General features: G+C 42.3%; 8 protein-coding genes across 17 annotated transcripts in view; 5 read left to right on the top strand and 3 right to left on the bottom strand.

Annotated features, from left to right (window-relative positions):
* Window positions 1-760: 760 nt before the first annotated feature.
* On the top strand, window positions 761-11,584 carry epn1a (epsin 1a). Of its 8 annotated transcripts, none has more exons than XM_064309662.1 (13): window positions 761-894; window positions 3,041-3,177; window positions 3,590-3,688; window positions 3,993-4,057; window positions 4,291-4,419; window positions 5,568-5,688; window positions 6,156-6,322; window positions 6,838-6,909; window positions 7,647-7,730; window positions 7,950-8,277; window positions 8,454-8,615; window positions 8,747-8,998; window positions 9,225-11,584. In XM_064309662.1, the coding sequence occupies exons 4-13, from the start codon at window positions 3,998-4,000 to the stop codon at window positions 9,725-9,727; spliced, it is 1,878 nt and encodes a 625-aa protein (XP_064165732.1). In that variant the 5' UTR covers window positions 761-894; window positions 3,041-3,177; window positions 3,590-3,688; window positions 3,993-3,997; the 3' UTR covers window positions 9,728-11,584. The 8 variants fall into 8 exon arrangements, with proteins under 8 accessions (XP_064165732.1, XP_064165729.1, XP_064165709.1 ...); XM_064309659.1 differs by having other exon boundaries at window positions 3,899-4,057; window positions 7,950-8,217; XM_064309639.1 differs by having other exon boundaries at window positions 3,899-4,057.
* Window positions 11,585-12,813: 1,229 nt separating this feature from the next.
* On the bottom strand, window positions 12,814-17,349 carry foxj2 (forkhead box J2). Its single transcript, XM_064309980.1, has 10 exons — window positions 17,070-17,349; window positions 16,461-16,786; window positions 16,181-16,255; window positions 15,415-15,507; window positions 14,725-14,829; window positions 14,372-14,537; window positions 14,105-14,224; window positions 13,912-14,013; window positions 13,436-13,771; window positions 12,814-13,258 (listed from the first exon to the last, which is right to left on the bottom strand). Exons 2-10 carry the CDS (start codon window positions 16,770-16,772, stop codon window positions 13,146-13,148), a joined length of 1,422 nt encoding a protein of 473 aa, XP_064166050.1. The 5' UTR covers window positions 16,773-16,786; window positions 17,070-17,349; the 3' UTR covers window positions 12,814-13,145.
* Window positions 17,350-17,761: 412 nt separating this feature from the next.
* isoc2 (isochorismatase domain containing 2) lies at window positions 17,762-20,132 on the bottom strand. Of its 2 annotated transcripts, none has more exons than XM_064310887.1 (6): window positions 19,799-20,132; window positions 19,032-19,156; window positions 18,670-18,882; window positions 18,463-18,533; window positions 18,239-18,356; window positions 17,762-17,963 (listed from the first exon to the last, which is right to left on the bottom strand). In XM_064310887.1, coding segments are annotated over exons 1-6 (594 nt in total). In that variant the 5' UTR covers window positions 19,800-20,132; the 3' UTR covers window positions 17,762-17,897. The 2 variants fall into 2 exon arrangements, with proteins under 2 accessions (XP_064166957.1, XP_064166968.1); XM_064310898.1 differs by lacking the exon at window positions 19,799-20,132 and adding an exon at window positions 19,510-19,749.
* A 195-nt stretch (window positions 20,133-20,327) lies between these two features.
* atg12 (ATG12 autophagy related 12 homolog (S. cerevisiae)) lies at window positions 20,328-24,024 on the top strand. The gene is made up of 4 exons (XM_064310952.1): window positions 20,328-20,501; window positions 21,613-21,749; window positions 22,002-22,064; window positions 23,751-24,024. The coding sequence occupies exons 1-4, from the start codon at window positions 20,399-20,401 to the stop codon at window positions 23,808-23,810; spliced, it is 363 nt and encodes a 120-aa protein (XP_064167022.1). The 5' UTR covers window positions 20,328-20,398; the 3' UTR covers window positions 23,811-24,024.
* A 1,419-nt stretch (window positions 24,025-25,443) lies between these two features.
* LOC135238969 (germ cell-specific gene 1-like protein) lies at window positions 25,444-32,055 on the top strand. The gene is made up of 7 exons (XM_064307616.1): window positions 25,444-25,838; window positions 27,290-27,490; window positions 27,735-27,782; window positions 29,011-29,163; window positions 29,943-30,054; window positions 30,341-30,735; window positions 32,045-32,055. The coding sequence occupies exons 1-7, from the start codon at window positions 25,643-25,645 to the stop codon at window positions 32,053-32,055; spliced, it is 1,116 nt and encodes a 371-aa protein (XP_064163686.1). The 5' UTR covers window positions 25,444-25,642.
* Window positions 32,056-32,700: 645 nt separating this feature from the next.
* Window positions 32,701-37,370, bottom strand: LOC135240886 (S-modulin-like). The gene is made up of 4 exons (XM_064310925.1): window positions 37,243-37,370; window positions 36,188-36,804; window positions 33,668-33,779; window positions 32,701-33,350 (listed from the first exon to the last, which is right to left on the bottom strand). The coding sequence occupies exons 2-4, from the start codon at window positions 36,566-36,568 to the stop codon at window positions 33,265-33,267; spliced, it is 579 nt and encodes a 192-aa protein (XP_064166995.1). The 5' UTR covers window positions 36,569-36,804; window positions 37,243-37,370; the 3' UTR covers window positions 32,701-33,264.
* Window positions 37,371-42,279: 4,909 nt separating this feature from the next.
* On the top strand, window positions 42,280-43,561 carry LOC135240920 (transmembrane protein 100-like). Its single transcript, XM_064310976.1, has 2 exons — window positions 42,280-42,468; window positions 43,014-43,561. Exon 2 carries the CDS (start codon window positions 43,134-43,136, stop codon window positions 43,557-43,559), a length of 426 nt encoding a protein of 141 aa, XP_064167046.1. The 5' UTR covers window positions 42,280-42,468; window positions 43,014-43,133; the 3' UTR covers window positions 43,560-43,561.
* Window positions 43,562-47,418: 3,857 nt separating this feature from the next.
* Window positions 47,419-60,948, top strand: part of si:dkey-17m8.1 (C-Jun-amino-terminal kinase-interacting protein 4) — a 16,068-nt gene continuing 2,538 nt past the window's right edge. Inside the window, exons 1-26 of one of the 2 annotated variants that reach the window (XM_064309376.1) lie at window positions 47,419-47,579; window positions 48,954-49,345; window positions 49,808-50,002; window positions 50,493-50,613; window positions 50,910-50,980; window positions 51,098-51,171; window positions 51,325-51,397; window positions 51,841-52,022; window positions 52,959-53,227; window positions 53,462-53,519; window positions 53,668-53,820; window positions 53,972-54,011; window positions 54,546-54,673; window positions 55,073-55,126; window positions 55,616-55,756; window positions 56,335-56,470; window positions 56,631-56,717; window positions 56,811-56,858; window positions 57,210-57,351; window positions 57,937-57,979; window positions 58,111-58,191; window positions 58,408-58,475; window positions 58,587-58,735; window positions 59,372-59,543; window positions 59,641-59,754; window positions 59,859-59,954. In XM_064309376.1, coding sequence (XP_064165446.1) covers window positions 49,247-49,345; window positions 49,808-50,002; window positions 50,493-50,613; window positions 50,910-50,980; window positions 51,098-51,171; window positions 51,325-51,397; window positions 51,841-52,022; window positions 52,959-53,227; window positions 53,462-53,519; window positions 53,668-53,820; window positions 53,972-54,011; window positions 54,546-54,673; window positions 55,073-55,126; window positions 55,616-55,756; window positions 56,335-56,470; window positions 56,631-56,717; window positions 56,811-56,858; window positions 57,210-57,351; window positions 57,937-57,979; window positions 58,111-58,191; window positions 58,408-58,475; window positions 58,587-58,735; window positions 59,372-59,543; window positions 59,641-59,754; window positions 59,859-59,954 — 2,794 coding nt within the window. In that variant the 5' untranslated portion in view covers window positions 47,419-47,579; window positions 48,954-49,246. Of the gene's footprint in view, window positions 47,580-47,636; window positions 47,659-48,953; window positions 49,346-49,807; window positions 50,003-50,492; window positions 50,614-50,909; window positions 50,981-51,097; window positions 51,172-51,324; window positions 51,398-51,840; window positions 52,023-52,958; window positions 53,228-53,461; window positions 53,520-53,667; window positions 53,821-53,971; window positions 54,012-54,545; window positions 54,674-55,072; window positions 55,127-55,615; window positions 55,757-56,334; window positions 56,471-56,630; window positions 56,718-56,810; window positions 56,859-57,209; window positions 57,352-57,936; window positions 57,980-58,110; window positions 58,192-58,407; window positions 58,476-58,586; window positions 58,736-59,371; window positions 59,544-59,640; window positions 59,755-59,858; window positions 59,955-60,948 lie in introns of those variants that run through there. The other variant, XM_064309388.1, reaches the window with a different exon arrangement.

Below are 60,948 nucleotides of genomic sequence, written 5' to 3'. Positions count from 1 at the left end.
GTTTTATTCATTTTTGACAGGTGGCTCTGGTATATTGCAGCTTTATTTTAGATAAAGTTGTCATAAAACGCTTTATATGTATGTATCTTTTTGAACAGGTGGCTCTCATACTTTTTAGCTTTTTTAGATGCAGTTTCTTGACATACGAAATGAGTAAAATTTGTAGCTGTGACAATGTGAATATTGCCCCTCTGTGGACACAGTTTGTCATTGCAGTACTTTTGACACCACTGAGAGTTGAGGAAAAGCATGCAAATGCGTTTTTGAAACTATTAATACCATGAGTGCCTCGCCTACAATAAATGTATACCATACAACAAAAGTAGGCCTGCATATGAAGTACAAAAAATACTGTTGATGGAATCAACACTTCAAAAATGTATGAATTTCTGAGAACCTAATTGGTAATATGTTTTGTATTGTCTGGTCATTGATTATAACACAATATCCCAAATTTTCAAAACATGGACAAGACATCATGATCTTCCAGGCTAGTAGTTATTAATATTATTTTGTTGTGATACTTGCTGATTCTTTTCATAATGAATTGTTATGTTTCATTATAATATATGTAATATAAAATAATCACTGTATAAATAATCACTGTATCACATAATATAATGCTGTCGTTTTATAACATTTGTTTAACAGAGACGTAAGATAGATATAATGAATCAAGTATACACGTAAAAAAAAAAAAATTATAAAACATTACAAACATAAATATAAAACCAGGGCACACAACGTACTCGCGCACGCACGCTACACAACGAACAGCCCACAACATGAATATTCAACACATGAACGCATGCAAGGGGGGCGCGGTCTTTCCGGCGACGGGGAGCGGAAACGGAAAGGCCGCCATCTTCTTGTACTCAATCAAGCCACTACAGGGTCAGTATAGATTTAATATAGATAATAACAATATTATTAAATTAATAATAACGATGAAATAACTTAGCTTGCATTTATGTAGTAAATATTCAATAAATACATATTTGTATAAGAGGAAAGGCTTGTCATGTATTCTGATTAAACATAACACCTCTTATGTTCTAGCTAACTGGCTAGCGTTTCTATCTGGCCAGCTTGTAAACTAGCAAGCTACTAGCTAACTTGCTAACGTTTTCGTCCGCAGCTGGCGTCGAGTTTAAATGACCGGATTTGATTCAAGTCAGTATCTTGACAGGGATATTACTAGTTTGATCGACAGCTCCCACTTTCGCGTTCTTCTCCTTTTCTAAAACTACCCACTCTACCTTATCTAAAAAATCGATGTAGCTTCTGTCGGTACTTTAGAAGAGGGAGAGAAGGGAGTGAAACGGTAAGTAGCTAGCTGAGGTTTCTAGACATTTTTGGTTAGCTAGTTAGCTTGCTATTTCCCGTACTTAAGTTGAAACACACTATCTACTATCGCTAGCCATGTAGCAGCACAGTTGTCTTTTATTTGAGAATTGTCGTGGATTAATGCTGTTGCACGCCGTTTTCCTGTGTTTGGGTAGTCAGTTAGCTTGGTAGCTAACAGAGGTGGGGGTCTTATTGTTGGTTAAGGACTGGGTGTGTGATTGTCTGATAGCGGAGAGGCCAGGGTGTTCCCGTTAGCGTAGCCTCACTATCTTGGAGTAGGAGTGAATAACCTTAATGATGTAGCTAGCTACTTGGTTTATTGAATAGACTTCTGGCTAAATTCCTGCTCGTGTAGCTGTATTTTATCTTGCTACCAGCACAAATGCCAGCTCCTGGTTTTATCTATAGTCAGAACTATCTAGCTAACTAAGCAATTTAGCAAGCTATATCAGCTAGCCAGAAAATTAGCAAAGTGCCTACTGGAATATTGACCACGGTCTGAGTAATGCTATGCAAGTATTTCTGTGTGGACATCGGTGCGTGCAAACATTACCAATATGTATGTGTCATTACTGCAGCTACCTGTAGCTAGAGGACTTGAGAACTAGACTGCGAAGTAGCTGGATTTCGTCGCCTGTCAGTATCATCAATATAATAATGTTGTGTCTATCACAGTATTTTTTGCACTCGGGAGATATGCAACTCTTAGTTGTTTAAAAGTTATAGTATTGCCAAAGTTGTGAAAGCCAGCAAATAAATATTTTCTCATATTACCTCTCCATGCATAGTTTTGCGAAATCATAAATGATCATTTTAAGTTTGTATTTATTTCAAGATCGAATTTGTTGGTATTGGATGTTTTTGTAGCAAGGTGTATGACATTTCAAGTTTCCACCAATGATTATTTATACTCCCAAGTTACTATTTTCTGGGCAATGGTGTTTTATTTTAACAAGCTCGGCCTGTTAAATAGGAGGAGAGTGGGCCAGATACCGACAGGAAGGGGTAAGCTTTCCCCTATCTAAGTAGATAAGTTACATGAACTTTGCTCCATGAATTTACATTTAAACTGACCTTATAAGAGTTCTAATTTCATTGCGTAATATGGTGGCATTGCTTATTACCGTAATGTTAACCGCTACAGGTTATTATTCTTAGTGTTTCTTTGTTTATATGGTTATTGAATTGTGTAATATTATACTGGAGTACTTGTGTTGTAACATGACAATTTTTAGGGGCTTCGAGTCTGTTTTTTTCCCTTAACAGTCTGGTTCGAAACTTTGTGAGTGTGAGTCTATTAGATAAGTGAAAGTAAAGTTTGCATTGTCCTTTGTGTCTGACTAAAGAAGTCAAGGAAGTATTACTTTTTTTTAAACTATTTTGTTGCTGCTTTTAGCACTTCCCTTTTTTAAATCAGTATTCTAAAATCCCCTTTACACTTTAAATGGCATTACACTAGTCTAGTTTTAATACCTATTTTTTCAGTTGTATTTGTTGTTTTTATTTCAATTATTTTGCTGTGTTATGTATGCTGTTTATGATTATGATTATTATTTATGCAATGCATGTATTTGGTAGTCCCTGAAATGAATACAAATGTGCATGTAACTAAAGAAACAAGCACCTGTTTTGATGACAGGTTTGCGAGCCTGTTTCCCAGCAATGATGTAACTGAGTGTCTTTCACTTTGCAGTTTTATTTCCCCAAATATTTGGTTTTGGGACCCAATGTCGTCGTGGCGAGAGACGGACAGAGCGAGACAGAGCAATCTGTGAATGAGTGGAGCCAGAGAGAGAGAGACTCCCATCGTCCTCACAACTATTTTAACAGGTGGGAGAGTTAAACAGAGATCATAATGGAATGACACGGGTTGAGAGGTATGAACGCTCTAAAAAAACTCTTTATTACCCTGTATTTTGCTTGGAGGCAGAATCGCAGACCCTACGTTGTAAACGACTGTTAAAAAAAAAAAAAAAAAAAAAATCTGCTTTTTATTTATGATCAATACAAGTCAGGATTTCTAATGTGTTTCCTTCAGTTTTGCAAATTATTTATGCTAAAATCACGGTCGTCTAGTGTCTAATGTCAGTTCTCTGCCATCCTTTATTTTGACTGTCCTCCTTGTCAGGCTATCACCCCGGACTCTTGTTCTCTCAGCATTGGCATTGGTGGTGCTGTCTACCCTAACCAGTGTTTGTAATGTATTCATGCTCTTTTACTGTCTTTCCCCCCTTTTTGACAGATCATAGAACAAAACAACTAGCCTTTCAGCATGTCGACCTCATCGCTACGGCGACAAGTGAAGAACATTGTTCACAACTACTCTGAGGCGGAGATCAAGGTTAGAGTTTACGGCTTTTCTTTTAGACCGTTTCCTTTACCCTTCCTGCCTGAGCTAATGGTGCCTTGTGTGCGTGGCATGAGCGCTTACCTCTGCACACCTTATCCACTGTTTTTATTGTGTTTACCTTCTCCCTCCTTCCTCTGCTAATGTGTGTCATTGAGGATTGCTGAACATTTAGATCCCTTTTCCCTGTGTGCTTTCTCTCAGGTAAGGGAGGCGACCTCCAATGATCCATGGGGCCCGTCTAGCTCTCTGATGTCCGAAATCGCGGATCTAACCTACAATGTTGTGGCCTTCTCAGAGATCATGAGCATGGTCTGGAAGCGCCTCAACGACCATGGGAAGAACTGGAGGCATGTCTACAAGGTGAGGCCCAGAGACGGGGCACAGAATGGGGCGGGGCGGCGTGTCCGTTCCCTCTCTGTGGTTTCACTGTTTATTACCCTCTGCCTTAAGAGTCTAACTGAGCCTTTCACAAATGGGCTCGTATGATTGGACGAATGTCCCGTGATGTCGTTACTCCGACTGTGTGGCTTTGAGCCCTGGTGTGCCGTCTCCCTCGGTGCTCACATGCTGTGTTAACTCTGTTTGTGTCCCAGGCCATGACCCTGATGGAGTACTTGATAAAGACGGGCTCTGAGCGCGTGGCCCAGCAGTGCCGAGAGAATATTTATGCAGTCCAGACACTCAAGGACTTCCAGTACATAGACAGGGACGGCAAAGACCAGGTACTGCGCCAGAGACACATGCACGCTAGTTCTGTCACGTTTGCGGTGACGCCTGACCGCAAATGGCTGCCAAAGGCTGCGAATGGCAGCCAGCCGTGTATTTCAGTACGGAGGATCTGTAGAAATGAACTTCAGAAATATGCAACGTTCAAGTGTGAATCCCTCCCCGTCACTAATTTTCTACAAGCAACGCAACCATTCGGAAGCAGCCACTGGGCTAGTGTTACCATAAACGGAAGGATGGGTCCTAAGTGTTTTGTGTGGAACAGCTTGCTGGGATCAATATAACACATTTACAAGCAGCTCTGTGGGTCTTCAGTGAATTTTTTTGGCACAGTGAATATTGTGACATGCAAACAGCATTTTGCGGAATTGCATCCAGCAGGCAAGCCGTCCGTAAAAGGAAATTATGCTTAAGTCTGCACCTATATAGTCTATATAGCTTGTGGTCCATCTGGTGGCGCATCCTGCTAAGGCACAGGTTGTCAGTATAGCACACTGCGTGGGCTGGGAATTGCAACCGTGTCAGTGCTGACTGGCTGACAGCACTGTAGTCCTCCAGTATGTGTTTGGCTGTCCCTTCATTCTGGGTCGGAAGATGATGACATTAATCGTGTATCAGCTAGCTGGCTAGTGAAGCAAGATTATTTTGCCTATGAAAGAAATAAAATGTCTGTTAATGTTGGAGGGCCTTTGGGAGTCAGGTTTATGCAAAATACATGTGCCTGGCTCCTGTGCAGGTAAACCAAGACAAAGGGTTTAAGTTACGGGAATGTCGCTGAGAGAGAATGGACCCACGCGGACCTTGATTCAGACTCGCTGGAATGCGAATACCTTTCATAGTACTTTTCACTGCCTGTCGCTGACTTTATCCAGCGTGCCTTTACAAAGCATAGCTAGCATGTTCATATTGTTAGTGATAGGACGTTTAAAGTGGACATGCTTCACCTTTTATCAAGCACATCTGTTATCAGTTACGCAAACTGCTTGCTAGTAAATTGACCTGGCAACTCCTTGAAAATAAGATAAGAAAGTTGCTTCATAGCCTTCAGGTTGACACAGATTGCACAGACAGAGCAGCCCACATACTTTCCTCAGCCTTGAAAGGTCTACCTGAGTTAAAATGGCGCCTTTGTTGTCCTTGCCAGGGAGTGAACGTGAGGGAGAAGGCGAAGCAGCTCGTTACGTTGCTGAAGGATGAAGAGCGGCTACGGGAAGAGAGGATTCACGCGCTGAAGACCAAAGAGAAGATGGCGCAGACGACCAGTGGTAAACCGCCTTCATTTCCCATCATTCTCCTGTGTTGTGTTTGAGTCCAATGGGGAGTTGAAGTTCTGTTAAAGGAGGAAAGGTGCGTGAATCCTGCAGTACGGTGCATTTGTGTGCGAAACTGCATGTACTGAATTTTATAGTAAGCCATATGGTTCATGCATTTATGTATGTTACAGGAAGAAATTTTGACATAAACCGAACATTTTTCAGTAATTTCACATTTCCAAAGAACATTGGATCATGACATTAAAAAAAAAAATTGTTGCACATACGCTTTGATGTATTGTGAGGGAGGGAGGAATAGCTATTTGATCTAGAATTCTGGTCTATGGTAATGATGGAGTCAGGCATGCTGAGATTTGAAGTTCATTTTAATGTGATGAACGGTGTTGGTTTTATTGTCTATATTAAATAACGATGATGATGATGGTAATAATAATAATGCTCATTGCTCCCTCCCCCAGCCTCCTCGGCTCCTTCAGCCCCAGGCCTGGGTGGCGGGGGCCTGGGCCCTCACACTCAGGGCTCTGGCAGCGGGGCGGACCCGGAGCAGGCGTGGCCGCAGAGCTCGGGAGAGGAGGACCTGCAGCTGCAGCTGGCTTTGGCCATGAGTAAAGAGGAGGCCGAGCAGGTAAAGCCAGCTCGGGGGCCGAGGGGCCAAACCGCCGCGGAATTCTGTCTCGCCGCTCGGCGCTGAAGTGGTTAGGCTAAACTCCAAACTGGTTTCGCGCGGCTGGCTCTGCGCCCTTTTATGGCGTGTTTGATGGCGCGACCGTGCTGATTGGCTGAATTCAAAAATGCGATATTATTCATAGGGATTTGTTTGAACTTGTCAAAAACTTCAGTGGAGACTGTAGAGACTTTGTGGGGAAGCAGCCTTATTCAGTGCATGTGATTGAGGAGAGTCGGGCCCCGTGAGGCGCACACAAGGCCCCCGTTAATCCAAGGGCCCCTAAAGGGCTGGAGGAAGGCCCTCTGCCGGTGTGCCTCTGAATCTTTTGACGTGTCTGTGGAACATCGCCGGTGTAAGGGGTCACTGGTAGGTTTTCAGGTTCATTTGAAACGCCTGGTCTGAAGAGGTTGAAAGACCACGGTATGCTGGGAAAATGGCAGTGGCCCCCTCTCACATGTTGATCCTGACCCCAGTCTAGCTTCGCCCCCTTGGAGGACGCTGAGCTCCGATGGGCTATCTCACTCAGCAAGGACCTGCTGCAAAAGGTCAGGGGTCAAAGGCTTCACCGAGATTTAAATCAGCCTTTCCGTCGCCGCCTCTTGATGTCTTGGTCACAATCAAGGAAATGAAGCCGAATTATTCATCAATGCGTAAACATGCAATCACAGATGAATGTGTTTGGACATTTAGCCACTATAATATCAATAAATGTGTGCATGTGTATGCATATGTAATAAACACATACACACATCTACTTCTTGCACGCATTAAACTGGATGAAGAAACATTTGCCTTGCAGATTTTTAAGATTTAAATGCTTTTATTTAAGCTGTCCAAACACTTCTCTGTGAGTGTGAATACATGATGAGCAAAAAAAAAAAAAAAGTCAAGTCACAAGGTATAATTCCATGTAATTTAAAAATGTTAATTGGAGTATAAGCAGAATTATAAATACACTACTAAATTAACGTAATTGCCTTTATCATAATAACAATACAATTTCTCACTTTAAATTGCATGCATTGGTTGGCCTGTGCACCACCAGCTGTGGTGAAATGGTGGGTAGAAATACATGAGAAGTGCCTGCGCACGGTCTCAATGAGGAGGAATCTGAGAGTTGCTGGGCCAGTCCATCTCCTTATTGGCGACTTGTCGAGGCAGGCAGGCTCGGCGCCTTGGCTGAGATCAGCGGGATGATTAGCGCGTGCGCGAATGGGCCGCGAGGGCGGGGCCTGATGTTGGATGACGAGGGTGTGGGCTCTGTGCGTGGTGTGATTGACAGGAGGAGCGTCTACGCAGGGGTGATGACCTGAGACTGCAGATGGCCATTGAGGAGAGCAAGAGGGAGAAGCCCAAAGCTGAGGAGGTGTGTACTTGGGAGAGTACCGCTCTCTCTTTTCCCCTCTCGCTCTCTCAGTGTTACCTGCTCTGTCTGTGTCCGTCGCCCTCTTCTCTTTGAGACGCCGACCCGTCTCCTCCTTTCTCTGACTGTGCCGCGGCGTCCGCCGGTGTGGGTTTTGGCTAGCGAGCGCGGCGTCCGCGCGTGCCGCCTCGCTCGCTCACTCTCTCTCTCTCACTCTCCCAGAGCTCCCTGATGGAGTTAAGCGCGGTCGACCCCTGGGGGGCCCCGGCCGCCCCTCCCGCTGTTGCCTCTGCTGGCCCCTCCCCCCCACCAACAAGTACCGCCGCCTCCGCCTCCGGGCCCTGGGGGCCCTCGGACCCCTGGGGCGCGACCTCCCCCACCTCGCCGGTTAGTTCTGACCCCTGGGGTGGCGGGGGGACCGCGGTAGCGCCCCCTTCCGACCCGTGGGGAGAGTCCGCCCGGGTGAACTCGGATCCCTGGGGCTCCAGCGGTGAGCGAGACGGGGAACTGCGCCCGTTTCTTGGTCCTTTCCCTGCGGTGGGAACACACGGTACACACCTTTTGAAAAGTAGATGGGAGCTTGAGGCAGAGGAATCCTTTCTTCCTGGGCTCGGTTTTGCCGTTAAATGTATGTGTGTGTAATGTTACAGTGTAAATGCAGTCTTCATGCCTGCTCTTCAGGCCGCTCCCCTCGGCCTCTGACTCCTCTCTCTCCCGCTCTCTCAGCCGTGACTCCGCCTAGCTCAGATCCATGGGGGGCCTCCGTGGCCCCCGCTGCTACGTCTGGGCCAGGTGACCCCTGGGCAGGGGACGGAGTGCCTCCGGCGGTTGACGCTTTGACCTCTGACCCCTGGGGAGGCCCCGCCAAACACACGACTAACGGCACAGGTACTGTAAACTCACTCTGTGCCCTGTCCTTCTTCCAAGTGTCCACGTTAATCGACGCCGTTTTGAAGTCCCTGCTGTCTGCATGTACGTGTGTTTGTGGTGCACTTAGCCGCTGGTCCGCTCATTTTCAGGAGATCCAGAACTCAGAGGTTCGACAGGAGCGCTCGGGGACGGCGGGGGCAGCACAGGGTCCCCCGTGCCCTTTGACCTCTCTGCCCTGGGCTCCTCCCTCCCCGTTAGGAAAACGCCGGAGTCGTTCCTGGGCCCGAATGCGGCTCTGGTGGACCTGGACTCCCTGGTGTCCTCCAAACCCAAGCCCAAACAGCCTCCCCCGCCCTCCATTTCCACCGCCTCCGCACACAACCCCTTCCTGCAGACACAGGGTGAGAAAGGATCGCTCGGAGAACAGCCTTCAGCTCAGCTCAAATGGAGCCTTGCTGAGAGTCGATTGTAAATCTGCGATTTCACATCAGCTGTGACGTCCACGATGGATCATTTTGCTTGTTATGTTCAGTGATGATCACCTTTCATTTAACTGTGATGAAACTTCCTGTCTCCTTCTTTTTTTGTTTCTATAATTGTACGCTCTCTCTCTCTCTCTCTCTCTAGGTGCCTCTTCGGGCCCGGGCATGGCCGTTACCCCGGGCAGCTCAATCTCTAGTCGGGGGGTGTCCCCTACTCCTCCACCAACCTCAAACCCTTTTGGATCAACTCCCATGGCCTCCATTTCACCTCAGACCTCCTCGCTTGGCCTCAGCCAGCTCCGCACCAGTCCCGTGCCACCCAACCCCATGTTGGGGACCCCCCACGGTCAGATGCCACCCCCGACTCTGGGAATGGTCCAGCCTGGTATGGCTATGCCTGGAATGGGAGTTCAGATGACACCCCCTCAAATGGGTCTTGGGATGGTACAATCCAGCCCCATGGGCATTCCCTATGGAGGAATCTCACCCATGGCCCCGCCGGGAGCTGCCATTCTCATGGGCGCAGGGGTGCCAGGGCAGCCCCAGCTGATTTTGGGTGCGGGAACAGGAAGCGGTGTGTTGGGAGCCAGCGGAGGGGTAGGAGGCGGGGCATCCACAGGAGGAAGCACTAATCCATTTCTTCTTTGAGAAAATTCACTCTTCTCACCCCATTAACAAACAATTTATGTGTCAGAAAAGAAAATGTGTGTAAACAACTATATTTAAAAAAATGAAAAACTAAATCAAAAATTTTTTTGGGAAACGCATTCAATTTTTTTTGTTTGTTTTTTTTTTTCCACAGTGGGATATAGAGGGAGTGATAGCAATGTTTATTTATTAGTTTTTTTTTTTTTTTTTGCCTTTTTAAAAAAATAATTATGTTTTTCCAGTCTTTTTTGAAAGAAGCAAAGACAGAAGGAGAGATGGCATTCACTCAGCAATGTCACCATAGTATACTATTACTGCACTGAAAGACAAGGGGAGGCTGCAGGAGTTTAGCTTAGCCACTAACAAACTGATTTTATGAGAACTCTTAAAACTCTCCCTTCAGATGAAGAAAATGTAGGACCGATGAGGAAAAGGGCGGTTTGTAAGGAGCCCGTGGAGACTATGACTGAGTCAGGCTGAAAAACCCACCAACACTTCTGGCATGATCTAGTCGAATCATTCAATAGGTGTTTTCTTTTTAATTTAATTTAATGTAATTTATTTTTTATTGTAATTTTTGACTCCTGGGAACAAACAAGAAAAAAAAAATCCTACTTAATCCTGTAATGAAATGATATGCTGAATTGCCTTTATTTCTTTTGAAGATTTAAAAACAAAACAAAAAAAAAATCATTCTAACAAATGAATTGAAGGGAAAAGTGGAGATTGATTTTGTATGACTGTGAGCGTGAGTGCGTGAGTGTTCTCTTTTTCCAGAGTCCATTTCCATTCTTCCTTACTCTTACTGCATCATGAGCGAGTGGGAAGAAAAGATAAAATGTATTATTTCTGTTTAAAAAAAATTATTTTGTTTTGGACATTTCAAATGCTTGTTTATTTTGGGATTACAATGAGGTATTAAAAGGGTCTTTGTTTCAGCCAGTTTTATTTCATTTTTTAAAATCAAGAGCATTAGTTTCTCACTTTTGTATATCTTCGACCTGTTTCTCTCTTTGTGTCTTGTCTAGTTATCATTGTTCTGTGTTTCAGACAGCAAGTGTAAGGACCGAGGGGAGAACTAGGGACACAGAAACCGATGCTTTAAAATAAAATAAAAAACATTTCAAATGAATTTTAAAAAAAGAAAAAAAATTCAATTTGAGGACTGGAACACATGATTCATGCTGTTATTTTTAATTATAGTTTTGATGAATTATTGTTATTTTATATTAAGAATGAAGCTATTTCTCTTATCGGGTCAGGTCAAATTTGTGTGGTGTTAACTGTGAACATACACATTTGAAAAATAAATGGGAAAAAAAATGAAAAGAAATTTAAGAAATAAAAAAAATCCACAAAGGGTATGAAATTCATCTTTTGTGTTTATTGAATGTAAGAATTGTATTCACCTCTTTCTCCAGTCTGTTTGACCACCCCTGTATCACTTCTGCTTCTTTTCATGCATTTCTCTGTGCTGGCTAGTTTTTACCGACCTGTTTCTCGAAACCGCCTCTGTGCTATTGTTTAATTATTTCCGTGCCTGTTTTTGCTTTGCAAGTCAAATTCCCCCTCAGAGCCCAAATTGTCTTTTGCACTCGAGTTCAGTTAACGGCCAATGGGAGTGTGGATGTGAAGAAGCCACTCATGTACTGTTCAAACCACCGGTGGTGACGCCAGATGAATTGTCTGTCTTGTACGCATTTTGTAAAAAAATGTATAAAACTGTTCAGAATGGAACTTCAGTGCCGTGCACATGGCTACCTGCCTCTCATCTTTGCATCACAACATGCCAGCTTGCACATTTTAAATGTAACAGTCAGTATTTTACAGTTTAATAAAATTTGCCTATTGTGCTTATCCTGCCCTTAAATGTTCACTAAATACTACGAGAGCCTGCTAAATGAATATGGGAGGCCTATGTTTTTTTTTTAATATAGCAAATGGAAAATAATCTGCTTGGGGAGCATAATAAATGAGAATGGTGGGTTGAACACTTCATCCATATTGCCAGTGCCAAATAATGCCAAAACCGAATTTTTTCTTATGTCATGGGAAAATATCAGGCATTTTCCCCCTGTTCTGATCTTAAAAGTGACTGGTCCATAGATGAGGGATTATGGTTTGCCTGGTTTTGTGGCAGTAATCCTGAATTAAGCTTGTAGGGTTAATAAAAATGTTTGAGAATAGATTCCGCCCCTATGTGACAGTATAGCAGGTGCCATTGAAAAGCAGAATGCTACTGAATGAGGTGTGTCGAGCGGTGGGTAGATTGAACGAAAAGTGTCATGGCTGTTTGTTTTTTGAGAAATGCCTCGTATCACAATGCTTTGTACAGTGGAGTAATGCATGTACAGCCCAAACCCATGGTTAATGGTTCTGATTGACAATAATGAAAGCGCAAAGGACATCACTGTCTGGAATTCAAGCGCAGGTTGATGTGATGCCCTTCTTTTAGGGAAATGTTTGGTTTCTCCCATGCAGTACACAAAGTGTTGTATAGTGTTGCCATATGATGCTGCATAAACCTGTTTGCAGATACCTGTGCACTATTCTGCCAGTGGCAGCTTTGCACAGGGATTTCAAAACCTGGTCCTCGAGTGTCGCCGCTGGTTTTTGTCTTTGCGTTCCAATTGCCAATCAGTTCAGACCCTAGAAACCAAGTGAGGTGAGTTAAACGCGTATTCACCTACTTTAACTGAGCGGTTAAACGCAGAGTCGACAGAAACCAGACGACCCCTTTCGCTCTCCAGGGCCAGAGTTAGGGACCCGTTCTCTATCTGCACCGTTACGCGGGCCTTAAAAAGCAACGGTCAACATGTAATCTGCATATTTTTTTCTTTTTAATTGTTCTTTTTATGAACATTTTATTTTCCCTCCTTGCAAAAGCAGTTGCTGTCAGTCCTGCGGCAAGTGTAAATCTGGCCTTTATTACTCAAATAAGCAACCAAAAAAAAAAAAAAAAAAAGGCTATGTACTGTAGAAGCTACTTATAGTTTCATTTATTTAACATACTGCTTTCAGTATGTGCAGTCACCCACATTAACACTGTACACCAGATCAATAAGTAAATACAGGGACTCGAAATATTTCAAGCATTGATCCTGTTTATTAAAATATGAAAGAATGGACAGGATAGATAAAATATTCTAACAGAAAAGTGTAATATGTAGTAGTATGCATTTCCATAAGCTTGTGTAATAATGTATAACCATGTGTTACGCAAGTAAGATGTTTCAACCCTGCCAAAGGTTTTGTGAACTGAGGAGAAATTTCAGCCTTTTAATACAAAATAGCACATCTTTCTTAGTGCAGTTAATGCATATATTGTGTGTCGCTCGCCGTACCAGTGTAACTTGACTGTAGTGTTTAATCCATTCTTAAAATGTGAACACACTGCACGAATCCAGTCTCTTATTTCTCAGACAATTAACGAATCCCAATCAAAGTCATCCTGGATCTCCTCGCTGTTGCTATGGAGGTGCTTTATTGGGGGTCGGCTGGTGGGGGTGAGAGGCTGGGGCTGTACGGCCGCTGAAAGACAGAACAGGAAATAGGACAGAAATAGTGAGTATTCTTCACTGGCCAACAAAATCAATTTTGACAAATGGACTAACTAAACCGTACAAAAGTACATGAAGATTGTATATTGTTACAATAGACCTTATCAATAATTGCCAGACCCGTTCAAGTATAAGCGTATTTTCTTACAGTTGGTTGGCAGAGGTGAAATGTGGGATGACTGTGTTGTAGGCAACCTCTGCAGTGGCTGTGCCCTTCTTGGTGGCTGGAGAAGAGGGTTGCTGGTGGCAGGAGGCAGGGGGGGAGGAAAAGTAAGGGGAGAGGGGTGAGTCAGGCTGGCTAGAGAGGGAGGAGTCGAAGGAGGGTTAGCTACATACGGAGGCAGAGATGGGCTATGGCTGGGGGCGGAGCCTATGAGCCCATTCTTTGTGAAGAAACGGTTCAGCGAATCACACAGTGAGGTGAAGAGCGTAGGATCCAGGGCCCAATCACAGAGCTCCGCCTGGCGCATGCTCTCCAGCAGGTCTAAAAGGGACGTACCAGGAGAATGTAATGTAATTCCTCCACTCAAATATATATTCAGAAGGTGGCAAATGTATAGCTTCTCATGCTTATCTCTGATATAAGTTTACAATTTTACTCCACTTTCCCAGTGCATTACTAACCTGGGTGATTCGAAAGATCAATATTAGCCCAGTCTAGGCTGCTGGCGACTCGGAAACTCTCCTTCAGAGAGTCTGCGGTACTGAACCAGTCTGCTGGTAACACTGGGAGAGAAAGAGAGTCCATGTAGCTCAAACTGTACATTCCAGCAAGGCGACAGTCATGAACTGGGAAACAGGTGGTACGTGTACTTACTGTTGCTGGGTGCGGACCTGTCCGATTCAGGTGGGCACTGGTTGGGTGTCAGCGGGGGTAGGGTTGGTGTATGGAGGGGGGCACTGTCGCTGGGCATCCCAGTAAAGGGAGCGATATCGGCTGGCATGAAGAAAGAGTGGAGGAGAGGGAACAGTGAAATGGCGCACGTACTGTAAAGCTGTCATGTGACCAGCTAAAGGGAAGTAAACCACTAAAGGGAAGTAAATGTCGAAGGAACAGTATGAAGCCTCTTGGCTTCCTGCTTACACTGGGAGGAGACACGCTCTCTCACTGTCCTACACAGGGACTGGAAGGAGGCGTAGAGGTCTGGGAGGTTGAGGTCAGCGAAGGAGAACTGAGAGGATGGCTCCGTGGAGGTGTGCGTGGGGAGGGAGACAGGGGGCACTGGTGGAGGGAGAGCAGGAGGAGCTTGCTGGGAGGGGGAGGGGGGGGGCATTATGAAGACAAACAACAGGCACCTTTTACCTCACAAATACTTAGAACTCATCCAAACAGATTCTTCATCGGGGAAACGTGACACTTGCAGAAAGTCGGTGTCAAGAGCGAATGACTGATTGGACAAACTGTGCTTAAAGCCAGGACTGTAGTAATGACTATACCTTACAGACAGGGGAGCACAAGGAGTCTCTGTGAGGCGCTGCTGTTGGAATGGTCTCTATTGTGGACTTCACTTTCTCATCCTGTAGAACAGATGGTTTGGAAACCTGGAATATGTATGTTTATATTTAAATGTTTTTATATAAAATGATGAATATACAAAACAATGTATGTTCCACAGAAATGTATTTTTAAATAATATATTTAAATATCTGAAAGTAGCAATAATTTTTATAATTGCCCATATATTCAGAAGGGTTGTAATATTTTTTCTGATCCTGATAATATATTAATTCATATATTGGAGTATATTCCGTTATTGTAAGGGAGCTCAGAGTGACTGACTCTGTTGCAGGGCTTCCTCTTTTCAGTGTAGACTTAGACTACCTGGATTTGCATATTACATATTACTTGGTGCAAATCAGACTGAATTCACTCTAAAAAAAAAATGAAATGAATGACACATTTCAATTTGTGACTACAGGCTTTGCTGGACCATGGCAGGGGAAATCACAAATGCACAAATGTTTTTTTTTCATGCGAAGTTAATGACAGATAATGGTTTTAAGGATTATTTTAAAGTGAGTGGAGTGGAGTCTGAGGTAAGGGGACATGCATTAATACAAGATGGACACACATCTGCTCAACAAAGGCCATAAAATGACAGCGAGTGAGATGAATAAATGGAGAACCTCCCCTTCCTCTTCTGGATGAGGACGTTTGGTTCCTCTTAACTGTAACGGCATGATATGCTCGGGTTGTTTGTCCATTGTCCAATAGGAACCCTGGAGGCACAGCAGAGAGAGATGTTTTTGCAACCTAAATTACTATGGCACTTTCAGTCATAGTAAAGAATTTATTTTCTAGAAACCCTTAAATTTAAATCTGCACTGTATAGGTTTAACATTATACGTCCACAGAGGGGAACTGAGAGAGGGAAAATATTTCAGACCTTTATATATTGGCTCTTTATACTGGTCTTAGAGGTCTGTAGAGGCTAAGAGCTTTCATTCCAATGGGGAACTTGTACATAATTTAGCCATCCTCACCAGTGCCAGAATATCTTGAGCATTAAAAGAAGCTGAAAACCTTTTGTACTGCAACCCCCTTGGTCCAGACTAGAGTAGGTATGCTGCAGCCTATGCATTAATGGACCATTTACAATGTTTTATGCACTGCAGATTTTATGCAGATATTATGACTCCCCTACTGTCAATTTTTGTCCACTAGGTACAGTATTTACAGAAATTCATGGTATAACTGGCTAAGGCAAAAAGGAAATTGATTCAGCACAACACAAATCCTGCTCCCTGAATCGATGGTTTATTACTCACCACAAACATTATCAGTGTTTTTTATTTTTATTTTTACGCATACAAACTTTCCTCTCTGATTTTCCCTCCCCTGAATATCACATACTGTCAGGTCCAAGTAATGTAAAAAAAAACATTATTTCACCTTTCCTGGGTCACCTGGAGGCCTTGGAACTTTACGGAAGCATTTATTAAGAGAGAGATTGTGACGAATAGAGTTCTGCACAGAGAACAACAACAGTTAATAATAATAATAATAACAACAATAATAATAATAATAATAATAATAATAATAATAATGAAATATATGAATATACTCATTACTCATGTCATTTTAACTAAACAGAGGATGGCCATTGGAAAATGGATTCAATAAGCACCATAATTCACTGAAAAGCACGGCTGCTTTTTCCAACTTGGCTCACCTTCCAGCCCCTCCCCACCCTGTTATAGTAGGGAAAATGTTCGCTGATCCAGGTGTAAATGTCATTTAGACTCAGCTTCCTCTCTGGAGCTGCTTCTATTGCCATGGCAATGAGGGTAGCGTAGCTGTGGGGGGGCTTCCCTTTGGATGGAGGGAAAGAAGGTGGAAGGATGGACGGGGGGACTTCTCTCTCCCTTCCTTGCTCTCTCTTCCCTTCTTTCTCTCGTCTCTCTCTCCCGGATCGCAGGCCACTGATTCCCAGTTGCGGGAGCCAGTCAATACTGGTCAAACTGGAATCCAGGTTTGAGGTCATGGTCTTTTAAGGGACTAGGGAGGAGGAAAATTCATTCAAGCAGATCCCTCAGCATTCATTCATACAAGCCTTGTTGCATTCAAGATTGCAGTGTATATAACAATACTTTTGAAATAGAGGTCAGCTATATAGCTTAACATATTACATATAAATAAACAGACTGAACTACAGTAGCATGATTCATGGCATATCGAGCAGGAGGTAACCATATACACCACCGTCCAGTAAATAAAATGCTAATGAACTTGTATTTATTCTTGAAATTGGTGTAGTCTTAACAATAAATACAGAACCTACCTTTTTCTTGTTGATAGGCCCCAGGCCTGAAGCAGTATTACTTTTTAATACTTTCATCCACTACAGTGTACTGAGTATGTGAAGTTAGTTTTCTCTCGTTCTTTCCTCTCTTGCCTAGCTCCTTCTCATTCTAGGCATTTATCTTCATCAGTGTGATTCTCTCTTTCCCGAACTTTACTTTTGTTATATCTTTTCTCCAAGTTTGTTTTCTTATGAAAAACCTCTCGCAAAAAATTGCTTCCTCTCTTTTCCCCCTCCCTCTGTTTCTCTCCCTGACGTCACATACTCCTCCTCTACCCTTACATCATTCACTCCCTCCCTCCCTCCCCGCCCTTCTCTGCCAAGCAGCAGCACCCCTCCTCCTTCTTTGAGTACAGTATTGAATTACAGCAGTACAGAACTGCGAGAGTCAGTCACACTCTCGTGGTAAATTCCTTTCAGTAGTCACACCGTATGTGCTGTCATATTATTTTTCAGTTTACATTAAAAACATGTATAATATTACCAGTAATGTTAACATTAAGATATAAACTGTTTATCATATTTCATTAGTTTATGAACAATCTCTGCCCCTCACCACCCCTCCCCCCACCCTGCAACACACGCAGGCAGGCAAGCATGCGTGCACACAGGCAAGCATGCGTGCACACACACCCCTTTCCTTCATCAAACAGGAATTGGCGGAGACACTGTTGAATTATCACTGGTTTTATTTATTCATTGCCATATCTTTCTTAGCAGCCTTTCCATGTCTGTCCACTGACATACATAAAAATATTTTGATTTGCTAGTATGTCTAAATCACAGTAAATCCCTTCCTTTTTCACTCTATAGAGAGCTGAAGAAAGACAGAAGTCCAGTGTCTGGGGAAGGGTGAGCCAGCAACTTCTGGATCTGCAAACAAAACGGGAAACACTGGGAGACACTGAATACGTGGGAGGACAGTGACCTACAAAAGATTTTATTTCCAAAGCAGTAAATACTAGCAGAACAGCTGACAACTCTGGGAGTATAAAGCTGGTTCTGCTGGTCTTGTTAGTGGTCTGCATCATGACATGTTGTATTGTTCATGAAAAGTTGGAAGCACGGATTAGCCTGACAGTATCCTGGAATGGTCACCTTTCTCCAGGGTGCTTTTCAGAAACACTGGCTCCCAACAGTATGTTTACCTCCTTGAAATTGGGGTGCTTGGCATCCTGCACCAGCTGCAGCAGAACTGCTTCTGTTGTGGTGAGGTAGGCCCCACTCTGCCTCAAACGGGACAGGGCAAATAACCGGTCTGTCTGACTGGGAGGTGGGGCGAGAGAGACACATTTAATATGGCATGAGCACATACACCGACTGAGAGGAGACACTAAAATAGTTCTGCTTTTATTTCCCAATAACAAAGTACCTTCTAGAGGAGACAGCATCAGCTACAACGTGAACCTCCATGCCTCTCTCCAGGAGGTCATAGGTTGTGCACTGGCAGAGCAGAGATATATATATATAGTGAGAGAATATCACTATGATCTGGAAATCAATAACAGCTGCTAAAGCAATATTTGGAGACATTTTAATTCCAGTTTTGACCTGCAGGAAACTTGTCTTGTTCTCTTACCGCAATGCATGCCTGGGCCTCAATTCCACACAAAATAGCCTTCTTTGGCCCTCCAAGGGCCTTTAGCTCCTTCTCCACCCCCTCGGTCAGCATGGAGAACTGGGTTTTTTCGTGAGGCTTCAGGTCGGAGGCCCCAAGCTCAGGCACAGTGGGGCCCAGACCCCTAGGGTACTGCTCCGTCAGGATCGGAGGAATTCCCAGAATTCGACAGGCCTATGAACGAGGATGTAGCACAGAGTGACAGAAGTGAACATGCGGAAGTACAGTAAAACCAAGGCCAAGAAACGTGATGTGTCTATAAGGGCAGACACCACATCTAACAAGCTGGACGGGAGGTCTCTATGCACTGAGAATTCCTGTACCTGGAGCACTCTGGACGCATTGCTCAGAATGTTGGTGAAATGGACGATATTGGGCCGGAACTTCTCTTGCATGTCACATAGCAGCAATACAGAGTCCTTTACCAAGAGTCTGCCAATGGACGCCACTGTGAGAAAAAGTGACAGCAATTCATTCAACGCCTACTAAATTAAATACAACGACCCCTGTATTTGTCAGTATTATTGATGTTCTGCTCATTTCCATGCAGAATACAATACTGCAAGAGGTATTGCAGCAGGTGATCAAACATAATAATAAAAAAACATGAACATGAACGTCTTCTCCTTAACTACGCTAGATAAAGGCAAATCGTTATGACAACGATAACTATTAAACGTTTAGCTTCTGATTATGACAACGATAACTATAACGTTATAATGAAAATGATGGTGCTACTGCTACTACTAATAATAAGGTAATGATAATAATAACAAAAACAACAACAATAATAATTGTTACCATTGTTATTGTTGGTAACAGTACGAGTAACAGGCAACACCACAGCCTTTTGTTTTGATGCTGTAACTTGCTGCGCTAGTTCTATGTCGTGCGAACTCGAAAGGGAACGAACATCAACGTCTGGACGACAGGTAAATAGTTAACTCAGTTAGCTAACGTTAAGGGTGCTTTAAATGACCTCAAATGTTATTTATGCAAAAGCAGCAAAGTTGATTGGCATGATATGGGTAATTCTGCATTGAAATAATGAATAGACGAAAGAGGAACTTCAAACTAACAGTTTACTCACTGATTTCACTTTCGTCGCTTCGTCACTACCAATGAACAGTTCAGTGGTCACTACTGGTTTAACGAGAACATTTTTATTCATAGTTCTAACCAATGGAAAGGGACATTTTTTCCACCCCCCTCGTGCTTTGCACTATAAACACCAATCACTGGAAAAAATCAAGGATTGAAAATATATTCGTGTGGGTGATTGACCACAATAACCTTGCAATCTAGAAATTATTAGCATGCCCGTTTTAATAATTACTCGTAATATATTGCTATTTTAAGAATATATACTTAACTAGCCACAGAACAACAACAGTCTTTAAGTTCAGGGACTTCCTCCTCACCAACCAATCGATGTAAACAAAACCTATGACTCAGGATCGGAGCAACCAATGGTACTCTTACTATTGCACAGATAGCTCGCTCTCAACGGCTCTGCAGAGAACCAATTGAATTATTATGATTTCCAAAGTGACATGTACTGTAACCAACAGCATGTTGCGTTATTTGGTCAGATGGGTTCAGACCAATGAACTGTTCAGTTGTTCAGACATATTGTAGCGTCATCCCTGGCGCAACGCAAGACAGAACAGACTTTGCCATTATATTTAACATGTCTGAAAATGCAGAGTCTCCCACCGAAACTACAAAAGATGAGCCTACGACCGCGTCACCTCTTGCCGAAAACTCTGGGACAAATGAAGAGAAGAAAAAAAGTAAAATATTACAAAACATGTTATATGTTTATAAACCAAGTTAGCCTGTTAGCTCTGTTTAACGCGATCTAAGGTGAAAGCTGCAATATATTTCTAGCTAATTACCAATGTAACATACTTCCGTAAATATGACACAAGGATATGACTGACGGTTCTCTAGCCATTGGAGAGAATACCTCTTGAGGGATTAACCAATCGGTGACTGATTTGGAACAATTCCTCCGTACATGCTGCTATTTTGCTAGCTAGCTGATGTTAACTAATTATGACACTTTTGATACCGCTACATATCAACCTCTGTTGTAACAGAAAATATCTCAGTTTGACTGTTCAAAAAATGAATAGTAGCTGTCAACCGCAAGGCTGACGCTGCCCTACCTGTAGGACCAAATTAGCCACACATTATGTAGTCAGTCTTGGTAGCTAACGATAGGAAGCCAACTTCAGATAAATTAACGTTAGCTAGCGTAAATCTTTTACACCCTGGTTAAACGAATGCGATTATTGTGCCTAACAATCGAGCTTTTGTATACATCCTGGAAGTAGGCTATGTAGCTACCACACCGAATTCAGAATATGTAGCCAAAAGCTCTACTCAGGACACAGATATATGAAACAAATATATACTTTACATTAATTACTTGTATAGTTACTGTGTTAGCTATTCTATTGTACTGAGGACATATGTGTTCTATGTTGATTTCGTGGTTGCGGTAAACTTGTGTTGCTGCCACAAGTAATTAATGATTATGCACTTGCATTTTGATTTGTATGAATTACACATCAAATGCACATTTTTACAAATTGTTTGTGTGAATTCCTTGCATCTTAATTGTGTGTAAATGCCATGGGTATTTCTGCAACTCTGTGTAAATGTATTTTCTCATGTAATTGAGCCAATTAATAATTTATCTAACAAGTGGTCAATATTGTTTATCTAATCTTATGTGACTGAATCTACATTATGTAGCCTAGTAGATGCAGTATATTCAGTAGTTTCTTTCACATCTTGTCATTCATGTGAATTTAACAGCAGGGTCCAGTCACTGTGTAGGCATACTGTGTAGGCCTGCTGTCTTACTACCTGACCAGCTCAATATCTGTCTCACAGTTGACGTTCTGCTGAAAGCAGTAGGGGACACTCCTATCATGAAGACAAAGAAATGGGCGGTAGAACGGGGAAGAACTGTGCAGTCGCTTTCTTCCTTCATCTCGCGCTTCCTCAAGATGGAGCCCAGTGAACAACTGGTGAGTCAGCGACGTGTCACATAGCAAGTGCTAACTTTGCTATATGTGTGTTTGTAGGTGTATTTAATACGCGGCTTCACAGTGTGCTGCTGAATATACAAACAGACATTGTCTGTTAAACAGTCGTTTTACAAGTTGCTCTCTTGCAGTATTTTTAAAACATATTTAACAGCCCTGTTTGGTATCTGTGTACTCCATTCATATTTCTGTATTTACCATTTCTTCTACTCCTCTGCTTTTTCTCTCCCTCAGTTCATTTATGTCAATCAGTCTTTTGCCCCATCGCCTGACCAGGACGTGGGTGTGTTATTTGAAGTGAGTATATATTCAGAATGTACACAGCATTTCCAAAAGTGTGTGGACACCTTTTCTAATGAGTGGTTTTGGCTATTTCAGTCACACCCATTGCTAACAGGTGCATAATATCAAGCATACAGCCATGTAAACTCCATTGAAAAACATTGGCAGTAGAATGGGGTGTACTGAAGAGCCCAGTGACTTTCGTGGCACTGTCATAGAATGCCACCTTTCCAACAAGTCAGTTTGTCAAATATCTGCCCTGCTAGATCTGTCGCAGTCAACTGAAAGTGCTGTTATTATGAAGTGGAAACCTATAGGAGTTACAACAGCTCAGCCATGAAGCGGTAGGCCACACAAGCTCACAGATCGAGACCACTGGGCGCTGAAGTGTATAGCGTGTAAAAAATCATCTGTCCTCAGTTGCAACACTCACAGCAGCATTCTGAACTACCTCTGGAAACAACATGAGCACAAGAACTGTTCATCGAGAGCTTCTTGAAACGTGTTTCCATGGCCGAGCAGCCGTACACAAGCCTAAGTTCACCATGTGCATTGCCAAGTGTTGGCTGGAGTGGTGTAAAGCACACCACCATTGGACTCCGGAGCAGTCAAAACGAGTTCCCTGGAGTGATCAATCACGCTTCACTATCTGGAAGTCTGACGGACGAATCTGGGGCAGAATGCATAGTGTCAACTAAAGTTTGGTGGAGGAGGAATAATGGTCTGGGGCTGTTTTTCATGGTTGGCGGGCGGGGGGGCGGGGGGGGGACTTAGTTCCAGTTGAACGGAAATCTTAATGCTGCAGCATACAATGACATTCTAGAGAGTTGTGTGCTTCAGACTTTATGGGAATGCTCTTTCCTGTTTCAGCATGGCAGTGCTCCCGTGCCCAAAGCAAGGTCCATATAGATTGGTCCCTTAAAATGGTTTACTGAGTTTGGTGGGGAAGAACTTGCCTGGCCTGCAGAGAGCCCTGAACTCTACCCCATCAAAGACCTTTGGAATTAATTGGAATGCCGACTGTGGGCCAGGTTTTATGCCCAACATCAGTGCCCAACCTCACTAATGCTCTTGTGTCTGGATCACAGCCCTGTTTGAAAATCTACTGGAAAGCATTCCCATAAGAGTGGAGCAGCGATACAGCAAGCAACTCCATATTAATGCCCATGGTTTGGAATGAGATGTTCAACAAGTACATATGGGTGTGATCTTCAGGTGTCCACATACTTTTGGAAGTGTAGTGTATATAGTAAATCATGATTGATCTGGTATGAGTTTTATTAAAGTTGGTTGAGGAGCTATTACCGCTCAGGTAATTTATTATTATAAATTAATTATTTTTATTGAGACATTTTTATTGTCTATTAAGGGATGATGTTTAAACTTTTTGTGAAGCCCTTTTAACTGTTTTAATAAATGTTATATATGAAAAAAGTTTATTATAAGGGATGATTTAGTCTCTTAATGCCACATTAAGTATGTAAACTATTTTTGAGGTCAAGGATGGCATATCACATAATGATATTAGGTTGCCTGCCCCTTAAAGAATGTATGAAGTCAACAGCAATTGTAGGATTTGTCCACAAGGGGGTTGAAAATGTATTGCTTTATTCTCTCCCTATCCCTGTCTCTATCCCTTGACCGATGCTATTATTGTGGTGTGCGCTGTATGAACAGAAATGACACCCCCTCTCTTTGCAGTGTTTTGGCAGTGACGGGAAGCTGGTTCTTCATTATTGTAAATCTCAAGCCTGGGGCTGAGATTCTGAGATGGATCCTCTTCTTTTTTCTTTTTTTTTTTTGCTTTTTTGCCCCCTCCCACAAACTGACACTGCACATCCTACAGACATGTTGGCCTCACCCACTAGGTTGTTTTTACAATTGTTGTTATTACGAATGCTAGTGTTACCATTAACAGCTCTTGTTTCTATTTTCTGTACATATCCCATTGTAAATAAATTGGTTTAACAAGGTCTGCTTGTTGTGATTTAGTCGTTTTGTTAACAGCGTGAGAGGAGAATTTCACTTTCACTCAGGAGCGTACTATACAAGATGTTCGTTAACTAAATGTTGACACTGAGTTGAGCGGGATCAGCTCCAGATATGTGACTGACTTGGACATTGCCGGACATAAGTCCTGATTCAGAGGGAGACGGGACTCACAAACTCTGCGATTAAATGATACCTAAAAAAAGATAGGAATACATATATGATATGGATATGAGAAATTTAATATGAGAATAAGAGGAATGGGGAAGAAAGAATTGTCTTTCATAATGCAACATAACATGTCGGGTGAAAGGTTCCAGGAAATCCAGAAATATGACCGGAGCAGTGCAAAAAAACACCTGGAACAAAGAATGAGAGGGATATGAGAACAAATTGTGAGTAATATACTAGGACAGGTTTATATCAGCTGTGGTAAATGTGTTTACAGGAATTTACCAGCAAAATCTTTAATATGGCATCCTGTATGCAAGTCTCTCTTAATTTGGCTGTGGCATGCAAAACGTAAGGCATGCATTGAAAAGCAAATGGAGCTACACACAAAATTAAATCCCTGTTCTCCTTCACCACATAGGAAGTTCATGAATAAATGATGTGCATTGTGGTGAATTTGTACATTGGAATAAATAGCAAGCACAGATAATAATGGCTTCAAACAAAGGACTGGCTTATTAAAATGAATTGGTGCATTTGAGAATCAAGACTGTGAAAGTATGATTGTGTTTGTCATTAAAATGTGAAATACTTGTGTAGGTGATATTTTTTCCACTGCCTCTTTTCCTGGGCCTGGTTTCTTCTTGCCCAATCTTCTTTTGTAATTCCACTGTACACATATTTGTGACAATGTCTCTGTAAAACACACAATACAAATAAAATTGAATTGTACAGAATGAAAACAGATTAATGGAGATTAAGTAAAGTGATTAAGAAAAGAGATTAAGTAAAGTGAGAGACTGAGAGATTTACTTATAATTCCATCAAGAAAAAAAAAAATACATCACATGATTTCTTTTCTATTTTTCTCTGTCAGGACTGAGGAATGAAAGAAATAAATTCTTGAGTGGAAGAGGAATAAAACAGGATAGATGAGAAAAGTTTCAAAGGTTTCATTCAAGAAGTTTTTTTTGTGCATGCTACAATCTGCCGTATGTTATTGATTCCTTTTGTCCAAGGCTGATTATTTTATAAAGATGCTGTTTGATCTCTGTGCCGGCACACTCTACAAGGCTCACTCTCAATATCAGGAACTATGCAGCCATATTAGAAGAGTAAGTCAACAGACAGGCAACCGTATTACCACACTCCTCAAAACTTTCTCCCCATCTGTCCTTTTCTTGTATTAAATCCGACTCTTTATCGTTTCCCTTTCCATCTGCCCCTGGCTCCTTGATTATTGACTTTATTCTTCTATTCCCACCACCCTCTTTCTCCCACATCTTTCATCTGCTTTGATCATCCTCTCTCTCTCTCTCTCTCTCTCTCTCTCAGCCAGTCTCCTTTTCTCTTTCCCCCCTTAGTATTCTCTGTTCCACAGCATTGTCTCCTTCTCTTCTGTGGTATCTCCGTCGCTGTGTTGTCCCTCCGTCATGCTGGATCACATGTCTCGGCGTTCCCGCTCTTTCCTCTCCCTGTCTCTGACCTCGATGGCGCTGGCTCTCTCTGTCCTGGCCTTCTGCACCTCCTACTGGTGCGAGGGGACGCACAAGGTGGTCAAGCCTCTGTGCCTCTCCCCCGTCAAGATGAAGAACTGCGGGGCCAACAACAGCGAACCGTACACCACCGGTAAGGGGCCTGTGCCGGGAGCTCATGTCAGATTGCCCGTTTTAGCAGGCGGCTTTCATGTGGACTCAAAATTTTTTAATGTGTTTCGTCGTGATTTGTATGACCAATGGTGATTACCTGTTGATTGGAATTGGGTCGCTTTGCCGAAGTGGCTAAATTATTATTTTTAGAAAAGGCTCATCTTCTGTTCTGGCTGCTGGTGCTCGTATTGGTGTGACTGCGTTTGTTATTGTTTAAACTTGGTTTCCTTAAACTGAGCCAACATTCACAAAGTACTGCCTGGGCTCTAGCACATTAGCGTATACTTGTTAGGAACAAATAGGATTTGTACCTGTTATTCAAATCCACTGATGAGTTTGTTTGCCCTGACCACTATACCATAGATGCTCTGAAGATACTCTGAAACACCATAGATACTCCAATCGGCTTTTAATATAGTCAACATATAGTAATTTCTGAGCCTCCATAATGTTGGACCAAAACTCAACATTCTGTCACAGGATCTCCTTACAGCAGCTGAACAATGTTAATCATGGCTGGGTGTCCATAGCAAGATCAGAAGGCAGTGACTACTGTTAACTCTGGAGATCAAATCAACTCAGATTGGCTCCCTTTTTTGTAGTATTTCAAGCAGTAGGGACATCTTTTAAAGAGGTTCAGCTGTTTATGTACGACAGCAGAGCACATTCAACAGAGGAGTATTGCCCCTCCCCTGAGAAATGTCATAGGTTGTACACTGTCTGCTCTATTTACTTACTTAGTGAATGCACCGGGCAACTGATCCATTTTAATCCCACATATTGTTTTGTGGAAGAGATTATATGCTGTATCACTGATTCCTCACGGACTAAGTCAACATCTTATTGTGTTCTCAGTCCATTATTCTCTAAAAACCTTAAGGAGATCAGAGCCAGAAAATCACAGTCACTGATTAAACACAAAGGACTTAAAGACTGTAGTTCATATAACGTTATTAATCAATTCACCTTGTTTAGAGTTATGTCAGGAAGTCTTATAAATCAAATAGTTCCTGGCTGACATTGTTATGCAAGCATACATAACAACAGCTATTATGTCTTGACATTTATTTTCAATAACAAATTAACACTATGTGGAAAGTAAAGACTGAAATGTGTTTTTCAAGTTTTTGTTTAAGTCTTCATATCATATTGGTTCATTTACACAGTGATTCATTTATTTTCCATCCAGTTATTTTTGGAAAATGAACCCTACTATCATATACGGTCAGGTTATTGTACATTTAAAATACATTTATTGTGTGTCAAAATTTTCAAATTGCTATTGGTTTTTTATAGTCTAAACACTGCCATTGCATTCTGTTGCGGGCTTGAGCTGGCTTGTGTCCCTGTGCGCACTGATCCTTACTTCTCAGGCAGATCATATTTAGGCTTGTGACTCGGTTTTGCCGCTGCGTCTCTTTCTGCTCTCAGAGAAGCCCACGCGTGATCCCAAAAACGAGTCCTTGGAACCCATCTCAACGCTTTCACCGAAGAGAATGGAAGAGCTCCTCAAGATCCGGCAGAGGCAGCTGGCCAACGCGGTCCACTATATCTGGGAGACGGGAGAGGACAAATTCATGTTTAGATACTTCCACACGGGCTTCTGGGAGTCCTGCGAGAAACACACTGATGGTAAGAAAGGAGAGGGTAAAAGAGTGGGTGAGAAAGAGAAATAGAGAGTGGAGCCATATTCTATCAGAGCCTGGCTCATGAAGAATGCGAATAATATGAATGTCAATAATATGAGCCTGGGCAATAAAGGGACAGGCACTCTAGAATAAGACAGACAAGGAAAAAATGTACTTGACAACCGAGAAGTGAATTATTGTGTGCGAGCCACTGACCTCATGGAAACTGATTTTTCAATTTATTTTAGGAGAACAGTGCCGCAGTTTCATTGAACTGACTCCAGGAGAGACTCAAGGTGAATCCTCACTTTCGCATGTTTGCGCGCAAGGACACCTGCCTGTCCCTTATACATCACGCACCTTTAGTAAATGAGGGTACACAGCCGTGTTGTTCTGTTCTCCATAGATTAGTCAATGCTGTCCTTCCAGTCACGCTGCAGATGGTGTTCTTGGGTGGTGTGTCTAGCTGCAGTATTTAGTTCAGTGATGCACACATTACAGTACATGCAGTCCTCTACAGCACAATGGCTGTGCAGCTGAGCTGATGTGCGGAGTGAACAGAAGAAACAGCTGGAAGTGCTTTGGAGATCACGCATGCTTGCGTGGACCCTTGAACCCGTGGGGGATGCTTCAGCCATGCGATGGGCTTATAAATGTGATTAGGCATTCCAGATTGGGGATGCGACAAGAAACAAGAATACAAGGTTATTAAAGAAAGACTAGTGTAGCTGTATTGCCTTTAATTATTTCCCTCCTAGACTGCAGAATGTCAGTGATTTCGCTTTGGAAGTGTAACCTGTTTCCCCCGTGATGTCATCATAATTCATTTGTGTACGCTGTCTCAGTCCCTCTCTGTGTCAGTATGAATGTGTTCCTGCAGCACAGAATGCCACACATGAAAGAAACTGTAACTGTAACAAACTCCACGGATGCTTTACTCAAGATTTTAAAAGCTTATGTGTATGAAATCTCTCATGCTGGATATTTTTATGTGTTTCGGTAACTGCTGAATTGGTGACGTTGATGTTATTGCGTGTCAGTGACGGTGTGTACTGACTGAGTGTGGATATGTATCTCATTGGAGTCTGATTTACTAAGACCTTTAGCCACATACAAAACCTTTTAGCACATGCAAAACTAATAACGCAACCAGTGATTGGTGCAAAACAAATACTACGGCCAATCATTGACCATGTTATTGGTTTTGCATGTGATAAATAGGTTTTGCATGTGCTAAAGGTCTTTGTAAATCAGGCCCTTTAGTGTGAATGTGTATCAGTGTCCTATCAGTGGTATTTTGTTTGACTGTTAGCATGAATGTGCGTTATTGTTTCCGTTAGCGATTGTGTGTTTGAATGCCAGTGTGAATGTGTGTCTCCGGCTCGGCATTTGATCATCAGTGGAATCGGGTGTCAGTGTCCAGGCGTGTCGGTGATGCTGCCCTCTCCCTAGTTCCAGGGGTCCTCTGGCTGTCTGTGGTGTCAGTGTCCCGCTGTGTCGGTGACGCTGCCCTCTCCCTTTCAGGGGTCCTGTGGCTGTCCGTGGTGTCAGAGATCATGTACATCAGCCTGCTGTCCATGGGCTTCCTGCTCATGTGGCTGGAGGTCCTGTGCTCCCGCAGCGAGATGCACGCGCTCAAGATCAACGCCTACGCCGCCATCTGCACGGTTCTGTCCGGTGGGCCTCTGTTCAGCTCGGGGGTTCTCTCCGAATCTCCATCACCCACCGCCCCCCCCCCCCCCACTCCTTATTTCTCGGTCCTGAGAAAATTACATTTGAATTTGTTTGCTCTGGACGTGTTCCATTATTATACCAGTAAAAAAAATAAAAATAAAAAAACCAAAAAACATGTTGCTATTCAATTAGTTTTCATGCTGCAGAGCCTGAGTTATACACAGACAGTGATGATTTCTGTAGGTTTGCCTCACTGATTCTGGAGGTAATTGTTTACTACTCTATTTATTTTGATGTATTTTTTTTTGATTAATTTAATTTTCTTTACTGTCTGACTTCACAGACTGAGGTGTACGCATATAAAGACAGTACTAAAGCATTCAGTGATATGTGTGGTTCTCTGCGCAGTGATGATTCATATCTTTAATTTAAAGAAAATTTATTTTACAGGACACTAATTGGGGTCAGAACATAACTCCCTTCAGTGGCTTTAATTTGAAATTAAGTTGCTGGTCCGGAATGATTACATTTCGAAACAGCTGCTTATTCATTATACATAGGTTAAGGACAATAGGAATAATAATGTGATGTGATAATGTGATAGTTCTGTCAATTTTACAAATTAAATGATTATTGTTAATAGAAAACTCATGAGTATGATTAAGAGTCTTTCATGTAATACAGAATAATTTAAAGGGGATCTCTCTCTCTGTCTCTCTGTCTCTCTCTCTCTCTCTCTCTGTCTCTCTCTCCTCCCCCCCCCCCCACCTTCTCGCTCTCAGGACTAATGGGAATGGTGGCTCACATGATGTACACCACCGTGTTCCAGGTGACTGTGAGCATGGGACCCAAGGATTGGAGACCCCAGACTTGGGATTATGGGTGGTCGTTTGCGTAGGTGCCTTATTCAGATTCATAATAATTCATAAGCATATTTCTTGACAGAGCACAATAAAAGTGAACATGTGGCATCGTACTGACATGAGGTTAAATTCAAACAGACGGGACTGTGATACCTGAGTAATAAGTGTGATCGCATAGCATGTTCCGGGTAGTTCATATTCAGTCAGCATTTTTATATAGCCCTGATTGTCCCTGGCTTTGGTGTGCACCCAGGACAATGTGGCATCCTGTTCATCCTGAATGCGCTGACCAGCTCATTCCTCTCTCTGTGTGTCAGGCTGGCCTGGATCTCCTTCAGCTGCTGCATGGCCGCAGCTGTCTTCACACTCAACTCCTACACCAAAACCCTCATCGAGATCCGGCGCTGGCAGAGACTGCGAACGGAGGAGGCTCGGGCCAACTACGCCCCGTCCTACGACGAGGTGGTCCCAGGGGGCGGAGTCTACTCCATCAACGGCCTGCTGCCATGTCAGGACGGACTGATTGAAACAGTGTGGCCCAGGGATGGGGTCAGGGATGGGGATGGGATGGGCAGGGGGGTGGGGGTGGATGTGGGGATGGCAGAGGCGCCCACGCTGGCGCTGGTTGGGGAGTGCGGGACTGAGGGGTGCGAGGACTGCGAGAGAGAGGACGGGTATGCGACCTGTGAGAGAGAGGAAGGGTGCGAGGAATGTGAGAGAGAGATAGAGGAGGAAATGGAGAGAAAAAGGGCCATTGTCTGTGCTGAGTACCATAGAGGGGGGTTGAGTGATTCACTGTGTCCACAGGAAAGATCAGCGTGAAAGATCAGCCTTCAGCCAATGGGAGAAAATGACTGGCCGACAATAAGGAAATGCACTGGCTGAATCGAACTAAGTTAATAAAACTAAACCAAGAATACATTTTATTTTTAGTTGTTTACTTTCTTAATTTACTGTGCTGCTCCAAAGTGAAATGGAAGGAAATATAGTGTATAATATTGCGCAAGAGAGCATTTGCATGTGCCATATATACAGTAATCAGGTGGTCTAGTACTTCATAGTCTTTAAAAAAGTATTTTCTTGAAAGCTTCTTTACATTTACATTAGTTTGCTTTTACACATTTGCTTTGTTTATTTACTTGGTTCAAATTTGTGTATTTAAGACATGATTAACTTTACCATACTGACATCCACATATAAGGGCAGCTCATGATATAATTTTCCAGGCCTCAGAAGTGCTACAGTACAGACCTGCAACTGTGCAATTTTCCATTCCAAATGATTAGTTTACTTCCTGTTGCAATGAACCTATCAGTGTGATGACTGTGGAAGTGAATAGACTCAAAAGTATTATGAGAGGTATTTTATGCCAACAAAATTTCAAATACACTTGAATAAAAACATAATTAGCCTGGTTTCATATTGCTTCACGTTTGGCTGAATTTAATTCAGCCACAGGAAAGATAAAATATATTTCTGGATTGATCCTGTGACTATTTGTTATTTTATAGATAATGATAGATTCCGTACTTAGTAATAGATAATATACTTTATAATCGCTGATGGATTACCATATGGTTTTCTACTACTAATCCATAATTTTTTGGTGTAAGTTACCTTTATGTTATGTTAAAAGATGGCAGGAAGTGATCTATCTCTAATTTTTGGAAATTGCCGTTAATTTACAAAAATATGAAATAATTACCTGGTAAAGCTTGTAATTATGTTGTGTGGGTCATGTTTTTCGGTGAATGTTTTCGATAAATGGATTAAATACAGTGTAGACATTATAGAAATGGCAATGCAATAATTAATATCGTAGTAATACACCTTTTTGAATAGTCATTATTTCATATTAACTTAGTTACATCAAACTACGGTACGAACAAACCTGTAACTATTATCATTGTTACAGCATTTATCAATATCAGTGAAAATAAAACTCACTGCCGTTGTCCATTCTGCAGTAGTATTTGGCTTTTTGTGATGGATTTTCCTCTTTCTTCTTTAATGTGTCTTAGGTGGAATATAGCCCCTTGTGTTTATCTAGTTTATAGCCTTCCATTCTGCTTACAGCTACTGCAATTTATTATGCTGCATTAAAGATGGATTTCTGCTCAGGGAAAAGAACGGCTCAGCATTCACATTTGTACAAACAGTGGCATGGGAAGATTACAAGGAAAGGAAGAGATTTTGTGAAGTCCACTTTCAGATGATGGACAGAAGATTATGCCAGTAATCCCAAGTTAAAGGGAGTGGGGGAAAGGAGGAAAGAGTGAGAGATGGGGAGAAGAGAAGTACAGTGAGCAAGAGGGAACAGGGCCATAAAATGGGTTGGACCACACACACGCATGCATGCACCGTGCACAGACACACACACACACACACACACATTCACACACAGGATTAATATTGTAAAAACATAGCCATTTGCCAAGATGGTGCAGAATGTTTATGTGGACAAAGAGACTATCCCATATTATGTTTAAATGTTATTGAGAACATTTAATATGTCCAATATGAGTTTGTAAATCACAGAATTGAACATTTGGGCCAGATTGTGATGTGTGGGTCCTTACCCTCTATGTACATAGTTTCAGGCACGTAAGAGGGCATACCTTTGCTTGCACATATATACCAGTGTTCCAGTTCACACACAAAATGCATATCAGTCATATTAATGATAAAAACCTTTATGACACAATATGGCTGTTTTGATCAAAAGCCAGGACACAAATACACACAAATTTCAAGTCTACACAATCAGTCATGTTCCCATTGTCTCTGGTATAGAACTGAAATATTTTCTACTATTTAAATGTTTACTTCAGGCCCTCCCTCCCCTTTATCTACTGGTATTGCTGCTATTTACCTAAAACCTAATAGTTAGCTGAGAAAGTTAAATTAATTCAATAACAAATAATAAATAAAGAGATTTTCAGAACAGGGTTGAGAACTCACAATTAACCAAAATCTGCAAGTTGTATTAACTGATGTGCAATTTATATTATGTAATCACTTCATCTTGGCAGCTGTACTTACAGTGATACAAGAGCGACAGCAGTCTGATACTTATGTCTTTCCTTCAACTGTTGGGTTATGGTTATGTAATGACATTGGCGTCAAGGATGAAATTAAATAAAGAGAAGACTGAGTGAGCAGACTGGACTAGACAGTATACAGCCTTCACTTGTGAAAGGAAGCAAGAGATAAATGAGAGAGGAGAAATAAAGGAATCATATTACTCCTGGGGCTGGTACTGGATGAGATGAAGGGCGTCTTCATTTTCTAGGATTCCTTTGACGAACTCTCCTTCAGTCAGCCTCCCTAAAAGGTAGAGCGACGCACAGAGGACAGTTTCACAAAGGTCTTTCACATAAATACTGCCATATTCACATCTCCGTTTTGCAAGTAGGCCTACACTCTTGCAATGTTTGACTATGTGAAGTACTGTGTACCAGACCCCCCAGTCACTAGTTTCCCTCACACACCGTATGTTCCAGGTGAAAACAACACAACATACAAAGCATCACAAATCACATGCTTTGGCTGGCTTGATTTTTTCAAATCCACATGCATCCTGAATATCGCAAGCTAGACTCAAGAGATGACATTAACAGTACGCTTGGAAATTTTGTTTTTACCGTCTTCTGCTATGTTGAAGTAGCTCCACAGTTTGCTGGCTCTCTTTTCAGCAGTATTCTCATCTGCTGGAAGCCTTCTCTGTTCACTTGCAGGGATGAGCTTGAACAAGGCCTAAAAGGGGAACAGATGATTTTGGAAAATATTTCAAGATATAAAATACTTTTTAAAGTATAACTCTTTTTAACTTATGATGGAGGTCCCCTGGATGCCTTTGGGCCTCTATGTGGGTTCCTGAATCACAAAAGGTTGAAAACCCCCAGGAGCCAGTTCCACAAAGTAGGATCACTGAGTTAGATGGATAACTGCACTAAGTAAAACAAGGACCCTCACCCCCAAACCTGGAACATGGACTAAAGTAAAAAGAACTGTTTTTCTTTTGCACAGTTATCTGGCTAACAGTAATCCTGATTTGGAGAACAGGACCCTGGTCTATTGAGTGGTTAATGTTTCTCTTTACAACAAAAATCTACAGGGTGCTGCACCATTTCCTGAGTCAGGCTTATTCTTGAATACTCATTCACAACCAATTTGAAATGAACATCTATTATCGAACGTAATTATATCCCAAAACGTCCACCTTAAAGCGGCATTTAACAGCATGTAATACACAGGGAAGTCCAGGTTAAGACCTCAATGTAATCCGTTATTTTTGCAACTGTGCTGCCACCTACCGTTAAAAGGGTTCATAACATTCAATTTAAGTCTTCCTTTTAAAATGTTTTGTTGTGTTCGCTCTATTGTGAGTGATAATTAAATTCGCCGAGGTAAAATAACGGATACTAGCAAGGAGAACAGAGTTATAATATTTTATCGATTACTTACACAATTTGATTAAGTCGGTTTACATATGAAAACTTACGTACAGGTTCAATGAAGCCCATTTATCCATTACATTAATTACAGATGCTTTTATCCAAAGCGACGTACAAAAAGTGCATTTCATGGTCATGGACAACTACAAAACACAGGTTCAATAAGATACAATACTTATTTTGTACAGCTACCCAAAATATGCCAGTGTATTGTCATTGCTGTGGTTTAAATGTTATGCATCGGGTAGCATCATATGAATGCGTTGTCAAATGCTAATTGAAGGTGGATACACACGGAAGTGTTATTTTAACCAGTAGTATGCTTATCATGAACTCATAAGAATCTGTTTTTTGTCTAATGATTATTAGCGTCTTCAACAGTCCTGTGCAGCTTCAGCAATACGCCTAAACCACCATATGAAAGCATTCTATTGACAGCTTGCATCGTGACCACAAGTTTTTTTAAGGAAAAAAAAAAACGATTACAATTTACTCTCTGTAAAAATTACATTGGTATGTTTGGACTGGACCGTTAAGTGGCTGTGCTGATAATATCTTGACTTCATATTCCACTATATAGGTGATGAATTAGAAATTGTGTAGATAGATGCGAGGTCCTGCTTTCACGTTATGCTGTCATCAATTCCGGCGTATTTTATGGGGATCAAAGCACATTCACAGCGATTTACTTGGGCTTTTATATCTTCATGCCACACAGTTTTGGAGTCATGAGCCAAACAGTTCCATAGAACTAAATCAGCAGCTATGGAATCAAACCTTGCCGACGGAACTGCATTTTTGAGGTGACGGGAAGATTGCCTGATTGGAAATGTGCACTTACTCCAAGCCTCAAAACTTGTCCCCAAATAAGCACACTCTCTCCATATCCTAGCATGGATAATCCATGAAGATTAACAGTAAGTATAGCTACTGGCTTTACAACAAGTTACCCCCTTTTGCACAGTCATGCCCTTATTCTCTGAGGAATTTGGATATAGATCACAAGAAGACTCTTACAAGGTGTCTGGCAACAGTCCTGGTTCATCAGATTTATGTTGATGCTAGTGGCATTGGTAAGATATCATGCCACTTGCAGACAAAGTCCAAGGTACAGTATAGTCTCTTTATTTCACACACCCCAAACCCTGTTCTCTGCTCTCAGTTTAAATTACAACCTAGCACAGATTAAGTTCTTTTCCACTTTTTGATTTAGATTCTAAGCACAGCTTGGTTCATTTCTTTCTTATAGATACAACCCTTTGTATGTAAGCCTTTCGAGATTAAGCAGTCAGAGCATACCTGAAAAACAAAGGGACCTATATATTACTACCTCTACACCACAAACCTTTGGTACTATGCCCATTAACACCCATCCAAACGGCCCTATTTTCAAGCAGTAGGCCTACACACAAGAAAGGCAATTAACTCTAATTATAAATAGCAACATCGTCTGAGACTGAATCATTAATTGGATTGACTGTGTGTCTAAAGTGATTCAAGTGGCCAGGTAGCCAAAGAAATCTGGTCAGAGAGATCCAATAATCATGGCTGTAACCATAGATTATCTAGATAGTGGTTGATTTTGACCCTTGTCTGTGGGAGCCTGATCTTGATGTACAGCAGAAGGTTAAACCACACCTATAGAAACTCTGTAGCCGTACAGTTTGATCACGTTAACCATTAACCATTAGACTTTTTGTCACTCACGTGGCAGATCTCGGCCACTTCTGCCTTGGTGATGAAGCCGTTCTTGTCCACGTCGAAGAGAGAGAAGGCCCACTCCAGCTTCCGGCTCATTTTCCCGGTCGAGGTCATGTGCAGAGCGATGATGTACTCCTTGAAGTCCAGCGTCCCGTCGTCGTTGGTGTCGAAGGAGCGGAAGACGTGGTGCGCGTAGGTCTTGGCCTCGCTCGCCGGGAAGAACCGAGCGTAGATGGCCTCGAATTCGCCTGGCGTGATGCGGCCGGAGGGGCACTGCTTCTGAAAGTTCTCGTACCACTGTGACAGCTCCTCTTCTGTGAACTTGGTGTTCAGTTTTAGGTCTTCAAGGATCTCCTTGGACATGGCGCTGCTTTTGGTATTCCCCATCTTTACTGGAGGGAGGGTGCAGTTAGTTCCTTTACAGAAGAGCTTGGCAGGTTTGGAACACGGTTCCTGTTCAATGTGTGGGCAAGTTTTGTCTGCAAGTTTTTGTCAGTTTTGTTTGGCTACTGTAGTACTATTGTGCCCTCTTCTGCTATCGACTCAAATCCCCGTTAATTCACTTTCTCTTCTTAATTTCCTTCAAAGAGTGATTCTCTCTCCAGTCCAACTGACGTGTGATGCTGCAAATGAAATAACAATGTAAATACCAAGAACTACTGCGCTTAATCTATTTAATGAGATGAACCCCTTGCATTCGCCACAAGTCCATTGTCAAATTGCTAATACAGGGGCCTGCCACTGTACATCATACAGTACATTTAGACTGAGCAAGATATGAGAATGATAACAAAACACAGCATATGTTAAGTACAGCAAAGCTAATGAGGGCTTCCATGAAAAAGTTATCATTAAAAAAAAAATCTCAGTGGGATTCACTTGCATATTATAAAGGATAAATATTTTAAATTATATGCAAATAAAGGGTAAATAAAAACGCAAATGAACAATGAAAGCCAAGAGAGATGTGAAATGAAGACAAACAAGAGGGGAGAAGGTTTAAAAAGAAAATAGAACATAAATTACTACTAAAGGGTGGAATGAAAGCTCAGACACTGTACCTGCTGGAGTGAGTGTGGAGTCTTGAATGTGAGGAGTGAACTGTTGCGTGAGAGATGAGCGATGAGAGAGGTAGGGCTTAGGTCCTTACCTTAGTGGGCTGGGATAAGTCCGTTATCCGGGATTTTGGCTGGCTGAGCTGAAGAGACCTAAATTAAACCCGGGTTTTTTTGTCATTCTGTCTTCAGTGCTATACTTTTCTCCATAGCAAGTATCAGTGTTTCCCATTACTTACCTAGACTGTGGCAGCCCGCCATGGTCTAATTTGTCCCGTCACAGTTTCATAATGAACCGAAAATATTTTTACACTTTTTTTTGCATTTGTGATTCCTGGGTACCTTCCACAATAGCTGTGTAATACAACACCTGTTGTTTACAACGTTGTCGCCTTTTTTAGCACAGTCTGGCTTGATTGACAATTCATTTATTCAGTAGGTGAGAGTATAAGCTTTCTAACCAATATTTTTTCTTAACATCGCGTTCACTTACTCATTCACTCTGTGGTAGCAGTAAAAGACGCTGCACCTAACGAAACGTGGTCAACGATTTTTCGTAATTTCTTGGAAAATACTATTATTATTATTGAGGACTTCTGGGCATAGCTAAGCTATATGTTTGCTCATAGACCTAGCTGACATCATTTTCTGGAGCAAAACAGAAGCGAATAGAACAGTATCATTGCTTTACTGTCTCTGTCTCCATCTACTGAACATAGATAAGATTTCATCATTGCTATGTAAGAATTACTGCTGAAAATATTTCGGTTATATACGTTATTTTTGAATTTGAGTGTCTTTAAATAGGTTAGTGGTATTATATAATGTGGATATTTCACACTGTAATGTAAGTGTTAGTTAGCCAAAACGTGGTGGACGGTTGAAAATTGTTTTCATATCGTCCACTCCCCATACAAGAAAACATAGGAGAGTACAGAGTATAGAAACACATACAAGAGTTAATTATTACACATTTGGATACTGTACCGCTTTGTGTGACACATTTTTGCATTATTTTTTAATCTGATAGCAATGTTTCATCTTAAACCTTCATAAGGGGCTCATTTGTATGCTTTATAATGGACAAAAAGCATTTTATTTATTTTTGGAGCGGTACAATACAAATGTCAGCTACAAAAGGCAATGAGAGTTGATGAATACCATGTCCTCTACTTATAAGATAAATTATATATCTGTATTAAAGGCCCCCACGCATGAAATATGGACTTTTGTGTTTATGTGTTGACCAATGTGTTTATGTGTTTTATTCAATTGTTTACTAGAGCCCAAATATTTACAAGAGCACAAAGTTCTTCATAGATCTAGCCTCTTAATTTTGCTCTCAAAGTGCAACTTTAAAATGTACAAAATTTTCTTCCGGGGGAGCATGCCCCCGGGCCCGCCTAGAAGGTCCGAGGTCCACCCACCATAGTCTCACAAAATCCTGTGGTAAACACTGAAGTATGATTTGCTTTCTTTTCCGTAGGGTATGATGATCCAACCAATGTTTTATATACATATTAAAATGACGATTTCAACTACTTTAAAGGTTATAAATGACATGCAACATGCATTAGTCAAAAACAACATTGTGCATCCCTGTGTAAGTACTTATCAATTTTTTTTTATTTTTATAAAATAGGTCGCAGAATTCTTTATCCATAGATCAAATAGTTTTAGTCCAAGCAATAAAACTATAGGCTTTTAAGACTTCCTCGCAATAAAATTCAGTTTATTTCACTAAAAGGTATTTGGTCAAATCCATAAAAAATATTTATGAAGGTGTTCCACAGGGATTGATTTTAGAACCAGTTGTTTTTGATCTCTATATAAATGTATATGTATGTATTGTTAAACATTACTCATTTACAGATATTGTAATTTACACTAGCACCCATAGTATTGATCTCAATTAGAAAAATATACATTTGAGTTTCTATGAAATTCAATGAAAATTATATTTTATTAAACCAAATTCAAGAAAGACACATTGAGGACTTGGATGTGTGTTAATTATAGCATATTCCTCAGATGTAAATGCACTGTGCAGTTTCTTTATTGTATCCTCACTGTCATTCTCCTTTTGCCACAACAGAGAGATGGATTAGGACAATGGTGATGATGATGGTCTTACGTAAAAATAATTTGTATGTCAAAACAAATATTTTTTTTAAAAAAGGTTAAAAAAAATTTAAAAAATAGAATTTAGAAGGCCAGTTAATGTATTTTGTCACACAAGGACGGCTTGTTTGTTTTTTGATTTGTCTGACAATTTAAAAACTTACATAACCAAGATAACAAAACAAAAAAATAGGATAAAACTTATTTCCACTGAGGTTGTCTTGGGATTTCAGCATGTATGAAAATACCATCCACTGTTTTAAAAAGCAAACAAATGAATGTAGGATAATTAAGATGATTTGATTCTGAGTCAGAGGCCACAGTCTAGTCAGCCCAGGAAATGCATTTCACCTACTACGTTCCCTTGTTGTGGCTAAGCTCTATAATCCTCTCTTACTCAAATAGCTCCTCTGTCTATATGAGTACCTCTGACATGCAATGGCAGCCCAGGGTCCATTCAAGCCAGGTATAACATAAACATGATTATAGCTGCCTGTGAGTAAGAGGTGTCTTTCCGTGCCCCCTGGCCCCCCGCTGCCCCCTTCCAAAGCCCCACCCCGCCCCTCCCCTCGGTACACAAGGCACAAGAGAAGCACAAAGGTTTTCTTGAGTATGCGGTTTCTTTTTAGTGAGATTTGAGAATTCACACCAATCCAGCACAACTTTGTTTGAACCACTGACTAAATGAAGTTACTTAAAAAAACACTTCTACTTGACTCTTCTGAGGCAGCCTTGAAATCAGTGATTGTCTCCCTGCTTTTTATCTCAGAGGCAAGCTTGGTTATTCGGCACCATTGAAGACATAGGGACAAATATTCTGTTCCAGTCCTGTTGTGTTGTCAGTTATGTTTGTGGAAAAATACTGCTTGCACGTAGTGTGTAACGCCTCGCTCAGAACATTTTTCTTTGGAAGCACAGACAGTGTGCATGTACCACTTTATCTTCATGCCATCACATTCCTTTCTGCTCAGCCAGCGCCTCACTAACAGCAATGTGTAACCGTGTGGCAAAGATAAGTCTGTCAGTATTTTTGTCATTCACAGGATTAATCCAGCCGCCATCTGATCCAATTACTTTGTCTCTTTTTCCCCTCAGCCTTTTCCTCCTTACCATCTGTCTTTATCGTGCCTTCTCAGTTCTGCCAGCACACCCGTTTAAGGGGAATCTTCCTTGCTCTATAAATATGCCCTGAGCTTCCCTATCAACTGGATTACGACCTCTGAGCCCATTAAGCCACCTCCACATTAAACTCTTTGACCTTTTACTTCAGGTCTTTGAGGGTAGGAAGGTGGAAACAGGAGGTATATACAGTGGATGTATCCAGAGAAAAAAGAAATAAAAATGAAAGGAAAGACACGAGAACGCATATATTTAGAGCCTTTGGCCCATCTGTCCATCTGTTTATTTAGCCAACCTGATTATATACATTACTTGTGATCCTATTTGGCAAAGTACAAGTGCACGCAGAGGCTCAAGCATGCAATCTCAGTCTCTGTCTCTGTGCTCCTAAGCACCTGAATATGTACTTTTTTTGTACACATTTTTCCAGATATTCAAAGGTTTTCAGGGTTTCAAGGTTCATGAAACCTTTAATGTGAATTCTGCAAAAGGGATAAAAAATAATTAACTTTTGTACTGGAACAGTACATTAATCCTTCCCGTGTGCTTGGATGAACTGTACATCCACCTGTTCGTTAGTCTGGCCAAAAGTATCTTGATATGTGCCAACCGATGATCTACTATAGTCCACATTTGGTTGAACCAAGGTCAGCCAATCTATAAATACATAATGCAATGCTTGCGTACTGACACTTTTGTGGGGACAACACAGTTAGTCTATAAGCAATCACATTATACAGATTAAAGATAGACATTCCCTGCCTTACCTAAACATTTCAACAACTCAATAATGATATAGGAAATATTTGCCACCCCATGATATGTGTCTCCACCAAGCCAATGTCTGTATTGCACTGTCAGCGTCACAAAGTTTGATATATTGTACCAAGCAAGGCCAATATACTGACACTGTATGAATCTCTCTCTCTACCAGTGCTATATGCCTGACAGCATGTGTGAAGTACATTTTTATTGAGGGTTACTGCAAAATATATTTTCGTCTTGAAACAGTCAAATTATTGAGGATCAAAAGAATTGTTTATCTCCCATTCATGAGACGGTCAAACAAAAGTGGAAGACAAAACTAATAGATACCAATTTCAATTTCTGAAGAGTCAAGTAGGAAACCTATTTGTATCACAAAAACAAACCAATGCACTATATTACTGATTCAATCGTCATTAATAATGGATCAGAAACAAGCATATGTTTCATCCCTGTATAAATGAGAATGGATTTAATTACAAAGCAAGAGAAAAATAAAACTGAGAGACTAAATTGTATAAATATGGTCAAGAACCTTAGAGATGACCAAACGTGCATGAAAACAAGAGTGGTAACTACAGCGGGAAATGGAGGTAGAAAAGGAGAAAGAATGACATGGAGAAAAGCCAACTATGAGTTTGCGTTCTAATATAGCGTCAGATAATCTTTCTCATGTTTGAAGTCAGTTCATCTTAATCAAAATTCAGCACATAAAAATGAGAATGGAATAACATTCAGCGGTCAAAAAACATGGGAAAACATTTCTGGGGAAAAGAAACTCAAGTTAAAACAATGCCCCTGTCAAACGCATCTAAAATCTGGTGAGAAAGAGGGAGGGGGAGAAGGAAGGGAGGGGAGGTGGTTGGGCTCTTGGATAAATAACGTTAATGGGTTGTAATGACGCTTAATGACAGACGAGACTTTCCTGCGGAATGGAGACAACGACATACACAAACACGCGATAACAATAATAATAACAACAGCCTGCCATCTTGTAGGCCTCAGGTTGTGACGCAACAGATAAAGAGAACAGCCGAACATCTAAACTCCTCACTCACAAGCTCCTCACAGAGAGACACGGTGGCTACGTCTTTTCCGTGCCATGAAAAAATATTTTCCTGTGTTTTTACAATAATATATCGTGAATACATTTCGTGAATACATTTCATCGGAGACTACAGCTGTATTTGACCTCTGACCTGTGATCAGCAGATTCAAATCAAAAAGGTAATTTTCCTTTTTTAAACATAATATTCTCTTTCTTGCAGTTACATGTTTATGATAATATATTGTTTTAATAAATTATTAAATTCATTATATAATAAAGGCATCCGAATTTAGATTTTTTCCTGATTTCCTGAATTTTCCAGATGCATAATTTTTTATATTTTGATGATATAGTACCACATGTAAAGCAATAACGTTTCACTAATATGTCGGTTAAATAAATGGGTATCCTTCATCCTTTTTACCTTATCACCTTGCACAGTTAGAGATGTTCAGTAAGGCAATCCAAATGATGTAGTTTCATTATGGGCATAAGAGCACTGTATCACTTGGGATTTCAACCTCTTTTCTAATTTTTATAGTCGCAGTTCTTTAATCAAGACTCTGTGCATTGTCTTGGCCTATTTCGGAGAAGCATTGATGCAGTTTGACATCAAATGTCGCAGCTATAAACTGCTAGTGTAAAACCAGATTGTGTCTTTTCGATACAGCAGAGTGAGATAAATTACTTGCCCTTTTTATTAATCAACCACTTCTTGAAACAGGAGTGAACACGTTGGAATTCACGAAAAGCAGAACTACACTGGAAAAGTGAACAACGGAGGGAAATACACAGGAGCCATTGGACAGGAGACAACAACAGGACAACCAGCAAGCAAACAAAGATGTCTGACTCCAACCCTCCTGCGCCGCCTCCTGTGCCTTCTACTTCTGCTGTGACCTTTGACCCCAAATCTGAGGCAGTGATCTTGCCAGGTGGTGTGGTCTCAGTGGCAGGCATCACCGTGGTGACCGGTGGTGCTGAGCTGTCCTGGGGGTCATGCCTGCTGGCCTTCGGGGTGTGGGGGACTCTGATTGGCCTGAGTGTGGTCCCGCTGGGGCTATGGGACCTAACGGTGAATGGTGGGACCTCACATCTCCTCCATACTGGGTCGGTGGTGCTGGTTCTGGGTTCAGGGGTGGTGATCTCGGTCATGCTGTGCCGCTTCCTGAGAAGAAAGGGAATTCTTTGTGAAAGAGAGGATGATGATGGTAAAGTGGTGTTGGTGGGTGAGAGGGGTCAAGGCTGTGTGAAGACAGTGACGGTGTGAGAGGGAGGGAAACGGGGACGGTGGGGGGGGAGGGGGTGGTGGGGGTGGGGGGTGGATAGGGAGAATGAAAAGAGAAGGCATATTGCCAACCAGGTTTTGGTCCTTGGTGGGTGATATGCCCCATATTCCAGAACTGAATCTTAGCCGTGCCATTGCCGACTGTGACAGGGAGTCCTATAGGGTGATGTGTAATTGACTGTGAAGTTGCCCAGGGTAATGGGGTTTTCAATTGGTCAGGGCATCCCCCATCTCTCCGCACATGTGTGACCCCTGTGGTTGATTACATGCTTGCCAACAGTGCAGAATGTGCAGCTCCACCTGTGGAGAGAGACTTGGACTTGGTGCATGTGCTTCAGCAGGCACACATGCTAGCCTGCACTCTCTCCAGGTGATGGGGGATGGGACAGGACTTCAAAAAATACTGCCCGTTCCAAGCTGGGGGTAAAGTAAAACATACAAATAAAGGAGGCTTGTATACTATTGCAGATTGTACAATGCTAGTTACAGAACTGAAAATTGGACTGTGCTGCAGTACATTTGGACTGATTTAAGATATTTGCCAAAGATATACATAAATTATATATACATTATGTTAACAAACTTATACTGCCATAATAATAAATTCTCTGGAATGGTAAAACAAGAAATTATGTTTTTATTGATTACCTTAGTTGTCTCATCTCTTAAATCACGTGACTCATCATGTGACTCTTCCTTGAGCTTCCACCTTTATTTCTGTCTACTCTGTCTTTCTGTCTGATTCCTACATGTCTACATTTAAATGTATAGATATGGGAATTAAGTAGATGTTCTTATGCAGAGTGACTTAAGAAATTTCACATATAAAGATATAAGCGAGAAGAAACAAGTAATCAGTATCCCAACTGATAATAAGCGTACATACACCTACAACATAACATTAAGTGCCATGTTGTAGGTTTGTACATGTAAATGGAGGTTCAAGTAGAGGTCAGCATCAGAGCTAAGAACCCCATCTCTCTCTGGACCGTTTTTCTCAATCAAGCAAGAATGTAACAGGAAAAGCTCTAAGTGTTTCCTGTAAAATGGGTGGGGTGAAGTGCTTTTCTCTCATTTCCTCTTGTGAATGCAAATCATTCGAATGAAGTGCAGTTTCAGGTCCTTTTTTCTTCTTGAAGAACATCTGCATTCAGTAAAATTAATTGGTTTTAAAAAAAAATTATGGGCTGCACTTCTAGCGTGCAGATGGGCCCACAGTCTGATATCAAATCCGGATTGCTCAAGATCCAACTGTGGCCTACAGGCCCACAGGGAGGTGCATGACTGGCTGTAGCATTTCCTTTGGAAGGATGGACTTCATCATGCACTGGCAACCCTTCTTTAGTCAACTGGGCACCAACAGGCTGTCTGCACACATGAAGAATCCTCATCCAGCTCAGTGCCTGTGTGAGTTTCACTGGTAAAATGGAGGGCAAAACGAACTTGTTGCAGAGGAGAGCAGTGTGCATGTCTGAGCTCTGACCATGGTAGAGGGGCTTGCAGCAATGAGCTTGTCTTATGAAACACAACTGGGAATTCCAAATGGCATTGTGTAACAAGGGGTAAGCAAAATATGATGATCAAGAATATAAAGGATTGTTACTCATATTAAATATGATATTCTCACTCATTTTTGCAGCGTGCCAACATCTTGTTGTACTGGAAATAATCAGCCTAAGTGGACACATAAAGTGTCCTATGCTAAAGGAATGGTAGCATGCCAGCCTGCTGGAATCTGCTGTGCATTACGTAGGTCTCGCTCCCACCATTCAAGAGCAGTTATTGGTGTTTTGGATCATAGGAGGGGGGCCACTGAGGGTGGGTCTAGGGAAGGTCTTTGTACTGGCATGTTGCATTGTATAATGTAGGATACAGATACGCCAAAACATTGCTCCACATCTCCTGTGTTTGTGTGTGTGTCTGGGTGTGGGGGTGTGCGCGCATGTGTGTGCATGTGTATGTGTGTTTGTCTCCACCTTCTGTGCACTGCATGAATTTATGTCTAGATCTTCCCCATATTCATCATTGACTACTGAGTGATTACACTAACATTCCCTGTCTCCCTTTCTGATTTAATTCCTTTTAATTTTTTGTGCTTTTATATTTTCAACCATGAAAGTCTTGATTTATTTAGTTATTTTAATTGCTTTTTATTCTGCTGTGGATCTTGATAACAGTGATATGAAGGCAATGAAATGTGGTATGTGTGTTATGTTTTTAGGGGTTGAAGTATCAGGAAGACTTTGTTTGCGACAAATGTCAATGTAACCAAGTCCTAACTGGCAAGATATATATCAGATTCCAGCCCCTATGCTACAAGGACAATATTGAGCCTGGTGGTTATGAAGTACTGTTGGTTGGTGATTCTGTTATTCAAAATGTGAAAGCCACTGGTGCAAAATTACAAAAACTGGTTTTGAATGTTTCCTTGTTGCCAAGTTTGGGTTAGATTTTGTAGATCAGTTGGAAAATGTTAACTCAAGGCACCAGCAGGCTTATTGGTACACGTTATTAGACTTAGGGATTCTGAGGTTCTTGAAAAACCCTCCAAAAAATAAACAGTAGGTAAGATATGAGAAATTGAAAACAAAAGTCAAAAATATCGTTTTTTTCAGGCCCTTTTTCCCATTTTCAACAGCGGTTGTGAAGCCTTTGGCAGGTGGTGCTCTCAATGTCTGGCTCAAAACATGGTGTGCAGCTAATCTGGACTTCATTCACAACTGGGACACCTTCTGGGAGAGACATGGGACCACATCATTTTCATCATTTGGGGATATTTTAATATTTTAGTGGCCTAACATGTTTCAGTCATTACCTCGGTCAGTACCTATGTGGGCCAGCATGTAAAAAATGTCAATGTGACTTGCTGAAGCTACCATATTGAACTAAATTATTCTAGCACTTTAAAATAATTTTATAATTATGGTAAGTATTGTGGTAAGTGGTCTCCAATGACCATTTCTTAACGTTAGAGGTTTATGGTTACCACCTGCTACAATGACATTTAAAACAATTTTTTTTTTTTTTTTTAGTATTATTCTCCCGCTGCCTATAGCTGCCTTGACCTAGCTATAGCTTGTATTGGAACATGCTTTTCATTACATTGAAGATCAATATTGTCATGTGTCCAATTTTTGGGTAAAAGTAAAAGAAACCTTTCTTTCTGATGAAGCTCCTGGTTCACGAAAAAAAAAAAAAAAAAAAAGCGAGACCACTAAACTAACACATGTTCGGAGAAAAATTCACTCAATTCACATTTCTAAGATACTCATTTTAGGTAACCTAAGCAAACCAAGCGTTCTGAATTCCAGAAGAAAAATTCCAACAACAAGAAAAATACTTCCTCAATATCCTTATCTCATCCAACCTGTTATTTCAGCAACAACGACAGAGTAATAAAGAATCTACCAAGTGCTGTTTCAACCACCAGTTGCATAAGATGAACTTCACTAGCCCTACGTGAGTGACAAATGCTGCCCGCCTACTGTACAAGGAATCTATTTCGGTTGTGCCGCGTAAATACTTTTCCAGATTTAATGCAATCGTTAGCGCTATAGTAGCTCGTGCTGTGTTAACAACATAAACACCTGATAAACTATAATGGCACAAAAATAATTAAACAATGCCCTACTACTGGAAATAGTCAATAATTCACACAGGTATTAGATTTGCGTGATTCAAGTCACATGACACCCTAGTCACGTGCTTGTGTTCAAGTTTCAGGATATTTTTTTTCTAGGTTAAAAAACCCGCCTCCGTCCCGCCTTCTTGGCATCGCTATTGGTTCGCGTGATCACCTTGAAGCCCTTGATAGGTCACAATACACTTCCCGTCACAATTCTTACAGGTAATTCACGCCCCCTTTCTTCAAACTCGTTTAGAGTATTCGATATCTTCTCGTAAGTAACGAAAATAAGTTGCGAAAATGCGAGATATGGTTAATTCAGAAGAATGAAGTAGAATTATTTTTTTAAACAACGGAATATATTACAATACGGAGAGGTGAGTCAAAAGCGAAGAAGTAAGAAAGAAGTTTTGCTGCTAGCAAACGGACTAGCTAATTCAACGAATGACGTTCAAGGTGTCCGCCAGTCAATGCTATTCGCCTTTGCATTCGTCAGCGTTATTTTGCGCTTATTAACATGCCATGTATTTTGCGTGTTGGTTTGTTAGTACGTGTTTACATTGTGTGTATGTGTGTTTGTTTGAGGGACAAAAAGACACGCCAACAGAATCAATTGTATTGATAACATTTACTCGTATTGGATTGTTATTCGTGTAATCGTTGTCTTAAACTGGAGACCTATTGGAATAGAGTTTTCTGTTGCTACATATAAAATTGGTCTAGAATATTTTGCAGTTCAGCAGATAACTACTCCGAAGTGCTTAAGAATTAATAATGGAAATATAAAGCAAAAGTTTCATAACGAACATGACGTTTGGCCAGGTTGATTGCAATGCAACGAATGATGCCTTGTAGCTACAAGAACAAGGTTAATGAAAGAAAGTTATAGTAGTTAGGAGAGCTTTGAACGTCAGATCTCCACATGTTACAGGTAGCAAACCTGACAAGCATGCAGGGAGAGCACAGCATAGAAGACCATGGAGTGTGGAATGTAGCAGCTGTAGAGAGTGCATGGAAGGAGAATGTTGGCAATAATGGGCAAAGCATTAGGATTTTTGACGGGCCTTTGGGAAGAGTATATTAGACTGCCTAGCAGAGGCCTGTGGGGGAGAGCCAGGCTTGGGCACTGAGTTTAGACCTATGGTCAGTAAGCATTAGGACATTGATTAGTGCAGAGTTCTGGGCCTCAGAGAGGGCCAGAGTTATGTACTATGAGAAGTAGGTAAGTATGGGGCGGCATAGCTCAGGAGGTAAGACCGATTGTCTGGCAGTCGGAGGGTTGCCAGTTCAAACCCCGCCCTGGGTGTGTCGAAGTGTCCTTGAGCAAGACACCTAACCCCTAAACCCTAACTGCTCTGGCGAATGAGAGGCATCAATTGTAAAGCGCTTTGGATAAAAGCGCTATATAAATGCAGTCCATTTACCATTTACCAAGTAGGTGACAGGGAACACTGTGAATCACTACCTGCCACAAGGTAAGAAGACAATACAGTGGCACTTGTTATGGGGCAGAGTTCAAGCTATGGAATGCAGTGTGGTGGAGGGGTAAGGGCTGGAACACAGGAGGCAAGATAAGGGGCACTTTGGGGGTTATTGATGTGTGAACTGTGTGCAAATTGTTTAGATTACTATTACAGGTGTAGTTTTCTTCAAAAAAGAGGAACTAACATTGTCTCTGCATGCTGACTGAGTGAAAGACCAAAAAAACAAAGAGTTGTGTTGTTTTGTGTTTTGTATTTTTCATTTTTCAGAATGGGCACCAAAACACCTCCTCACATTAGATAATTGAGTATATAGTGTATCTATAGATTCATAGGCAGTTAGGCAGTAGGCTTAATGGTGGATATCTGGAGGAATGAGGCATAAAGATGGAGGAAGCAGAACTGAGTTGATGTATAAGAAACGTAGAACAACATAGATTCTTAGTTTAGATGGATATGTACTAGGTTGAGGGAAAGGCGTAGACAGCCACTTGTGAAGAGGACAGTGCTAGCTGAGCTCATACTAAGGGACACAGTAGCAGTGTGACAAGTGAAACTGAGCGATGGACTGTGGGGAGAGTGTCCTCTGTGCGGCAGGCGAGGTGGATCTGGATCCTGACAACGTGAGTGAGGAAGCAGGGAAGCTCTACTCCGAGCTGCAGGTAAGAACAATGGCTTCGGTTTGTCCGTTTCTCTGAACATTGCTCTGTCTGTGCTCCGGGTTTCTTCTGTAGTTCTTTCTCTCTGCTTACAGTGTGTAGTTTGTGACTGGTCTGTCTGAAAGTGTCACCGAGACCCAACTCGCCTCTGTGCCTGTCGCAGACCCTGGCCTTGCGCTGCATCTGTCTTCCTGCACGCGCACGCGCACGCGCACACACGCACATGCACACGCACTCGCACGCAGGCACTCACTCACTCACTCACTCACTCACTCACTCACTCACTCACTCACTCACTCACTCACTCACTCACTCACACGCACACGTACACGCAACCACGCACGCACGCACGCACGCACACTCTCACTCACACGCACTCACTCACTCACGCACATGCAACCGCACACGCACACACCCTCAGACAGCGTGTGCCTTGCGCCTGAGCCTTCTCTCCCGGCCCTGCAGACGGTGATCGAGACCCACGGGCCCGACGTGGTGGAGTCGCTGGTGCCCGTCATGGTGTGGGTGCTGGAGGGGCTGGCCAGCTGCCGCGCCCGGCTGAGGGAGATGGAGGAGGAGGCGGAGAGGGAGAAGGGGGAGAGAGAGGAGCTGCTGCAGAGGTTTCAGAGCGAGCGAGCTCTGAAGAGGGAGAGCCAGGAGGTGAGAGGGAGCACGTGTGGTGTGTCACTTGGACGGACTGGATATACACTGCATATGCTACACATCTACCATCCTGTAGGTTTTCACTATAACCCAAACAAAGCACACCTCATTCTACAGCTAAAGATCTTGTTTACCTGCTAAATAGTAGAGTCAGGTGTGCCAAGTTAGGGTTGAAATGAAAACCTACAGGACGGTAGACCTCCAGTAACAGGATTGGTTATCACTGATCTAGTACATGAACACACTGGAGAGTGAGACATGGCGCGGCGCTGCATACATGCAAGCTGCACAGAGGGCTCTTCTGTTTGTTAAACTTGACAGACAGGAAAAGGACAAAAAAAGAGAGGAAGCAGGATGCACTGCTTCACTGAACTGAAACGTCAGCAGAAACAGATTTTTTTTTGTTTGGTTTTGCAGTACAGTTTAGTAGTAAATGGAAGTAACAGTGGCTCCCATCGTGTAAATGTCTTCATTGTATCCCTGTCAGCGGTACTTGGAGCTGGACGACCAGTTTGAGCAGGAGCGGCGGGCAATGCGGGGGAGGGAGAAGGAGAGAGAGCGGAGGGAGAGAGAGCTGGAGAAGAAGGCCAGAGAGCAGGCAGACCAGTGTGAGCATCTCCTCTGCTTGTCTGCGTTCTCTCCTTCTATCAGTGCGCCTGCTGCTTTTTCAGCAATGTTCTGTCATTCATTCATTCATTCATTTTTTTTCTCCATATTTTGTATTGCATTTATTGTCATTCTTTCCTGTATTTTTCCAGGTTAAATGGTTCTTTATGTACTCCTGGGTACCTGTATAACTACCTAGCACCCTGGCTGCTATTCTTCTCTCTGCACAGATGTTTATTGCAGTTTTCATTCTGCACATTAGCTAATTTCTTAGCTAATAATGCTTATTTCATGACAGTGCTGGCTTTGGAGGAGCAGCGGACAAGTCTGGCTCGAGAACTGAACACGCTCAAAAACACGCACCACAAGGTTAGGCGATGCTCTCGCTATGTGCACTGTAATGTATAGAAACATAAAATGTATGTGCTTGCTATATCCGCATCATCTGAGTATTGTTCTCTCTCTCTCTCTCTCTTTCTCTCTCAGCTGCTGCTCAGTTACCGCGATGTTGTTGAGAAGAGAAAAGACTCTGAGAGAGAGCGGTCCCTCTCCCCTTTAAGGTTACTCTCGCTGTGTGTGTGTGTGCATGTGTGTGTGTGCATGCCTGTGCGCTTGCGATGCATCTTTTATCTTGTGTACTCTGTTTCTTTCCTGTATTAAAAGGGATCTTTCTTTGCCCATCCTTATATTTATGTCTGCTTGTGTATGTTCAGGAACCATGTGTGTTTAAAGAGTCCTGATATCCCACCAGACCAGGGTGTCCAACAAGCTCCCCCTGCTGTGCGGGTAATTACTCACGTTTTCATTTATAGCCACTCATTTCACCCTTTTTTGTCTGTTCAGAATCACTAAAAAGTTTGGAAAAATGTTGCCAAATGCATCACATTAGTGGGCTTCACTAGTGTGAGACTCTCCTGTTAAACAGGTGATTATTTTTCTCTAGTATACAGTAATCAACTTGTGTGATGTTTATTACATTGGATCTGAGGAAAACATACTTTTAACAGCAAACTTCAGGTATTATCCTATATTAATAATGAGACGTGAACTAACAGCTCCTTTATATTGATTACGTGAAAGAAGTGTGCATGTGTAATATGCATACCAGCAAACAGACATATTCTTTTATCCTTGCAAAAATACAACATGATGTTTGATAGCATATTTGGACGATCTGATTCACTCAGTGATGCACACCTTGTCTGTTCTTACTAAATTGCCCTCTGCAGGCCGAGCCAATAGTGGAGAGGAGCACTGATCCCGCCCCTTTGGAAACCCCAGTTGCCGCGGGTGATAAAGCAAGTGACGAGATGGTGGACTCTGAAGAAGATGGGACGGATCCGTCTTTTATCGATTCCATCATCAGCACCACTCCTGAGCTAGCACAGCTGGGCCAGTTTGGTCTGGCCAGGTACTGCGTTTTCCCTGTGCCATTGATTGCTGTTGCTCTGTAGAGGACTGAAAGGAAGCCAGACTGTTTTAAAGAGGGTTGCCAGCACTGGAGTATTGTATAAATGGAGCTGGAAGAATTTGGTGTTAATTTCTTATCAGCTGTGCTCGCAGTAACTGCTGTCTAATTACAAGAACATGTTACAGAATTACTGCAAAGAAGCACACGCCTGTGACGTTGAAGCTAATTTGCAAAGTGTTCTGTATTGCCTCGCCTCGCCATTATTTCATTATTCTGTTTGTATGACTGCAGATGGCTGAGGCTTCTCCAGATTAACTTTAATCTAGGGTTACCAAGAGAGATCCAGTACTGTCAAAGGAATCTGAAGACAAATTTTAAAGTTTAGTAAATTGCAATGCCAAATGTGATATAAGAGATGCAGCTTTAATTTGTATGTGAAATGCAAATCAATCCAGGCGGGATTCGTTCTATGCTTGTAGATGCAAATAATTCAGCACAGCAGTACAGTTAAGTTCTTATTTGCACGTTTGTGGGTTGGATAATCATTGTGAACCTATAGGTTCCTTGGCTGAACCAAGGCAATGTCATGTGGATTTAAATGGTCATTACACAAATTATGACCTTATTGATTTCAGAACCCTAGGCCAAAGATCAAGTTCACCAAACCTTCTCACACATTTTAAGTGTGTGTGTCTCAGTGTGTTAAACCCATATTAATCTGTTCAACAATACATGGAGAGAAAAAGACAAACCGAGTTTGCGGTTCAAGGAATGTTGGACAGATTTACAGTGCGAGTAGTGTAAATGCCATGTTTTGTCCATCTCTGATAAACTTCTAGATCTGTTTGGCAATAGAGATCAACAGACACAAGTTCTTCATGGATTAAGTTCTGGGGTGGTTTGTAATGTACGTTGTCCTCTCTGTCTCTCCATCAGCACCCCCAAAACCTCACCACAGAACACTAGCCAACCCCTCACAGCCGAGCACGAGCCCAACGTGGAGCAGGAGGTGAGCGAGGCGGCCAAGGAGGGGCAGCTCAAGGAGCAGGAGCAGCTGCAAGAGCAGCACGAGCAGGAGCTGGGGGAAGAGGAGGACCAGGACAGCCTGGAGTGGGAGCTGAGGAACACAGACTCTGTTTTCTCCGAGCTGTCGGAGCTGAGTCGGGACTTTGTGGAGAGTGTGGACAGAGGGGCCAGTGTGAGAGGTGAGGGGAGCGGGGACGGGAGCCAGGTACTGGGGAGAGACCGACAGGCTGTGGGTGTGGGAGTCTGAGTAAACAGGGGCTGAAAAAACTGAATGTTTTGACTGGACTTGTAAAAGTATTATTAGTAGTAGTAGTAGTATTATCACTCTGTACGCTAGAGTTAACTGTCAGTGCAGATGAGCATTTTTAAGGCACTAACCGTCTCTGTCTCGCTACTTCCTGTTTTCTCTTTAGGTAGTACTGACCAGTTTGAAGAGATTCTTTCTCAGCATGAGGAACTGAAACACACCCAGTAAGAACACCTCTCAGATATCATTGTCATCCTAATGAATCTGCTGTTCTCCCACTGTACTGCTTTAGAGTAGCGTTCCCTTCTCTGTTTGCATAAGTCAGTGTACTCTTCAGGTTGTGGCATTTACCTCCCTTGTGTTTGTCCTCAGTGAACTGGTAGAGGCAGCCAGAAAGGCGCTGATCTCACGCGTAGAAGAACTGACCAATGAGAGGTCTGCCCTCAGCCTGAAGGTAGAGTCTTGCCAGGAAACCATCACTCGACTGGAAGGGAGGACGAGGGAGATGGAGGAGGAGACAAAGCGGTCCGTATCGTCATGTGACGAGAACTGTGTCTTTTTATTTTTTGTTTAGTTCCCCAATTATTCTTTTCTAAATGGGTTTTAGATTGTTTTGAAGGAATGGTTGGTTGGTATTTCATTTTTGTTGTATGTTTTTGATTGTTCCTCCTTTTAGGCTGAGGAAAGAGCTAGAGGAGTGTCAGAGTGAAGATGAGGTGAGTCACATGAGGTTTATAAAAAAAAAATAAAAAAATTCCCTCCCAAGTTTTGCAGGTTAACCAAAATGCATCATTTGCACTTTTTGCCTGTAGCAATTTCATGGTGACAGTTTTCAGTTTCCATATGCGCTGTAGTAGTGCACAGTGCAGGTGATTTTTGGAGCTGGTTCATGAGTATTAGTTGAATTACACTGTAGAAGGGTTGATTTCAGCAAGCTGTGTGAAAGTAAACTTAAGTAGTGAAGCTGTAAATTGTACAGCTCTGCAGGAGGTAAGTCATATGACAAGGGCCCTGCGGAAAACGTGATTGAATTTAGTGTGATACCTTTCTTATTTACTCAAATTTATTCTTTTGCATTTGTTTGGTTATTGGTCTGTCAGTAGAAGAAATCCCTTCATTTGCATTTGTTTCGGTATTGGCCAGTTAGTGGAAGAATTGCCTCCGTTTGCTCCTGTTTTGGTATTGGCCAGTCGAAACTCCCTCCCTGCGCCTCCTGCAGTGACGTCTGCTCCCCTCCTCTCTCCCTGCAGTCCTCCCTGCCCCTCTCCCTGCGGCGCTTCTCTCGCTCCGAGATGGCGCGGGTGGTGATGGAGAAGAACCAGTACAAGGAGCGCCTGATCGAGCTGCAGGAGGCCGTGCGCCGGTCCCAGATCATCAGGTCCGCACTCCGCGTCCGTGGCTGCTCCGTCTGTCTGTCTGTCTGTCTTACTCCACTGCAAAGACCAACAAAAATAAAAACCAACCAGTATTTTAGGCTTATATTTAGACTTAAAAATCTTTTTTTGATAAATAAGAAAAAACTATCACCAATGAGGTGAGGCAGTTGGACTCATTTTAGGATTTGCCAATGGGGTAAGAGAATTTCACTTTTCAATTTAGAATAACCTCACCTGTTCCGCTTGAGAGGGAAAAAAATCTGATTTTAAGTCTCATTAAAACACTAAAGACAGACTTTTTCAGTGTCCTGTTCTTTTTTTCCCACTTTTAGTCATGAACGTTTGCTTTTCCTCTTATTTTCTTTCTCCGATTCATTACACGGCCTCTCTCTCTCTTTCAGAGCCACCAAGGAGGAGAGGAACGCAGAAGACCGGAGGAGCGGAGTGTGGAGGAGGTAGGAAGAGGAGGGATTGACCCATCCATGTCTCACTTTCTCCTGTTCCATCATGGAGGTCAAAAAAAGTCAATTGGCATGGAAATGTACTCAAAAGTACACAATGTGTTCACTCTGGTCGGGCTGAAAAATGGCACAGTCCACCCCTGCTGGGATTCCTTTTACATATGAGGAATGTTGTGTAGTCATAACAGGAATCAAGATTGACTATAAGATAATTTTATGTTGTGGCAGGGTTGTGACCTAAATGTTTTTATCAAGCAGCGTTGAACGTCATATGCTAAAACCTTGGTCTCCTTATTTTATTTTGTGCTATACGGAGTAGAAACAGGATTTGCGGTCGTTGTAAATATTTACCCGTACGTTAATGTTAGTTAGCTTTTGCTCAGACTTAATAGCCTGTTTTTGATGACACGGAAAGTGAGTCGTGTTAATATGTGAAAGTCGTTGGCGTGAGTCAAATTGACTTTTGCCTTTAACATCTGTTAGGTTTAACCGTTTGTTTGGCCTGACCAAGGACCCATTCAGCCCACGCCCAGAAGGAGCAAACGCTTTGCCTCCATCCTCACCACAGTCTCTCCTGTCGTCAAGGTCTCCACGGCAACTGGCCGCCCATCAGACGCCGACAGAGTAAGCTGATCCATGTGAACTTAAGATCTGTTTCTCCCTTACCTCACCTGTGTTACACTTTTGGAAATGTTACACCGAGTGAGTGTGATCTGTCTCCCTCTCTTTCTCTCTTGCTGTCCATCTCTTACTCTCTCACTTTCTTCATGTCATTCCGTCTCTCACTCGCTCACTTTCTCTGTCTCTCCATCTCTCACTCGCTCACTTTCTCTGTCTCTCCATCTTTCACTCGCTCACTTTCTCTGTGTCTCTTTTGTTTTCTTGTGCATTCTGTCTCTCTCTGTCTTTGTCTCTCTCTCTCTCTCTCTCTGCCACGCTCTCTCTCTCTCTGTCTTTGTCTATCTCTCTCTGTCATTCTCTCTCTCTCTGTCTCTCTCTCTCTCTCTCTCTCGGTCTCTCTCTCTCTCTGCCACACTCTCTCTCTCTGTCTGTGTGTGTGTGTGTGTGTGTCTCTCTCTCTGTCTTTGTCTATCTCTCTGTCGTGCTCTCTCTCTGTCTCTCTCTTTCTCTCTGCCACGCTCTCTCTCTCTCTCTTTTTGTGTGTGTGTGTGTCTCTCACTCTGTCTCTCTCTCTCTCTCAGAGACTCTCCTCCCGCCGTGCTCTCTCCGCGGGCGAGGAGGAAGGAGCTGTACAGAGACATCCGTTCCCACGTGTGGAGCACTCTGGGAAAGCGGCAGCTGCATGGCTGGAGTATGCCTCTCCCCCACGCAACACAGGTAACACACCCCTAATGCACATACACTTTGCACACACGCACATCATATTTCTCGCGTGCATGTATATACAGTTTAAGCAAACACAGGTCATGTGCATATGGAAATTTTAATGTAGGTGTAGTGTTGCTTTGTAAGTAACAAGCTGGAGTTTGAATTTCAGGATCACACTGATCCCCCACCCGAACCCAAAGACGTCCCAGTCCTCGTCCAGCTCAGACTGCTGGACCAGAAGGATGCCACTGCCAAGGTGCGAATGAACTGTCTGCAATCGCAAGTTAAATGTCCATGGGGGTGACGATGATGCTGATGTCCTTTGTACTCTCTTTTACTGCTCCTTCAGCTGACCTCCGCTACTGCAGTCACGCCTGAAATATCGGGTGAGCAGACGGTAAGTATCTCGCCAGTTTGGTAACCACGGGTAATCAATACTAACACCCGACTGCGATGGTAGATCACGATTCCTGTGGCGAAGCATTTAAACGGAGCGTTCACTTACTCTGGTAACTCAACGACATTGTACACGCTGCTGCGTAGTTGTTTTAGACTATTGACCCCTAAAAATCCTGATACCTGCCATTTCATAAATAATAACGGTTGTGTCTAAATTGTTCTTCATTAAACACAAAAAACAGTCTTAACTCACTAAAACTGAAATAATATTTTAAAAAACAAAGTGAACTACCCCCTTTAAACTATACCCATCAACCTCCCCTATTCCTCCCCATTTTTATTTTGTCAGTGTTCAGTCTGGGTGGTGTCTGGTCCCGCCTCCAGTAGTGATGTCACAGTGATTGACCCGGCACGCTCCAACACTGTCCTGGATCAGTTCAGCCTCCCACCCACCTCACCAGCGCTCTGTCTCTGTGCTGTGCCCCCTACTGGTCAGTCCAGACATCATCCATTGAGGATTGGAGAGCACATGGCACTGAACTAGTAATGAGAGATTGTGAATTTCCTAATGGGTGGAGGTGCCGCATGCTGACAGCTGTTGAATAAAAATTTTAAAAATGTCAGTGTGTTTGGTACTCCATAGCTGGATACGGCTGAATCACTCTCCCATCACTAGATTCCTCCCATCTTCTCTCCAGTCCTTAATTACTATGTTTAGTCTCCAAAATGCACTGAACTTGTCTGATAGAAAGAAATGTACAAGGCAAGCACTGGAAGTTGCAAACTAGATCCAGTGGCACCAGCCTGTTTATAGAAATTTGATATACGTAGACCTATTAACTTGATTAAAATGTTGTTAGAAGCCCTTGAGAGCCTTCGAAATTGGAAACATGGGATAAGGGCATAGAAATAGAAGGGGTAGTGTTGTTGGAGTCATTACATGAGATGCAGAAAACAGTATTATCGTAGTGTTAATCTGTCAGTTTCCAAGTAATTTCTCACTTAGTCATTATGACCTCAAAGCATCGAAGTGTGCTAACTTTAAACTTCCGAACTGTTGTTCTGTTCTACATTAGGGGACCAGGCAGGGACAGTGTGGATCGGTACTCAGGATGGAAGGTGAGATGGTGTCTCTAAAATAAATGTAAATACCGTAAGACTAAATCACGTCACAACAGCAAATATAATATATTATCTATACAGGCAGTACTCAATGTACTGAATGCTGCTTTCCTTTTTTTGTCCTCCAGCATTTTAGTCCACTCTGCCTCCACAGCCAGGAGGCGCTGTTTGCAGTCCGTTTCTCTCTCTGAGGGAGTGCACTCTCTCACGTGAGTTAATGCCTCATCCGCTCACTCTCACTAGAGTCTGTTACTCTGTCTCCCCATCGCTCATTCGAGTCTGTGTGTGCCTCTGCCCGGCTTTCTGCCTTTCTCTGGATGACCTGGGGTGGGACTCCTTCACGGTAGCAATGTGGTGTAAAGTCATAATGATGCCGTGCAGTTACTCCACCACCCTCTATGATATTACATTCTTATACATTTCAGGTACACTCAGGGTCAGGTGATTGCTGGTTTAGCCAATGGAACTCTGGCATTTTTCAAAGAAAATCCAGGTGAGTGCACGCAGACACAGACACGCTCACGCCTACTCGTATCTGTGCATTTTTAACGGTGTTTCTGCCTTTTAAATATTGTCTGAGCAATAACAAATGGCCTGATGACAGGCGGCTGGGACCTCCTCCACCGAGAGCTGCTGTCCCTGGGCTCCCCTCCCTTGCAGCCCATTCGCTGTTGCCTATCAAAGGGGGCGGCGCTGTGGGTGGGCTACTGGAACAGGGTTCACGTGATTGACGTCCAGAGTCGGAAAGTGCAGGTGAGAGAGTGAGAATGTTGGAACTCGTATCTGTCAATCAGACTGCACATTTGGCTACTGAGCAAAGAAAACGGAGGAATATGCGAGTCTATACTTCTTTTCGGTGGGTGTAAGGGTGAGACAAAATGCTTAAGACTATCTCGATTGATCAAATGAAACTCTCAGACCTGTAATATCAATATTGCCAATATTGCTTCAGCAACTCTTAATTTACTCAATTTAATTAGTAACTGTTTTACAGTAAATTAAATAACTCAATAATGATGCATCACATAATTTTCTGTCAGGGGAAGTATATGACAATATGATGGGCTGATAATGCAAGCAAATTAATTTGCATACTGGCTACAATAAAACCACAACAGAAAGTCACTGGTGGCATGGGTTCATTTCCAAGGTCTTCCTGGTGTGTGTCCATACAAAAATGATTTTGTATTGATTTAGAGATTTCCCCCACTTTCTGTTTTCAGTAACCCAATTCCATGGAAATTTATCATTAGCAATAAAACAGAATTTGTTAATACATTTAACCTTAAGAAGTATTTGAATTGTCATGGAAAATCTAAGGGGGTTTGAGGAAGATGCAGTATGTGCTTTCTCACGTACTCACGGTGCACTTTTCTCTCTCTTTCTCAGCACTCGTTTTCTGTATCTGAGCGCAGTGAGCAGCAAGTGCGCTTCCTGTGCGCTGCAGGAAGTGGGGTTTGGACTTCCTGCCGACTGGACCCCTGCCTCCGACTCTTCGACTGGGCTACTGGCCGGCCTCTACAGGAAGTAGATTTGACACCAATGGTCACAAATTGCCTAGGTCTGTACCTTTTACCTTTTCCGTGCTATTGTAATACTCAAGTATCAGGTTGTGAAATTTAATTTTACCCCCCATTTCTCCATCTCCTCTCCTCCAGGCCCTGCCTTCCTGTCCCTTTCTCCCCTACAGATATCCTGCCTCGCCCTCATCTGTGGGCGGCTGTGGGTGGGGACAGGAAGTGGCGCTATATTCTCCATTCCTGTGCGGATTGGTGAGTGCCTGCTGCCACCTGAAGAACCCTGGTTACTGGTTCTCTGCATGTCTGGAATCATTGTGAATGAATTTTTTTTTTTTTTCCCTCGCCCTCTTTCTAAGGCTCAGAATCCTCTATCCCATACTGTTCTCTGCCTGGGGCCCAGCTGTGTTACCATGGACACCGTCAGGCTGTCAAATTTATAATTTCAGCTCCAGGTTCGTAAATCCTTCAAAAATGGCTTCTCAGTAACTACTTTCACAGTGTATTCCACTTATCTATTTTCAAATGAGTACATTTCTTAACCATTCTGATTTGGTTTCTAAGCTCATTACCAGTTTTTCACCCTCTTCCTAATACAGTATATGACCACCTTGACTTGAGTCCATTTCTACGGCAGTGCATTGCTGCCACATTGAGGAAACTGTTTTCCCATTCAGTATCTCGTTACGATAATTTTTTCTTGTTATAACGTCAAACTTTTCTCCTTATAACGAGATAAAAATGTTATCTTGCTATAATGAGAAAAGGATCTAGTTATAATGAGAAACTTTCTCATTCTAATGAGAAACATTTCTCATTATAATGACATACTGAGCAAAAAAAAAAAAATATATATATATATATGTATACATATATATTTACTGTGGCAGCAAAGCACTGCTGTACATTTCAGATCCATTCTGTGTGTGTTTCTCTTTTGACCTCTGTTGTTTCCATTGATGAAAAGCTGGCAGGCTGCCTGTGTGTGTGCGTGTGTATGTGTGTGTTTGTGTGTGTGTTTGTGTGTGTGACTTTATGCCTCGCTTTTACTTGAATCTCTAGTCTTCCTTTGCCTTTGCCTGCATAATTGATTTAAATATCTTGAGGATTAAGAGGATTAAGTTTCCATGCCAGTAATGGATAGTGATATGTTCTTATAGCTTCCAACTTAATACTGTATCTTTTGGTATTGTTCAAAGATTATTTAGCCTTGTAATCCAGTGCTTCCTTTAAATGTATCAGAAAGGGGTTTGGACATCCATTGAAAGTAGATGCAAGATATTTCATTCTATTATTTGGTCATTGTTGACTACCATCGCATTCAGTGAAAGTTATTTTGTTGCACATTTGCATTCCATTGTGCACACAAGCTAAAATCAGATGGTCATGTCTTGATTCAGATTCAGGTCTCATGTATTTATTTAATTATTTTACTCACAAACGTGAAAT

This window comes from Anguilla rostrata, chromosome 1 (assembly GCF_018555375.3).
Source record: "Anguilla rostrata isolate EN2019 chromosome 1, ASM1855537v3, whole genome shotgun sequence".
Classification (NCBI taxonomy): domain Eukaryota; kingdom Metazoa; phylum Chordata; class Actinopteri; order Anguilliformes; family Anguillidae; genus Anguilla; species Anguilla rostrata.
Note: the sequence above shows the minus strand (reverse complement) of the source record. Positions and strands in the feature narration are given on the sequence as shown.

Excerpts from the sequence above, each read along its gene's own strand:
- LOC135240920 (XM_064310976.1), top strand. The coding sequence starts at position 43,134 with ATGTCTGACTCCAACCCTCCTGCGCCGCCTCCTGTGCCTTCTACTTCT.
- LOC135240886 (XM_064310925.1), bottom strand. The coding sequence starts at position 36,568 with ATGGGGAATACCAAAAGCAGCGCCATGTCCAAGGAGATCCTTGAAGAC. Across the intron at positions 33,780-36,187 it reads AAGTGGCCGAGATCTGCCAC|GCCTTGTTCAAGCTCATCCC; the intron begins GTGAGTGACAAA and ends TTCCCCTTTTAG. Across the intron at positions 33,351-33,667 it reads CTTCAACATAGCAGAAGACG|GGAGGCTGACTGAAGGAGAG; the intron begins GTAAAAACAAAA and ends TCTACCTTTTAG.
- LOC135238969 (XM_064307616.1), top strand. The coding sequence starts at position 25,643 with ATGCTGGATCACATGTCTCGGCGTTCCCGCTCTTTCCTCTCCCTGTCT. Across the intron at positions 25,839-27,289 it reads CAGCGAACCGTACACCACCG|AGAAGCCCACGCGTGATCCC; the intron begins GTAAGGGGCCTG and ends TTCTGCTCTCAG. Across the intron at positions 27,491-27,734 it reads CTGCGAGAAACACACTGATG|GAGAACAGTGCCGCAGTTTC; the intron begins GTAAGAAAGGAG and ends AATTTATTTTAG.
- foxj2 (XM_064309980.1), bottom strand. The coding sequence starts at position 16,772 with ATGACCTCAAACCTGGATTCCAGTTTGACCAGTATTGACTGGCTCCCG. Across the intron at positions 16,256-16,460 it reads GGGTGGGGAGGGGCTGGAAG|AACTCTATTCGTCACAATCT; the intron begins GTGAGCCAAGTT and ends TTCTCTGTGCAG. Across the intron at positions 15,508-16,180 it reads CTCCAGGTGACCCAGGAAAG|GGTTCCTATTGGACAATGGA; the intron begins GTGAAATAATGT and ends CTGTGCCTCCAG.
- atg12 (XM_064310952.1), top strand. The coding sequence starts at position 20,399 with ATGTCTGAAAATGCAGAGTCTCCCACCGAAACTACAAAAGATGAGCCT. Across the intron at positions 20,502-21,612 it reads AAATGAAGAGAAGAAAAAAA|TTGACGTTCTGCTGAAAGCA; the intron begins GTAAAATATTAC and ends TCTGTCTCACAG. Across the intron at positions 22,065-23,750 it reads ACGTGGGTGTGTTATTTGAA|TGTTTTGGCAGTGACGGGAA; the intron begins GTGAGTATATAT and ends CTCTCTTTGCAG.
- epn1a (XM_064309639.1), top strand. The coding sequence starts at position 3,620 with ATGTCGACCTCATCGCTACGGCGACAAGTGAAGAACATTGTTCACAAC. Across the intron at positions 8,278-8,453 it reads CCCTGCGGTGGGAACACACG|CCGTGACTCCGCCTAGCTCA; the intron begins GTACACACCTTT and ends CCGCTCTCTCAG. Across the intron at positions 8,616-8,746 it reads ACACACGACTAACGGCACAG|GAGATCCAGAACTCAGAGGT; the intron begins GTACTGTAAACT and ends GCTCATTTTCAG.
- isoc2 (XM_064310887.1), bottom strand. Across the intron at positions 18,883-19,031 it reads ATGCGTCCAGAGTGCTCCAG|GCCTGTCGAATTCTGGGAAT; the intron begins GTACAGGAATTC and ends CCTCGTTCATAG. Across the intron at positions 18,534-18,669 it reads AGGCCCAGGCATGCATTGCG|TGCACAACCTATGACCTCCT; the intron begins GTAAGAGAACAA and ends CTGCTCTGCCAG.